The 54343-nt window shown below is 50.1% G+C and overlaps 2 protein-coding genes across 2 annotated transcripts; one reads left to right on the forward strand and one right to left on the reverse strand.

Moving 5' to 3' along the window:
• Nucleotides 1–6232: 6232 nt before the first annotated feature.
• NGDN (neuroguidin) lies at nucleotides 6233–14241 on the reverse strand. The gene is made up of 11 exons (XM_028114737.2): nucleotides 14203–14241; nucleotides 13808–13867; nucleotides 13124–13195; nucleotides 9554–9691; nucleotides 9148–9232; nucleotides 9012–9064; nucleotides 8451–8574; nucleotides 8187–8355; nucleotides 7107–7263; nucleotides 6905–6962; nucleotides 6233–6445 (listed from the first exon to the last, which is right to left on the reverse strand). The coding sequence occupies exons 1-11, from the start codon at nucleotides 14221–14223 to the stop codon at nucleotides 6426–6428; spliced, it is 957 nt and encodes a 318-aa protein (XP_027970538.1). The 5' UTR covers nucleotides 14224–14241; the 3' UTR covers nucleotides 6233–6425.
• A 19238-nt stretch (nucleotides 14242–33479) lies between these two features.
• Nucleotides 33480–53306, forward strand: LOC114217846 (myosin-7). The gene is made up of 38 exons (XM_028114769.2): nucleotides 33480–33680; nucleotides 33975–34118; nucleotides 34379–34535; nucleotides 34717–34744; nucleotides 35351–35459; nucleotides 35547–35639; nucleotides 35743–35806; nucleotides 36176–36274; nucleotides 36509–36612; nucleotides 37268–37406; nucleotides 37499–37617; nucleotides 37729–37878; nucleotides 38161–38331; nucleotides 38936–39245; nucleotides 39522–39589; nucleotides 39960–40047; nucleotides 40713–40830; nucleotides 40969–41092; nucleotides 41360–41496; nucleotides 41741–41996; nucleotides 42610–42852; nucleotides 43002–43178; nucleotides 43956–44101; nucleotides 45195–45285; nucleotides 46006–46395; nucleotides 46627–46753; nucleotides 46952–47070; nucleotides 47813–48009; nucleotides 48574–48757; nucleotides 48962–49127; nucleotides 49264–49388; nucleotides 49963–50271; nucleotides 50524–50727; nucleotides 50849–50974; nucleotides 51182–51457; nucleotides 52340–52435; nucleotides 52566–52700; nucleotides 53289–53306. Exons 1-38 carry the CDS (start codon nucleotides 33480–33482, stop codon nucleotides 53304–53306), a joined length of 5808 nt encoding a protein of 1935 aa, XP_027970570.1.
• The last annotated feature ends 1037 nt before the right edge of the window (nucleotides 53307–54343 follow it).

Below are 54343 nucleotides of genomic sequence, written 5' to 3' on the forward strand. Positions count from 1 at the left end.
ATGGTACGGAAGATCTCCTCCTATGGGGAAATGAAGGAAGGATGTCCATCCGTAATTCCTAGGGCACACACAAGGCAAAGACTCAGCACCGTTGTCCAGAGAGTTGCTAGGATGCTATTCATCCAGAAAGATAATTCAGTAAGAGGAAAATTAGCCATCCTAGAAATGGGATAACCTTACAATCAACGACACTGCTTAGTTAGCTGAGGGTTGTAATTGGTCACACAATGAGCAGTCTCCAGATAAAGTTAAGAAGCCAGGTGGGGTAAGAGCTAGGGTAGTGGTCTGATGCATTTGGGCTATATTCTGGAAAGACTACACAATAAAGGCAGCTATGGCTGAGAGAAAGACAGACATGGCAACCATGTCAACTTGGTTGAGATAAAGGAGATCCGGAATGGCAGGAGAAAGCAGCAGGCTACAAGAGCAAACTGAGGTCCCACAGCCAGAACTGTGCTCAGCAGGCAGCCAGAATACCCACCGAGCACGCATCACAGCTGTCCTGGCAAGAAGGACCTTCTCAAGACTCAAACGATCAGTAACAGGACATCTCCTAAGGGACCAGAGAACAGGTTTTAGAGCACGGTTTTCTTCCTGAGTCTTCAAATACAGGGTAACAAAAGCACGGCTATCCTTAGCAATCTAAACCATAAGTTTTTGTTTTTGCTAAAAATTTCATTTATTTGACAGAGAGAGATACGGTGAGAGAGGGAACATAAGCAGGGGGAGTGGGAGAGGGAGAAGCAGGCTTCCAGCTGAGCAGGGAGCCCGATGCGGGGCTTGATCCCAGGACCCTGGGATCATGACCTGAGTTGAGGGCAGACGCTTAACGACTGAGCCACCCAGGCGCCTCTAAACCAGAAGTTTTTGGATGAAGCCCTTATTATCTGAATTCTTGTAACTCCCTATCTCCCATTGTCCCAGCACATGGAATCAAATTCTGTGAATTCAGATAACACAGTATTCCCTTGCCAGCTGAGCCCTCATCCAAATCCAAACACTGAATAGATCTGGACAGCAAAGGATACCTTTACTTTCCCACTTCCATTCACTTCCCTCAGAGCCTTGTCACTCTCCTGACCTAGCCCTCGACACTGACTCCTCAGTTCCCCTCACCCTGCTCTCTTCTCACCCACTCTCATCCACAGCCGCTTTTCATTAGGAGAGTCATCTGTAAGATGCCAACAGTAGAAGAGATAAAGAAAAAGAAAGGGCGTAAGGAAGCGTGTAGATTTTAGATAGGGGTGGCTGATAGAAACCCTGCAGACAGAGAGGAGAGAGAGAAATAGAGAAAGCAAGAGAGCTGGAGCGGGGGGGAGGGGAAGATGCCATTGCGGAAAAAAGAGCGCCACAAAATTAATTTGAGGACGGGAACAGTAGAGGAGACGTTGGTGGAATAACAATCAGGCAGTAGAGGGCTGGGGAAAGGGGGAGGGCGCGGGGGGGGGGGTGGTGGTGGAGAGGAATGGTGTTGGGGAGGAGGGCCAACATGCTCAGCAACAGCAGCACCACCTATGGGCATGGCGAAAGGTTACAGACAGCAACAAAAGAGGCCCCCACCTGGGCACGGGGAGTCTGAAGTACGGGTGGGGAGGAAGAAGCTATGGCTTCTGCCCTTCTCGGTACCCAACACGCAGGCTAGAAGAATAAATTCTATATGGCTCTCTTGGGAAAAGAGGGACTTAACAAGGTAAGGGAGGGAGGACACAGAACTCCTGGCTTTTTCCATTCCAAGGGGGTTTCCCCCTCAGAATTCAGGCAGTAGAAAAGGGTATGAAAGGGAAGGAATGCCAAGTACTGAAAGGAACGTGTGTGCTGCTGCTTCTTTCATTAGCTTTACAAAGGATTTTATCTTTATTTCCAAGTGATTTCCTTTCCCCACTGGATGTTGGAGCACAGCTCCCTCCCTGGGGTAATGGATGCCCCTCACTCAGCTGCTTCCTCCCAGCAACGCCTTGAAACTCCCAACCATCATTAGAAACCCCCAGGGAGCCACCAAGCTCAGAGAAGGAAAAGGAAGGGTGTTCCCCCCCCACCACCACCACCACTAGTCAAACAGACCTAGGAGAGCCCGGGATGGAAAGAATGAAAGAGAGAACGCAAAAGCTCTGCAGAGGGAGGAGAGAGAGAAATGTGATCAGTGGTATTTGTTGTACTTCCAGGGAGGAGGATCCGTCACATTTTTAATAATAATAAATACATGAAGACAGATTTGCCAGCACTGCTCCAGTTCCTTGAAAGCGTGGGGGAGGGGAGCCAATGCAGCTGCAGCACAGACCACTATCCCCCCCTCCTCCCTTCCCCCATACGATGGGCTCAGTATTGCAGCAGCCTCCCCCTCCCCCTCTAACCGCAGTCCTCCCCATCACAGCCCACCCTTTCCCTGGTCCCTTCACACAGCTCTGCCTCTCCCTCCTCCACCTCTCTCCCTCTCTACTCCCCCCCAACCCCAGACTCTCTCTTTTCAGCACTGGTCCTCATTTAACACGGTCTTACTCCAGCTCTCAGAAACCCTAGTACCCACGGAGTCCACCCCCAATCCTGAGGCCCTGCTCTTTCCTACCAGGGCCCTTCAGGCTGTTGGCAATTTCCCCATATGACACCCCCACAGAACTAATCCAGTACATTTCAGCATTTCCTGGATTCCACCAAAAAGGGCTGGTTTTTCCCCCATTTTTATTTCAATGTGACCTCCTTTCTCACAACCTTAAATATAATGGCCATCAAATGTGCTTGTGTTCAGGGGGTGTCAGGGCCTCGGGACTAGGTGACTACTGCCACCTATTGACCCAAATTTGTTCAGGACAGACCTTTAATATACTTCTTACACAGCAATGCTCTGTTATTTCAAGAGCATCAATAGCTTAAACATGTGAAGGCACGGCTCTTGGGGCTTCTCTGAGACCCTCTCAACAATGAGATCAAAGAAATACAAAAGCAAGACTGGGCAGAGAGCCAGGGCAGTGATGCCTTTCTCCACGCAGAGGCAGAAAGAGAGGCTGAGCATAAGAAATCAGAGAGCAAGTTTAAGTCTCCTCAAGGGTCTGTAAGCAAAGAATAGGGGACAGAGTTCCTCTCAAGGGTTGTTTAAAATCTTGTGCATCACAATACAAATGATGTTACCAACAGAGAAGGCAGGAGTTCACGCACACGCTTCCATCAAGTTGGCCAAATCCTTGGATAAGTCTAAACATGGATCTGAGATTTACACACCTAATAGATTGCAGGGAGGATGGGGATACTCAGGACTGTGGCTCTCACTCAATCTGCTACCAATCAGAACTGGAGATTGGACAGATAAACTGGGCTCTGCAAAGTGGCAGATCTACACCATGCAGCTCTATGGATTGGTTTAGCTATGTACTTCCCACCTACCCAAGGCAAGCAACAACATGGGAAAGCCTGAACTCTCCATGGTACTGAAAATGGACACAATCAGATCATCCCTTCCTTATAAACAAAATATATTTTTCTAATTAAAAAATATATCCATGAAGACTGTTGTGAACTCCTGACAGACATCTCCCCAAGCCTTCATAAAACTGTAACAAAAAAACAGGCAAAACCAGGTCCTGGTCAAACCCGCTTCCTTCCCTCCTCAGATGAAAAAACTAAGCCAGAGAGAGACACTAAATTACTTGACTACAGCAAGGCCAAGACTCTCGTTACCATCACAAAACTGAACAGGGGCTCATGTGCACTAATGACAGACGTTACTTAGTGAACGCTGGAAACGATCTGTTGTTAGCACTCCACTGAAGAAATGTGACAGTCATGTGGTCTGAACAATCAGAACAGAATCTATGCCTGTAGGAATAAAGGATAGAAGAAAAGTGAACAGCCATAAAGAAATGCCGAGATTCTAATTCTCAGTTCCCTTGCTCTACTACTGTAACAGTGGTTTTCAAACTACATTCTAAGGAGTTATAAAGGTTGCTTGGAGCTACTCAGAAATCTTGGGGAAAGCAGGCTATGAGAACAGAGGGCTCCAGGATCCTTCATCCCCACTTTAACTAAAGTAACTTCACTTATGCTTGTTTTACATATTGCGAATCCTAGTAAAACTTTGTCAACAGTGTTTCTCTAAATGGTATTTGATGACCCTGAGGCAAATATTCTCAGAAATTATTTAATATTTTGTTGGAAACCTCTTTCAAATAGTGCCTATCATCTAGAAAACCAGGGATAACAACATATCCTGGGATTAAAGACTGAACTGAATTAATATAAGATCCACAGAGGTAGGGGCTTTTGTTCATTCAGTTCACTGGTATACCACCAAGAGGGCAGAAGAGTATCTGGAACTTGTGGTTTCTTTGAAAGCAAGACCTTGAACAGAAATGTGGTAGTAGGGAAGGGGGAGCTAGAGGCTATAAACTACCTACCACTATTTTTAAAAAGGAAAAAAACAACCTGAAGACTTTCATGAACCCCAAGACACTTGAAGGCCTCCACACTCTGTTCTTCACGCACTGGTTGTCTAACTTATGAGCCATGTAACCTTGGGTAAATTGCCTAAGTGTATCAGTTTCCTCACTGGCAAAATATAGGTGGTATATAATTTGTAAGGATTATGTGTAAAGTGCTTAGCTCAGTATGTAACACAAAGTAAGGTCTTAAAAAAGAAAAAATACTTCCTTTCCCTTTGCAGTTCCCATAACCCCAAAATCTTAATAAATTAGAAACAAATGCAGTAGTTAGTCCTAAGAAGTCAATGTGGGAATGTGGTGGTCCTAAGTAAAGCGTTTTTGAACTGAACCTCCTGTCCAGTTAGTTCAGCAGAAAGGGAAAAGAATCTCTAAATCTGTTCTTCTGGCTCTTTGCCTAGATTCACTGGAACAAACAGGAGTATGAAGGTCCTGGGCAGGTCAGGCTCCCTCAGATCTGCCAAGGACTAAAAGATCAAGGCCCCAGAAATAAGCCCAGAGGCTTTATTTACTTATTAAGCTAGAGGGGTCTTGGAGATTCAGTCTAACACATTCATTTTTAAGCTGAGGAAAATTAAAGGCCAGGGATGTTAAGTGATCTGCCCAAGATCAGAGAATGAATAGGAGATAGTACTAGGTTTTCTACTTTTTTTTTTTTTTAAAGATTTTATTTATTTAAGAGAGAGACAGAGACAGTGAGAGAGCATGAGAGGGTGGAGAGGGAGAAGCAGGCTCCCTCTGAGGGGAGAACCCATATGGGGCTCGATCCCAGCACCCTGGGATCATGACCTGAGTCGATGGCAGACACTTAACAACTGAACCACCCAGGCGCCCGTCTCCTGCTTTCTACCAGGCTACAGTTGACTAAACAGACCCCGCCCAGTTGGGCAGACCAGTATAAATCCAAATTCATAGGAACTCAGAATCAACAAGGATTTAGTGATGTAATAACCTAATTATACGACTTCTTCATGACACTATCCAGGAATGCAGACACAAAACTAGGTCTTCATGAAATCCCAAGCCCTTATAAAAACTCCAAGGCCTGAAGGATCTCCCACCAACAGAGGTCGTTCTAGGGACAGAAAATAAGATCTCAGATACGTAATTCCTACCAGTCCCTTGACTTAGGCTGGTATTTCTGTGGGATTCTCATTCTTTTGGTCTTCAAGCTAGGAATATTCTATTTTTTGGCACTCCTTTGCGAGCTCTTTGTAAAAGGACTGGCCTTTACTGACTGGTAAACTGGGGCCTTAGCTGAGGGAGGGTCAAAAAGGCTACAAAACACAAGACTATACTGATTCTTCACTCTGCTATTCTCTCCAAATAAACTCTAACTCTGTAGCTGACCAAACATCAGCCCTATGTTTATACTATCTTAGAAAGAAAAGAAAAACATTCAGAAGTGGAGACAAGAGTAACTTGTGGACAAGGAAGGCTTCTATATAGCTTTTACTCCAGGCAAGCACCAAAGGAGGTTTCCTGAACCACTGATGCCACCTGGTGGCCAGCAAGACACATGAACAAAACAAAACCCACATACTTAAGATGACTTGAATTCAATTAAAACAAATCATACCCGAAATTTGGGCAATGTGGGTTGGAAGAGTTGATTACACAACTCTAATCTCCCAATATTTTTTGTTAAATAGCCAATTTACAGTTTCTGAGGAAAATATACTATCAAAGGAAACAGTATAAAGCCAAACTTCTCTCACTCCCCCTCCAAAATTTCATCTTTCCTTTTTTCCTTTTATCATCCTCTCACCGAAAATACCCCACACCCAGTGATTCCAGTCATACAATACATGTGCAAAGGGGCTTTAATTCATAAGTAAAATCAATTTTATTAATTAATTAGTTAATTTTATTAATAAAGATCTTTCCAAATATCCAGAGCAAACAATGAATTTCAAAGAAAAAAAAAACCTACATACAGTGATATTAGAAGTATCCCAGGATGACAACAAATATACATATAAATATGTACACCCATAATCACCGTCGCCTCCGAAAACCTGAAAGGAAGGGAAATCAAGAATGAGGCAAAGGACAGCTGGAGAGGCTGAGGGGACAGAAAAAAAAAAAGAACACCTAGAGAGAAGGGCTCAAGGAGGGTGGATCCCCTGGGCAGTACTCTCTGCATCCTCCCAGAACAAAAGACTACAAGTAGGAATGAAACTGAACCAGGATAACGGTTCCTTCAGGTGGCACTTCCACAGTTCTACTTATGGAGGCCTGAACACAAACTGTGGGATCTTAAGAGTTAGAATCCAGAAATCTTTTTTGTGAATGATACTGATTTTCAACCTGACAAAGAAGAATAGCGAAGCCCACCTCTAAAGAGATCGACGCCCAGTAAGGAAGAGATACTAGGGGCATTGGTGAGACCTCGGACGGCAAACCCGGACAGCCGACGTGCCAATTTGTACTGCCCACCCTGCACTTCACCATCCAAGTCCTAGCCATGCACTGACCTTTTTTCTTCCGACCTTTCTTCGGTATCTTCTTCCGCTTCTTAACAGGATTTTGATCCTGGAGAGAGATGGAGAAGTGAAGGAATGGTAGTGTACTTCCAAAGGTTAACATCCCTCCCCGCACTCTGCATGGTAACGAGCCCCACATCCATCTGGCTGAAATCCAGGAGGCTGTCTCCCACCACTGTGTCCACCACCTTACCTCATCAAGATGAGGGGTTCCTCCTGTCAAAGCACTGATGTCACTGAAGTGTGTGAGGGAATGGAGCTGTGAGCTCATGACACTGGCCCGTTTTCGCCGTCCTTTCTCGCGTTTACTGACACTTAACCGCACCATCATGCTCTCCTCATAATTAATCCTGCCACAGAAACACAGACAATTTACATGTTTAGTCCATACACACAGAAAGCTGCAGCCAAGAACCTGGGCCCCGGTATTTACTCACCCCCTGTTCATATAGTTAAAAGAAATTTTACAGCAAGTCAATAGAGTAAGAGCAAACTAAATGTCTAATATTGAGCTTCCTCAACGAAATGTTCTTTATGCTAGAACTTCCCTCCTCCCTAGAAACGAACTCACAGCCCATCCACAAGAATACTTAAACTATTATTCTAGAAAACTCTTCTACTTCACTGTAACAAACAGGATTCCCTACATGGGCCCCTTCACTAAAATCTAACAACAGAGACTGTCGCCAAGGCAATATTGGTAAGTCTGTATTCGTGGTACAATTGCTTTTCTGTTTTTCATTCCCTGTATGACTGGAATCACTGGGTGTGGGGTATTTTCGGTGAGAGGATAAAAGGAAAAAAGGAAAGATGAAATTTTGGAGGGGGAGTGAGAGAAGTTTGGATGATAAAAGGAAAAAAGGAAAGATGAAATTTTGGAGGGGGAGTGAGAGAAGTTTGGCTTTTCTTCCCTGAACTTATCTAGCACGCTCAATGCCATTATAAAAACCTGGCTTCACTGCCTTCTACACAGAAGTGAGAACTGTGATAGCAAAATACAGAATTTTTAAAGCCCCACACAGGGTGGAACTGCACATATTCCTCTTCCTATAGCATTTGTTCAGCCTCAACAGTTAGGAAAAAGAAAACATTCTTCCTCTAGTTCCTATTCTGTACTTAACCACCTTCATTCTTAGAAACCACCAGCCCATCTTCCACTCCACTTTCTCTACAATGTGAGTTCTCTTGGTACCAGACTTAATCACATTCATACAAAACGTAAGGACAGGCTTCAATGGCACAGAAAACAATTTCCAATTGCAAGGACTCAGACCTGTGTTGATCCTCCTGACTTTGGCGAGTAACATGAGGATGCCGAGCATCACGGATTTCCTCTGGAGCATCTGAGTACTGCTCCTTCAGTTCACGAATGACAGAGCTGCTCAATGCCCGTTTTTTGGCCCGTTCTAGGCGCTTCTTCTCCCGCTCAGCTTCTGTCTCATCTATGTGATAAAAATCCGCAAGGGTTATCCCAGAACAGAGAAAAAGGTAAGAGAGACGCAATTTATGCTGAGGAGGCAGCAGTCACAGTTCGTACCATAATGTACTGGAACCAACCGTGGTGGAACATATTTCTTAACTGTTCCTTTTGCAGATTTCTTCCCTGAAGCTTCAGACTGGCCTTCTTCTGCTTCATCTTCCTCCTCATCCTCAGAGCTCAACTACAAAAGGAACATAATGGGGGCGCCTAGGTGGCTCAGTCATTAAGTGTCTGCCTTCGGCTCAGGTCATGATCCCAGGGTCCTGGGATCAAGCCCCACATTGGGCTCCCTGCTCGGCGGGGAGCCTGCTTCTCCCTCTCCCACTCCCCCTGCTTGTGTTCCCTCTCTCGCTGTGTCTCTCTCTGTCAAATAAATAAAATCTTTAAAAAAAAAGGAACATAATGCCCATAAACTTAGGAAGTGTTAGACAATAAGAAAAACCAAAGCTGAAGTACGCTGGGGAGGTGGGAATAGAAACAAAAGCAAGAAAGGAAAATCTCATACTCTACATTCTAAGGCACAAGAGTAATAAGAGAATCCCAGGAGATCCGGGATCACCACGAGGCTCATTCAGACTTAAGAGTCCTCAGGAAAACCAGGATAATGCAACTCCCTACCTTGCTCATCATATTGCAGGGATGAGGCTTAAAACGGAGTGGGTCGTTCTCACCTGAAATAAAAAACCCAAGAGATCTTACAAGATTTGGAAATTTATGACGGTCCCCACATAACCTTATAGTTTCTGCCACTTACTGAGGCTGCCTGTTGCTGCAGTCTTGACTAGTTTGTCAACTTGATACTTCAGTTTTTGGTCCAAGGGACGAAGCTTTTCCAAAACCTATAATGTGGTTAAATAGGATTACATACCCTTCCTTCAGTTTTTGGTCCAAGGGGTGAAGCTTTTCCAAAACCTATAATGTGGTTAAACAGGATTACATACCCTTCCCAAAATTAAACATACATCAGAGTTCTATACTAATTTGCCAGACAAAGCACCTAAAATATATACAAACTAGAGCAGATGAAGAAGAAAACAGTTTTTTCATTTGGTTTCCTCACTTAATCATTAAAACACCCACTTATATGAGAGCTATTGTGTGACAGTCCTAGAGTTCAGGCTTTGGAAATCTAGAACGCTAAGATGCCAAGTGCTTCATACCGTGCGAATCTCCACCAGTCTCAAAACTGCAGCATGTCCCTGAAGAGACCCTCCTGAGGCTTTGTCCAGGATGAGATGGGTCAAATCCATAAGGTACATGAGCAGTAGCTGGTCTTTTACCTCCAAGAGGCTGAGACCCTGAGGTGAATAAGAGAGTAAGAGATGCAAATTCAGCTTTAGCCAGAGAATCAGGAGGAGGGCCTAGGATAAACAGGATAATTTTTTCCAAGTTCAAGTTTTTCCCAACCAGTTCCTATACGGTATCTGGAACAGTCTCAAGGAAATGATTGTACCTAAAATGGTCACAGAGAGAATTATATTAACATGAGAGAGACAAACCTCTGAGAATTACTGGAAGACAGTAAGAACAGGAAAATCTAAATAAAGTATCCCCCAAAATGACCATGGCAGGGTTTCTCAACCTCAGAGCCACTGACATTTGGGAATGGATAATTCTTTGTTGTGAAGGCTGTCTGGGACTTGAGGAGCATCCCTGGCCTCTATCCTTTAAGGCCCCTCCAAATTTTGATAATCAAAATGTCTCCATATAGTGCTGAATCTTAAATTAATTTAATCAAGTTATTGATTTTATCCCATATAATGGGTTTATGCAATACAGTTAAAAACAATGATCTACATATACTGACATGGACTTAATCCCACGTCAAGACACTTTCTGCACTACAATATGGTTCCGATTAAGGCAGGGGAAATATGATGCACACATTTTATTTAATTAATTAATTAATTTAAAAGACTTTATTTGAGAGAGAGAGAACGCACGCACGGGAAAGGGGAGAGGGAGAGGGAGCCTGGAGCCAGACATGGGGCTCAATCCTGGAAACCTGAGATCATGACCCGAACTGAAGTCAGATGTTTAATCGACTGAGCAACCCAAGCACCTCCACACATTTTATAGAGAGAGAGAAATCTCGGGAAGATAACACACTATTAACAACTGCTACCCCTGGGGATCCAGATGAGGAAAAGGAAGAAATGGAGTGTGCACACTGTGAAAGTGTTTTCCCATCAAGCATTTACTACTTTTACAATAAAAGAAATTTCCAAACATGTATCCCAGTAGTTATCGCAGATTATGATTATACTATTTTTAAATTTTCTTCTTTGTGGCTTTATACATCTTCCAAACTTTCTAAAATTAAAAAACCCATTATATTTACAGTCAGGAAATCAAGCAAACGTTATAGAGGTTTATTCTTTTACGTATAAGAAAGTAGACTTGTTATAGTTGTTAAAAAAAAAAAAAACTCTGTGAGACATAAAATGGAACTGTAAAAGTCCACAGCCCTCGGAAGACCTATTTCAGAGAGGCTAAATATTCTGCCTGCGGTTACAGAGTATTAGGAGTACAGCTGGGATTCAAACTCAGTCTGACTCTAACACCTAAGCCCTAGGTATCTTTAAACCACCATGCAAAGCTCTTGAGATCAGCACTACTGTGATAACAGGAGGAGGAGAAAAGATTTTAAAGACAAACTGTGTTTAAGTTTTGAATGAGGCACTTGGTAGTCAAACAATGGGTAAGTCACTTAACCTTATGACCCCAGTCTCCTCATCTGTAACATATACAATATTTCCTTCCTGCCCCAAAAAGTAATTATGAGGCTTAAATAAAGTATGAAAGCACTCTGTAACTTGTAAAGCGCCTAGTAAGGTTTTGGTCCTGAGAGATAAGTTACTAAATATCTGTTCAATGAATAAACAAATATATAGTGATCTAATATAAGTTTTTTGGTGTGGTTTTTTTGTTTTGTTTTGTTTTGGTAATGTGTCTCATGCTCTTCTGACTGCCAGCCAGGTGCCCCTATAGTGATCTAATAAATATGCTGGCAGCCCAGAACAAGTCAAGAATTTGAGAAGTAGGTTCTTTTGACGAGCTTGGATACTGTCAAGTTCAAACTGACTTATAAGCATATAAGAAAAATAACAAAAAGAAAACACAAAGATAAAAAATATCAGAAAAAATAAAAATAGGTAAGAATGAAACTTGTTGATGAGATGCACAATGAGAAAAAAGGCAAAAAGAGACTAAAAATTCTATTAGCTATGGGGTGCCTGGTTGGCTCAGTCAGTGGAGCATGCAACTCTTGATCTCAGGGTTCTGAGGTCAAGCCCCACGGTGGGTGTAGAGATTACTTAAGAATAAAACCTTTAGGGGTGCCTGGGTGGCTCAGTTGGTTAAGTGTCTGCCTTTGGCTCAGCTCATGATCTCAGGGTCCTAGGATAGAGCCCCATGTCAGGCTCCCCACTCAGTGGGGAGTCTACTTCTCCCTCTCCCTCCGCCTCTTCCCTCCACTCGTGTACTCTCTCTCAAATCAGTAAACAATCTTAAAAAAAAAAAAAAAGAATAAAATCTTCAACTGATCTCAGCTCAGGTCTTGATCTCAGGGTCATGAGTCCAAGCCCTGCTTTGGGCTCTACACTCCACTGGGTGTGGAGCCTACTTAAGGGAAAAAAAAATCCTTCAATGTTTCTTACTTAGCTACCATAATGATTTTCATACTTTTGTCGACCTATGGAATATTTTGCTTAAATATCTTAGGACCAAAGCTCAATACATAAAACAGTATGTAATACCACAGTTTTCCAGTTCAAGCAGGTATGAAGGACCCAGAACCCTCCTTCTAGACTGCTTCATATCCAATGATCCCTAAGAAGGTTCTACAAGACCTTAATTTGAAAACTACCATATTTCAATTTTTAAAAAAAGATTTTATTTATTTACTTGAGAGAGAGAGAGTGCGCAGCAGAGGGAGAGGGAGAAGCAGACTCCCTGCTGAGCAGGGAGCCCGATACAGGACTTGATCCCAGGTCCCCAGGATCATGACCTGAGCCAAAGGCAGACACTTAACTGACTGAGGTACCCAGGCGCCCTACCATATTTACTTTTAATATGCACACTGTTTTCGTATTTTAACATCTCTGAAGTCAGAATGTATCTTTTAATCAATGGAATCTTAATGTTATATCATAGATTAATGGGCAGCATTTTTTTTTAGTATACAACATAAGTGGTATGTCCCCAATTATCAGCATCTTAGATCAGATGAAATACGGTAGTAACTCCTCAGTTGGCCAACAAGACTCTTCACAGAGTGACTACTCTTCTAGTCTTATTTCCTACTCCCCATCCCACCCCCCAACACACTGTACACCCAACCACACTAAATGACCTCCTTTCCCAGCATATCACCATGCTTTCAGGTCTCTGTGCCTTTGTACATGCTGTTTCTTTCTGTCCCTGGACTCTTATTTATTCCTCATAATCCTTCTCCTCTGAGAAGACTTCCCTGACTTCCTCTGCTCTCTGGCAGTTATTTAATCTCTCTCCTGGGCTTGCACAGCACTCATGATGACTCTGTGAAGTGACTGTTATTGCTTATACCTATTGCTTTGATCTGTCTTCTCCACTAGACTTCAGCACAGAAACTGAATCTTACTCATCTTTGAAGCTCTAACACTTAGGACATACAAGACACTCAATAAACCTATGATGAAAGAACTGCTGAGAACAAGTCAGGGGGTGCTAACTCTTCAAATATGTCTTACCTTCTCTGTAGGATAGGCTCTAGCTTGAACTTTTTTTGTCAGAGCTTGTATTTGTGCAGTTACAGCCATCACCTGAAATTAGTCCAAATAGAACAGCTGATGAGAATACACCTAGTCATCTCTGTGACCTATGAAGGGCAAAAACTAAACAGTGACACCTAAAAATCATCAGAAACATTGCCTAAAATGCAGCACTACCTTCTTTTCAGTTCTGGGAAAGTACAGGAGAGATGGTTTTTGATACTTCATCAACAAGTACAAAAAACTTTCCACCTCTTCTTAAAGCTACAGAAACCATCTTACCAAACCATGGGGGAAGGGATAGGAACTGGGCCAGTGGTGGTGGGGTGGTGCTGTACTTTTACCTGTACTGGTTGAACTTTCAACCAGTACACCTGGTACCTAAAGGGCAAATCACCACTTTTCCCAGCACTGGTTTCCTTAGCTTTAAGAATAAAGGAAATTCGTTCAGGTGACTTCTTTTTGGAGTTTTCTGTATTGCTTTGGATGCGAAATGAATTACTTTGAATTCTAGCCTGAAAAAGTTTTCATTAAGTCACTTGGCTCTCACAGTATTTGGTACCATTCAATACATGCCTTCAAACGACCAAAGTTCGGAGGTGAAGCACACAAAATCAAAGCCAATCCGTCACTAACCCGTCCCAAAGGAGTGACATGACTCACCTGCTCCTGAAGGTGTTTCAAAAGTGTGACGGCACTTGTCAGGTCCGACTCCAGCATCTCCTATGAGAGGGAGAATAAAGAAAAGCCCTTCTTTCCTCAGGATTATGAGAAGACGTGGGGGGTGGAAAACCCTCCTCTCTCCTTCAGACACCCCAGACTTCCGACTTTCCCACTCCAGTACACATGCAGCCTCGCTTCACGGCCGGCCGGTCCTCCAGGTTTCTAGGAGGAGCGGTAGCTTCAGGCCCATTGCCCTACTGCTGCTCTCACCCCGCTGTGCCAGGAAGGTTGCTTCCTTTCATCACTCCCTTCCCTCACGCCAATAATCTGCCCTAAGCCGCTGAGGGTATAGGAAAAAAAAATCCCACAATAGCTACGCGAGGAACCTAACTCACGGGACTCCTCGGCGCCGCCATCTTCACAAAGCCCGCCTCTTCCGGGGAGGTACTTTCTGAGCTAACGCAGCGCAACAGATTTGATAGACAACAGCCGCTGGCAAATCTAAGCCAATAGCAATAGTGATCTCTCACTTCCGCCCCGAACAGGATGTGTGGAAGGAGGAGCCACGTCCAGCCAATAGAATGGAAGAACTGACTAACTTCGTCAGATTTAGGGGGCGATCTAATGACGTGAAAATGCTCGTGGAAAGGAGCGCTTGATTAGTGGGTTGTATAGAATGTTTGGAGTTAAACCAATAAAAAACGAGCCAAGTGATTGATCGACAGTTAGAAAGGCCCAATGGCAAAAAGAAGTTTGCAGAGCAAACTGAAGAACGTAGTGGCGTCCCGGATACCGCAGTACCCAGCCTTTTTTACTAGCCTGCCCTTGCGTGGCCACAACTGACCGGTAGGTGGCAGTCCTCGGCTTCTCGCTGAGGTGACTGTGTTGCGGATCAGCCATAGCTGGGGACTGCTCCAATGCAGGCCGCGCGAGATTCCTTACAGACCGCAAGGCCCTTGGATCGACTTTGTGACAGTAGTCTTGTGTGATCCTGGATATGTCACTCGGTCTCTGAGCTTTTTTTTATGTGTAAATAAGAGAGTTTGGCCAGAGAAGCCCAGAGCCAGGGTTTAGAAACGAACACCCGCCTCCGCGTCGTGTGCAGAGGGGACCCTGTGCAAAGACCCACCATATGCCACTCCCAACACTCCTCATCCCTACCCGTTTGGGGACGTGAAAGCACGTTTTACAAATGAGGAAGCCAGTTAAGATTTATGTGACATGCCTCCTGCCACACGGGTCCGCAGCAGAACTTGGTCCAAATCCAGCTTGTGTTTCATTATGCCCTGCCTCATCTTTTCTCGATACTTCAAAATATGTCAACTCACTCCTGCTTCTCACAGGCTGATAAAGTGAATTGGGTCGGTACTAATTGCTTCCGTCACCTGCCTTAGGAAGTAAGCACTGCAGAGGTTAATAACGGTCTTGAATTTGTCCCGCAAGGGCAAGCTGACCTCACACTAGAAATCAGATCTCCTGACTTGGAACCGTCTTCTGGAATTAAGGAAGGAATAACCCCCATATCTCAGCCAGGGTGGGAAGATACTGGTTTCTAAATCTTTTGCTGGACTCAGCAAGAATAGGTAGGAATTGTATCCAGTACCCATGCCTCTTAACTTTGGTTTGCTGCTTCAGGCCCACCATGGAATCTCAGAGTGCCTTGACAACCTATTCATTCTATTAATCAATAATTTTTGTACTGTTTGTCAGGATTTATATTATGAAAAGTTACCATTACTTTTCTTTTTTAGATTTTATTTATTTATTTGTCAGAGAGAGAGAGCACAAGCAAGGGGAGTGGCAGGCAGAGGGAGAAGCAGACTCCCCACTGAGCAAGGAGCCCCACTTGGGACTCGATCCCAGAACCCTGGGATCATGCCCTGAGCCCAAGGCAGGACACTTAACAACTGAGCCACCCAGGCATCCTGAAAAGTTGCCATTTCAACATAAATTCTCATACTTGTCTTGTTAGGTAACAAATAAGATTTTCCTTTCCTTGAAACTTGAAATTAATCTGTTCATATGCATTATGATGTCAGTGAGGAAACAAATTATGCTGCTTTGTTTTGCTTTTGATGATTAAGTACTTGCCATTCTTTTTTATAAGAAAATCTTGGAGTTAATAGTGCAGTAAATCCTTGTAAAACTCTTCCAGGACTCAACCAACAAGTATTGGCAAAGAACACGAGATCCTTAAATTTATTGTTTTCTTTTTCTTTCAGCAATTCCATACACTGTCAGTCATTAATAACATTTGATGCACTGTAATTCCTATCCATTCCTCTAGATATAAGTTTTTTGTTTTTTGGTTTTTTTTGCTCTGACTTCTTTCAGGATTTTTCTGTCTTTGGTTTTTGCAGTTTGAATATGATATGCCTAAGTATAGGGGTTTTTTTGTTGTTGTTTGGTTTTTTGTTTTGTTTTGTTTTGTTTGGGTATTTATCCTGCTCAGTGTTTTCTAACCTTTCTAAGTTTCAGGTTTAGTTTGGTTTCTGTCATTAATTTTGGGAAATTCTCAGCCATTATTATGTCAAATATTTATTCTCCTTTATCTCTTTCTTCTACTTCTGGCATTCCCATTATGCATGTGTTACAACTTCTGATATTGTCCCACAGTTCTTGGATATTCTGTTCCATTTCTTTCTTTCTTTTTTTTTTAAAGATTTTATTTATTTATTTGTCAGAGAAAGAGAGCACAAGCAGGCGGAGTGGCAGGCAGAGGGAGAACCAGGTTCCCCACTGAGCAAGGAGCCCAATTTGGGACTTGAGCCCAGGACTCTGGGATCATGACCTGAGCCTAAGGCAGATGCTTAACTGACTGAGAACCCAGGTGTCCCAGTTCCATTTCTTTTCATTCCTTTTTCTCTTTGTATTTTAGTTTAAGAAGCTTCTACTGACATTTCTGCAAGCTCACTGATTCTTTTGTCAGCCTTTGTTTAGTTTGCTGATAAGACCATACAAGGCATTCTCCATTTTTGTTAGTGTTTTTGATTTATAACATTTCTTTTTTTTTTTTTTTAGATTTTATTTATTTATTTGACAGAGAGAGACACAGTGAGAGAGAGAACACAAGCAGGGGGAGTGGGAGAGGGAGAAGCAGACTTCCCGTGGAGCGGGGAACCCAACGCAGGGCTCAATCCCAGGACCCTGGGATCATGACCTAAGCCAAAGGCAGACGCTTAATGACTGAGCCACCCAGGCGCCCCTGCATTTCTTTTTTTTTTTTTTTAAGATTTTATTTATTCATTTGAGAGAGAGAGAGACAGAGAGAGCACAAGCAGGGGGAGAGGCAGAGGGAGAGGAAGAAGCAGACTCCCAGCGGAGCTGGGAGCCCAACGTGGGGCTTGATCCCAGGACCTGGAGATCATGACTTGAGCCGAAGGCAGACGCGATGCTTAACCATCTAAGTCACCCAGGCACCCCTGACTTCTAACATTTCCTTTTGATTTTTTTCTAGAGTTTCCATCTCTACATTATCCATCTGTTCTTGCATGTTATCCACTCTTTTTCATTAGAGTCCTCAGCATATTAATTATAGTTATTTTAAACTCCCAGTCCAATAATACATTAATCATGTTTTTTATTTTCTGTATATTATGATGTTTTGACATCTTAGGGGCCTTGCTAATCCTGGAAAGACTGCCGCTCCCTGAGCTAGATAAATTCTAGAGGTAACAAACAACTCATGGGTGAGCCCACCTTTCTTATGCAAACCACCCAATCCAAAGCCTGTGTGTCCAACCATCTCCTTTATCTAACTCTAACACATCAAGCCAATATTTCTCCTGCTCTAAGTGACTCCAGGGACAGGTACCAAACAATTGGAGACCTCTACTATAGCCAAAAGTTCCCTACAAATCATTCAAACTAGCCAATCCTAAGATGTTTGCCCTGCCCTGTCTTGCCTTTCCTGCAGAAGACACAATAAAGGATTGTGCCCGTGCTTTCTCCTGTTGTTTTGCCTCCTGACTGGCTCTGGTGCTCCCCTGTGTGGCCCTGTGTCTCATAGCATGTCCCCTCCTCTTGGGGATTGTGGGAATTTACTCTGTCATCTTACCATGCATGATTAAAACAAAATCCTGAGGACATTTGAAGATTGGTAATTGCAAAATCCCTGCCATATATGAATCTGGTTCTCATGTTGCCTTGTCTCCTCAGATTTGGGGTGTCATTTGTTTGTTTGCCTTTTAGCATGACTTGTAATTTTTTTAAAAATATTTTATTTATTCATTTGAGAGAGCACAAGCAGGGGGAGAGGCAGGCACAGGGAGAAACAGGCTCCCCACTGAGCAGGGAGCCCGACATAGGGCTCAATCCCAGGACCCTAGGATCATGACCTGAGCCGAAGGCAAACGCTTAACCATCTGAGCTACCCAGGCACCCCATGATTTGTAATTTTTTATTGAAAACAGATATGATATGTTGGATAATAGGAATTTAGGTGGATAGGTCTTTCATGTGAGGTTTTATGCTTATCTGGCCAGGAGTTAGGCTGTGTCTACTGTTTGCTGTTGCTATAAGTGTCAGAGATTTCAATTTCCTCTGTTGTCCTTGGTTTTGTCTCCTCCATTGTCTTTGTTTTCCCTAGAAACTCCTTCTTAAACAGAATACAAACCTTTCACTTCTTTTAGCTATAATCCACACTTATTATACAGGAGCCCTATTGATGTGGTAATAAGGTGAAAGGGGAAGCATTCTATCATCCTATGATTAAGTCTCAAGCCTGTGCCCCTGGGCTGTGGCCTTCAAGAGTGTTTCTTAGGTTTTGGGGATATTTTTCCCTCCCTTATGTGAGACAGGAAGGCTAGAGGGGTCTGGAGTTGTTTCCACTTTTTGGCTATTATGAATAATGCTGCTATAAACATATTCATGCAAGTGTTTGTGTGGATATATGCTTTCTTTTCCATTGGGTAAATAGAAGTAGATGGCCAAGTATTTGATACATGTATGTTTAACTTTTTAAGAAACCTTCAAACAATTTTCCAAAGTAGCAATGCTGTTTCACATTCCCACCAGCAATGTTTGAGGGTTCTGGTTTCTCCACATGCTTACCAACATTTCTTATTGTCTCTGTCTTTTTTAGGATAGCCATTCTGATGGGTGTGAAGTGTGGGTGTGAAGTGGTATTTCATTGAGGTTTTAATTTGAATTTAATTTGACATCTTTTCATGTGCTTATTTTTTAGCCATTTGTATATCTTTGTTGAAATGCCTATTTAAATCTTTTGGCCATCTTAAAATTCAGTTGTCTTCTTATTGAGTTGTAAAGGTTCTTTATATATTCTTAACACAAGTCCTTTATCAGAAATATGATTTGCAAATATTTTCTCCAAGTCTGAGGCTTAAATTTTAATTTTCTTAATGGTGTCTTTTAGGTACAAAAGTTTTTAACTTTTATGAAGTCCAATTTATCAATTTTTCTTTTATGGATTGTGCTTTTGGGATCATATATAAGACTTTATGCCTAACCAAAAACTTTCCCTATGTTTTCTTCTAAAAGTTTTATAGTTTTGGATCTTAAATATAGGTCTATGGATGGGATGCCTGGGTGGCTCAGTCGGTTAAGTGTCTGCCTTTGGCTCAGGTCATGATCCCAGGGTCCTGGGATCGAGTTCCACATCGGGCTCCTTGCTCAGCAGGGAGTGTGCGTCTCCCTCTGCCTGCGGCTCCCCCTGCTTGTGCTCTCTCTCCCTCTGACAAATAAATAAATTTAAAAAAAATTTAGGTCTATGGCCCATTTTAAATTATTTTTGTGTATGGTGTGAGGTAAGGATCTAAATTTATCTTTTTGCATGTAGATATTCAGCATCATTTGTTGAAAAGGCATTCTCCTCCAATTGCTTTGGAATTTTTGTTGAAAATCAATTGATCTAGTTTAGTTTTAAATTTTAATTAAATTAAAATTCAATTTCTCAGTTGTTTTAAACACATTTCCAGTCCTTAATAGCCACATTTGGCTAGTAGCTACTGCACTGGACAGCTCTGGGGACACAAAGATGAAAATATTACAGTCTCTGACCCCAAAAAGCTCACAGTCTGTGACACAAACTTAAGTAAACAAACAGTATAAGAAATGAGCAACATGCTAAAAATAAAAAGCAATAGTAGGGAGGAAAGAGAATATTTGTGAATATTTGTGAATATTTGCCTCTGGCAGAGGGAACACGACCAGGGCTCAGTTACCAGACTGGGGCATAGTCTGGGGCCCAAGTCTTAGGAACAAGACAGAAGCTAAGTTTCTGGAACTACTGCAGAGGGGCAAGGACAACTGGATGCTGAGACTCCAAGTCTGGCCAGAGCTCATTCTATACCTCCTGCGTTGGGGCGGATCAGGGATAGGACTGACCCTGCAGGTGTGACAAGGTATAGCAGAGGAGAAAATGGACACAGGACTGTGAGCCAGGTTACCCTTCATACCTTCCTCCCCAGGATCCTTGGCACTCCCCAGGGAGGCTAGGCCTTCCTAAGGCTCACCCATATCCTTGGGGGCTATAGACCCCATTCCCTGCACTCTCATTTCCCACCCTCCATTGCCTTGCTTTCAAGCCTTCCTCCCACCTCAGTCCTCCGTGTGCACGCTCCCTGTTTGCACGACAGGATGGTTCCATATTTCAGGCCCTTATCCTATCGACCTTGCTCTGTCAGGACCCATAAAAACCGTCTTTTCTTTCTCTTTCTTCTTTTTTTTCCATTCATTTTTCTTCCCTTTGATTGGCCAGGGCATAAGGTAGGTCCCTGGGAAGTCAGAAAGCAGAGGCCCTAGTAATGACTCAGTTTGGCGTCTGCAGTGGGGTGTGGGGGGCCCATGGGAGCAGCACAGAGCAGGGTGAGAGTAGGGAGCAGGGTATTTCAGATGCTTCTGGGCTTATGCTTTTGCATCAGGAAAGTAGCCATCCATGCTATACCAGCTGTCAGCTCAAGGGCTTTATCAGAGTCATCAACTATATTAGGCTCTTGGACAGAACTTTAATTGACTTTTGGCTAAAGGCCAGCTCAGAAGTTCCACAACAAAGGACAGGTACAAATGTGAGCTAAAGGATAAGTTACAGAGCCTGAAAGAGAAAAATGACCAGATAAAATTTTGAGTGTGAAAACTGAGACATTTCAGAATTGGCTGTGCCAAAGAAATGATGAGACATTATCATGCCAATGTCAGTGTTGTGAAAATAAAGTCTTGTACACAGATACAGATAATAGCTTCTACTACATACTAGGATAATTTCCCATGACCTGAGAAGCCACCATGTACCTACTATCACTTCTGGCCCCAAGCAGAGTCTCTCTGTCCAAGTGCCCCCCTCTCCTAAGAGGATGATGTTCAAGGAGCAAAGAAGAGCCAAGGCAGAAAACGGGTGTGTGTTGGCATCTTCTTAGATATCATTTATCAGCCTCCTTGAGTCATTTTAAAATTCATTTTGGTTCATTTTTGAGAGCGAATTACCGGTTAGCCTCTGGAGACTCTGGTAATCATGCAAATGCAAGTTACTTGAGGAGAGACCCCTGAAATCATTCTCGGCTTGAGAAGCCTCCAAAAACTCCAAACTTAATTTTTGTATATCCTAGTTAAAAAAAAAATCTCAATGTATATTTTATCCATACACATAAAAGGGTCCAGATGGATACCCTCTAACTACTAACCATGGGCACCTTTGTGGAATGGGACTGTGAATGGTGGAAGGGGCTTCACTTCTTTTGCCTTATAGAAGATTCATTGTTTGAATGTTCAAAGTCATGAGCATTACTTTTATAACTGGGGACAAAGGAGAGAAGGAAGAAGTGAGGGAGGAAAGAAGGAAAAAGGGACTTGAAAAGAGAGAAGAATATACAGAAAGGCAAAAAAAAAAACCACAGAGAGAGGGAGAGAGAGAGAAAGAAGGGGAAAAAGGGAAAGAGAGAGAGGAAAAGAAAGGAAGAGGCGCTCCCTCCACCCTCACCCTGAATAAGATCCAGGGAATCTCATCTATGTCCCCTATCCTGCAAGAGCAATTGGAGCCCTCAGAGGAACAGGGAACAGCAGCTGTCCACCTTCTTTGGTGTATTATTCATCATGTATTTATTTTATTTCAATTTGTCGGAGTTGAAAGGGCTCGAGATAAAAATATACACAATAATTTTTGGCCATTTAAAATATTAAACAATGAATAACATTTAGGGAGACTAGGGGCAAGAAGCAGGGGAAGGGGAGGGAAGGGAAACCCGTAAAAGGAACATGTTGGGCAAGAAAGAAACAGTGGGTTCAAGTAAATAGCAACACATACCAGTCTGCTTAAAAACCCTAGGAGGCCACTACTCCTTGTTTAAGCGCTTAAAGCTTGTTCCCTAGAGGCTGGGCCAGAAAGGTAAACCTAGAAGACTTGGTCTCCCTTCATCCTTCAGAATGCCCACAGCACTGGCCAGTGGCTGTGGACGTGGTTGCTCAAGATCCAACCCTTTGTTCAAGACCCACCTGGAGCTTACCTTCCAGAGAAGCTTCCCCTCATTGCCCTCTGCCCTGCGTTCAGTGACAGCACGTCTGCATTCCTATATTTATGCCCTCAATTTTTCAGTGATTTTGCATACGTTAACTGTTGTCACTCTGGACCTGTGATCATGTCGGCCGTGCGTGTTCATCGATCTGAAAACTCTTTGAGGACAAGGAGGACTCTGACCTGGCTCTTTGCCCCTTTCAGTGTCTAGGTGCTGCCCGGTCCACAGAGAGTGTGCAGTGACCTTCCCGTCCCCTTCCCACCACCTCTTCGTGCTCTTCTGCGGTGACATTGCCAGAAGCCAGAAGGACCATTGTTAGCAGATGACCACGCAGGCACGGCTGTCTAATTCTAGCCAAGGGCATGGGGAAAAGGACAGAGCCCAGGGACCTGTGGCCTCTTCTCTGAGAGGACACAGGGCTAATAATAGGAGGGGAGATTAGGGAGGGATTTGAACTGCATTGTTATCTCACAGGAATGGCCTCTGAGAGCCTTTTTTTCCAAGCTCTTCCAAGAGCGGCACTACCCCCTCCTCTGCCCTGTGTCTCTGAAGGAGTGCTCACTGTCTTTCATCACTTCTTTCTCTCCTCTTTCCATCTGCTCTTCTCTGTTAGCCCCCACCCATTCCTTCCCCACCCTACGCGTCCAGCCCCCGTCCCCTCCAGCCCATCCTCAGGTCTCATCCCTTTTCTGTCTCTTGCACCTATGTTCCCTACTTCTCTGCCTTGATCTGTTTCCTTCCACCACTCCCACAAAGTCCTTCATACGGATTCTTCTTGCCCACTTCTGTGTCCCTTCTGGGGTCCCCACCCCCTCTCCTCCTCCCAGACTCCCCACTGTCTTCAGCTTCAGGCACCAGACTTGTTTTCTAAGCTGGTGGCCTTTGTCGCCCATTTCCTGACACATGTGAACCAGTTCCTCCTTCTCCTGCCTCTGTGCCCTTGCTATGCCCTCCTCAAAGCTCACCTGGACAGGCACAGGTAACAGAGATTGGGGTGGGCTGACAGCCTCCACTCCCCTAACAACTAGAAATCACCACCACCAGGCACCAAGCATTGGGACACCTCTGAGAACAAGACTCAGGGCATGCAGGCCATAGGAGACACCCCCTTGAGCCCAGCCACAGCTATTCTTAGGAACCCAGTACCACAAAAGGGCCTTTTGCTTTGTTTCACACCACCCCCATGGAGCTGCTCTTGGCAGCCCGCTGTAATCTCAGAGACAGGGGGCCCAGGCATGGAGAGACCAGGCTGGACGCTGTGCCCCCTGCCCTGACTGAGACTCTGCCCTTGGGGCAAGGTCACCTCCCCTGATGACACACAGCCACACGGCTCTGCCACTCTCTCTGCGTTCTTGGCCTATTTCACTCCACAGCTGAACCTCAGCTCTACCAGCCCCTCCTCCCACTCCTCCGCAGGACCTCCTGGCCTGCCCCTCTCACTCAGGCTCCCAAAGTACCCTTTTCTGGCTCTTTCCCACTCCCAACAAACCAACTAGCTCACCGTCTTACTCCCCTCCCCTCCCCCTTTCCTGCTCAGAATGGTTCAGGCTATTTTGATCTAGTAAATCCAAAGCCCTTTGATAAAAGCCCTTCATTCCCTGCTGCCGGTGGGGAAGCTAAGACCCCAACTCTGGTGTTTTCAGGGTGGAAGAACCTGACCAGCTCTCAGTCTTCAGTCTGGTCCGTGGCTCCAAGGTGATCTGGCAGTCAGGCTACCTGCTGCCGCTGAAAAACTCTCTTGGGAGAATACAGCAACCAGCTCCCCGGGCTCCTCCTTCGTTCCATACCAGACCCAGGGAAGTCGCTTACCACCTGCTCCCCAAGGCTGGAAGGACCGGTGTAATGTGTATATCTCTTGGTGTTCTTAATCAGTTTCTAATGGTTGTGTGGACTTTGGGGCATGTGCAGCAAAGGGCTGGAAGTAAACCCAGGCTCACACAGCCCGCAGCAGGAATGCCGCACAGAAGGGTCAGCCTTCCACCCTACATCCCGCTGCAAGAGACCAGCAGGCCTCCCCTGGCTGGGTTATGGGCTGGGTCAGGTGGAGGTACCTGCTCGGTCAAAGCAGCAACATCATCTTTCCGGGTAAAATAAAACTGCTGAGACATTAGCAAGCAGAAGAAGCCCCAGCCCACGGGTGCTACTCTGGATCACTCTCTAGGGTGACTCCCTGCCCTCTGGCCCTACTTTCTCTTCATACCCTGGACCACCGGAGGCCAAGGCCTTTCTCAGGCAAGTTGGTGAGGGCCAGAGGAGGACTGCGTGGCTTCCCCAAGCTCTGCTGTGAGCTACCAGGAAGTGTATCTGGAGATGAGGAGGAGTTGGCTGAGCCTTTCGCTTGCAAGCCTGCCTTATGGTGGTAGGTACCCCAGCTCTCCAGGTATTCCCAAACCACCGCTCAGCCTTCCAGAGAGAGTCAGGAATAGGAAAACAGAACCAGAAAATGCAAAAGGGAATGGGGGACAAAATCAGGGCGTTTCTTATCACCCCCTCTTCATGAGTTCGGGATTGCCCGACCTTAAAAACACAACAAACCGTGTTATTTGACCCTCTTCCCTTCTAGCTGCGGTCTAATCTCTTTTACTTCACTGCCAAGCTCCTCAAATGCACGGTGGCCACCCACTGCCTCCCCTGCCTGGCCGCTCATCCTTTTCCTAATACCTCCCTGCAGCCTGGCTCTGCCCTGTGACTCTACAGAAGGTCCTTGCTCCAACATCACCCAAGTTCTTCCTCTCTGTCTCCCCGCCACTCAGTCTTTCTTTGGCATCTGACACTGTGGCCACCTGCTCCTCTTGAAACACTTCTTCTGGTTTCTAGGAAACTGCCCTTTTCCGCGCTCCTTGGCTCTCGGGTCGCCTTCCCCCTTCTCTGTGAGCTTCTCTTCCTTCTCCCGTCTTTGCACCACAAGTATCTCCTGGGGCTTTTTCTATTGTCTCCAACCTCATAGCTTTTTCCATGCCCTTCCCCGCCCCTACCAAGGCAGTAGGTCTCAGGCACCAGTCCTGCCCCCCAGTCCCACCATTCCAACTTCTTACAGAGATGCAAAATATCCTCCGTCAGCTGTCCCACTGTTACCTCCAACGCCCCACACCAAACACTTTGTCCTTCCTCCTGTCTGCCGAAGAGCTTGTCCCCGTTGCTGCTACCCCCATCCTTGCCGACATGGTGCAGTCATTAGTCTTCCTTCCTCATTTCCTGTGTCCAGTCTCTCAGCAAGGCGTTTCTTTCTTCCTTAGAAACCCCTCCAGCCTTGCCCCTTCCTCTTCACATCTGCTGGCCCTGCCCTCCACCCGACCTGGATTGCTACTCTGCCCTCCTCTGGGTCTCCCTGTCTCCAGCCTCTTCTCCCTCAAAGCACCTAATAATTCCCTCCGCTTGGCCCCTCCAATTCTACTGTCATGATGTGGCAGTGACTGCCCCTGGTTCAGAGCAGGATTGCCTCCAGGATATTGTCCATTTTGCTGGTCTGGGAAACATGGCAGCGTCAGCAGAAAGCACCTCAGAGCAAGAAACTTGGGTTTGAATCCTAGTGCCACACTTGCTGCTTGACCTTCCGCAAACATCTTGACCTCTCTGAACCCTGTTGCTCAACCATAAGATGCAATTTAATTGGCAAGCAAGTGTAGGATAACATGTATAAAATGCCGGGCTTTGTGCCTGGCACAGGGAAGCATTCCACACACAAACAGCCGTCTCCCCTCTTCTACAGTGTGGCCCCACCTGAAGCTCCAGACTCCCCAGAGTCTGACCAGGGATATGTCGCCTGAGTCTTCATGACTTCACCATGCCGTTTGCCTGCCATGCTTTTGGTCATGCTACAATTCTTAACCACATCCCCATTCCCAGTGCTTCTCAAAGGCCTACCCACCTTTCAATCCCCAGTTTCAGGCCCCCACCTAGAAAGCTTTGATGGTTCCAACCCACACTGAACAAGAGCTTCTCTGCCCTTAAGTTGTTCTGGATGTGGGCCACACCATGTAGCCCTGAACCATTCTCCTTTGGTTTCCAATATGTTACCTGTGGTTTCCCGAGGTGATGGCAATGCCTGTGGGTCAGATGCCATGTATCCTTCTATAGTCACCACAGAACTGGGCACGCAGCAAGGCATCTGATTAAGTGACTGACTGGGACCCAGCTGTGGGGAAGGAAGGATGAGTTAGGCTGGAAGCTGGGAGGGAGGCACTCCTGGCAAGTTCACGAACACCAGTGCCGTGTCTTCAGACTGGCTATAGATGGTAGCTCAGACTCTGTGTCTTAGGCATGTGCGGAGATGTACACATACACATGTATGTATGTGTGTACGTGTGTAGGCATGTGTGCTGTATGCACTCACCTGCATTTATAGTTGGGGGTACAGATGGAGAGATAGGTGATGGGCCAGGGAGGCCTGCTTAAGGAAGTGAGGCCTCTGACAGAAAGAATGAAGTAGAGGATCCCTTCTCCCTCGGGAAGCGGGCAGGTGATTACTCAGCCTGTTGGCTCCTCACTGAGCAATTACCATCTGCTCCTTGTAAATCGCATGGGCTGTCCATACCTTGGGCTGATCCAGGCCTGGCAGCTACTGCCCCAGGGATGCCTGTGAGCAGAGCAGAGGACTTTGGGTGGAGGAGCAGGGCTTATGCTGGGTCCCCCGCTGGGGCCCAGCAGAGAGAGAGCAGTGTAAGGCTCCAGCTCTAGACACCAAAGTATCCAGCAGGCAACTCTGGGATGCTGTTTCTCAGTTTGCCCAATTATTTCACATCACAATACCCTGGCCATTCTCCTTCCAGAAGTTTCTAGCCCCCCCGGTATCCTAAGTCTGGCTCCAGGTCAGTGGTGATTAGGACTGCTGAAGGAACCCAGGTCAGCCCCATCTCTGAGGGCCTCAATTTAACCTGCCTCCCCTCCACAACCCAGCTCCTGGATCCTAGAGCCAGCCCAGCTCCACCGGGCAGCTCCACCCAGGATCCCCAAGATCCTCAACCAGGACACACACAAAACAACCTAGCTGACAGTTGACTCGAATGGCCAAGCAACCTCTACCTGGGGGCCTCTGTTCCCATCAGATGTCCTTGGCCGATACCACCACTGAGCCTGGGTGACTCCTGGCAGGCCTCGCATATTGACCTGCTGTGAGGGCAAGTCCATGGGCAACAGTCAGGCACGGCTGCCTCTCCTGGCTTCGAGGCTAGCCTGCAGTCCTGGACTGAGCCTAGGACAGTTTGAACCCTTGGCCTCCCAGTCATGGTGTTCCCAAGGGCAGCCCCAACCTGGGCGGAAGAGGCCACGGGATTGCTGGATCGCTGATCTACCCTGGCCAGGACCATCCTTACACTGAGTGGACTTAATGAGGCTGCAAGAGATGCAAAAAAGCAAAGAGCCCCTGGCAAGGTAACCAGTCCTACCACCCGCAGTCAGGTCTGTGTTCCTCAGGGTAAAAGCTGCCATTTCCTGAGGACCCACTATGTGTCTGGGGCTGTGCTAGGTCTTTTACCTGTGCAAACCCTGATGGACTTAATAGTCCTGGAACGGAAATGTGACCATCCCCATGTGACTGATGATAAAACTGACTCAGAGAGGTTCTGTGACTGACATTGAACACACAGCTGGGAAACGATGAAGATGGGTTTCAAACTGGATCTTTGTGACTGACATGGAAGCTCACCAGGTTGCTCCTTGCAAGCCCTCTGAGGCCTCCAGCCTTGGATCTAGACTGGCTATGCCCCCCAAGCCTCCTTTTTGATGAATTGTACCCCTACAAACACTCCCTGGAGGCCAGACCCAACTTCCCAAAGACCCCCAAGCTAAACTGAGCCAGCCCCAGCCCAGCCCTCTCCCCTCTTTCCTTTCCAGCTGCTCATTGTCTATCAGAAAGCAGAGACTGTAGTGGAGAGTGGGGGCAGGGTGCGGAGGGGTACAAAAGATTTTGGAGCGATCAGGAAAAACAAAAGAATGACAAGAAGCAACAGCTGTTTGTAAAGGGAAACCTGAGACAGGCTCAAAGCCCAGGGCCTAATCCCAGGCTCGTGTGGAGCCAGGGTAGGGGTCCCCCCAAGGTCAGGGATTCTAGGGGTGGGCAGAGAGGAGCGCTCGGCCCCACCGCAGGGTGGGCCCCTTCTCCCATGTGCTCAAACAACTCATGCCTCATTCCTTTCCCTGGGCCAAGCCCCCTGCCTTTTCCTCCCCCTTTTTTGCTCTCCTTTCTGGGGTTTGGGGCTTCTTTCTGTGTTCCCTCTTTCCATACAGAGGTCCACTCTAACTTGTCCTGGTGCACCCCCTCCTTCCCCATTCCTGGTAGTAATTTTAGCAACTTTTTCTCTGAACTCCGGCTGGCATGTCACAGCAAATGGCCCCTGTTTGGGCCTGACACTTGATCAGGGTGGTGACAGAGCCCAGACAAAGCAGGCACCATGCCGGGGAGGGGAGGGCAGGGCAGGGCAGGGGAGACAGATCACCTTCCTTTCTCTCCAGGCCTTATTTGGTCTACCTTGGTGAAGTTGCCCTTCCCCCAGCCCCTCTTTATTTATAGCATTTTGCTCTGCTCTCCTTTGTCTTGTCTGCTCTCACTCTGCAATACACGAGGCACTATCCCCACCCACCCCCACATGGTGGGGCCCCGGCCCCTCACTCTCCCCACCAGGAATGTGCCTGCCAGCAAAGGCCCTGGCCATAAGCTGAGGCCCATATCCCACTTCTACAAACAGTTGCATAGAGCTGTCAGGAGGAAGGGTCTTTATTTTGGTCACTCTTACGTCCTTATTGACTAGAACAATGCCGCATTAATAGAAGCTCAATAACTACTTGTGAAATGAAGGGATCAGCAAAGCTGCTTGGTCTTCAGACAGTCGTTAGTGGAAGGAAGAGAATCCTGACAGAGCCACGAGCAGGTGCCCGAGGGCTGGGGCGTGAGTGGGGGTCTTTAAGGATGTCAGACCCTCCAGTCTGTCTCCAGAGCCTGGGGATGTGAGGCAGAGAACTTGGCAGCAGGGAGGTAAGACCCAGCCTGCAGTGGAGTGTTAGAGCGCAGAATGCTGTAACACCAATAGGTCAGCACCCCCAAAACCCAGAAGAAGGAAACCAAGTTCAACGGATCTCCTAAATGTAGACAAGGTTTTCCAACTCCACGGCCAAGGAGGCTGGCCCTTGGTGAAGACACGGACTGTGAAAGGGCTTGGCATCCTCTGCATCTCAGTCACCTGCATCTGCACCACTTGAGCCCTGGGAAATCAGGCAGGGGTGGTGGCTTTGGGCTTGGGACGGTGCAAGGGGAGGATAAAGAGAGGTTTTTGCCCTTTGTCACCAAACCCTGAGGTCTCTACCAGTGGGCTTAGTTCCTCAGCCCCTGAGAGGGCCTGGTCCGGACCCACAGAGTTTGTCCTGCCAGTCCTGTTAGCAGCAGAGCCTGTGCAGGCCACCTCAGCAGCCCCTGTGGTTGGGGATCGACCCTCCACTTGCCTGCACCCTTCCCCCCACCCCACGGCTCTTCAAGGCCCCAAGACTGTGCTTGGGTTACCAAGCAGCCCCCCTCACTGGGCCCCCACCTGGATTTGCCCTTCCCTGCTGTGCCTACCCCACCTTCAAAATGTATCTGTTCCCCCCCCACCCCACCCCCTCCCGGCCTGACACTCTCCTTCCAAGCTGACAGCTAATCAGATGGATCAATCCGCATGCGCTGAAGAGCTGTGCCCGGGAAGGAGGGGGATTTCAAAGTAAACGCGGTGGTTGCCTGGACACAGAGCCAGTGAAGCTTGCGCACAAGGTAGCTAGAAGAGGGTGGCATTAGCTACATTCTGTGCTCAGGGGGAGCTGAGCTCCAGCCCCCTTTCCTCACCTCCTTTGCGGCTGCTTCTAGGGCCTGCAGGAAAGGGGGACATTTTTCCTGTCCTTCAGCCCCACTTGCCAGAACACTAGTCTCCCCGGGTCTGGAGAGAGACCACTTCACAGAACACAAGAGGATAGGTGGGCCAGGCAGCAGCTTTCTTCATTAGGGGTCTCCTAGGTCCGAGCAGCTGTATTATCTATGCCTCCAAGTGTGTCTGGCTCTGGGCTAGAGAATTCAGTACCTGAAGGCTGAGCTAGGAAAATGAGTCAGGCACGGCGCTCCACTAGGACCATCAGGCGGCAGCTGGGTCTGCCCTCTGAGCACAGCGGGTCCTTGCCTCCTTGGACTTCCAGCCCTCCCTCCACATGCTGACCTCTATCCCCCATCTGCTCAGCTCCCCCTCACCGCCTTGAATCTTGTTGCCCTGCCTAGCTGCATGACCTTACAGAAGGCACTTCCCTTCTCCATAAAATGAAGGACTAACGAATAGCCTGCCTGGCTCTCAGGTTCAGTGACCTCAATACACTGCCTGGCAGGTCCAAGGAAATCAGTGCCCAAGCCAGAGTCCCCATCTCTAAGCTCCCTGGTCATTCTGGCCACTTGGCTGGGAAACCTCCTTCCAGCTGCCCCAGTCTAGCCCCCACCCGGGGGGCCACGTCCCCAGCTCTGCCTTACCCCTCTGCTGCTGACACTCACCCCCTCCCATCTCACGGTTGGATGTAGGACCCAGGCCAGGAAGCAGAGAGGACACTGCGAGCGTGGGGCTGGGCCAGCTCAGGGGGCAGAGCTGTCAGGAGGAAGGGTCTTTATTTTGGTCACTCTTACGTCCTTATTGACTAGAACAATGCCGCATTAATGTCAGAGGGGCAGCTGTGTCAGAGGCCAGGAGAGCCCTAGGGGAGGGCCAGGCCCCTGCCTGCCTGAGGTCATGGTGGTCTGACCAGTCCCCTCTCCTGTCAGCTATGGAATGTGAAGCCTGGCCTGGGAGATATTTTGGCTGCACTTTGAGCCATCCCCGCCCCCTGGAACTCAGACCCTGCACACTCCATGCCATAACAATGACGACCACTTCCAATTGTTTCCTAGCTGTGGGGGGCGGGGCGGGGAGCACTTTGGGGAAAGGGGGGGGAGCCTGGGGGAAATGCTTCTAGTGACAACAGCCCTTTCTAAATCCGGCTAGGGACTGGGTGCAGGTGGGGGTGGGGTCGCCTGCTGCCTGATATATACAGCCCCTGACCAGGTCAAGCTCCACAGCTCTCCCCTGTGCTCTGTCTTTCCTTGCTGCTCTCAGGTAGGAGCGCCGAGCAGGAGGCCTTCCTCTGGGATAAGGGGGCCCCAGCTTTAGGAAGGGGCTCCTCTAGGAACAGCAAGCTGCATGCAGGGCTTCGTGCAGAGTACGAGGTCTGATCATTGAGCACACAAGTGCAGGTCTAAACATGAGTGTAGGTGCCCTGCGAGTAGGGGGGCTCAGGTATTGGGGGTGTGTGTGTGAATGTCTCTATCGGAGCATATGGGACCAGAATGCGTTATGCATTAGAGGTGTGTGTGTGTGTGTTTGTGTGTTTTGTGTACAAGCATGCGCAATCTCAATGCATGGTGAGGGGAGGGTGTGTACCTCACTGCCTAATTAAGATACAGAAATATCAAGCAGGAGACGTGTTTATCATCATGCCTGAGAATAGCTGGTCCATTTGAGGGGAGGGAGAAGAGGATGGCAAAGAACAATGACTTAGCAAGTATATATGCTCAGAAGCTAGTTCTGTGGGGTCTGTCATGGGTAACTACCCATATCCATACATGCGGAGGTGCTTGTATGCACATCCAGGAGTCGAGACTGCTACAGAGTGTGTACACCCTGCAAAAGGAGCTCACAGGCACATGGTGTGGCTGTTCCAGGCCTTTTGTTTTTTTAAGATTTACTTATTTAGTTGAGAGAGAGGCGAGCTTGAGCAGGAGGGGCCGAGGGAGAGGGAGAGGGAATCTCAAGCAGACTCTGCAACGAGCGCGGAGCCCGCCGCGGGGCTCGATCTCACGACCCCGAGATCATGACCTGAGCTGAAACCAAGAGTGGGACACTTAACCGACTGCGCCACTCAGGCGGCCCTGTTCCAGGTCTTTGTATACTTGGGAATATACAGCGATCTGCCCTTATTTATACTGTACACATACTTAACGTGCGTGTCTGTTGCCAAGGCGTGATGTCACACTGGGAGGGATGTGTGTGGCGAGGTATAGGAAGGCAACATGTCTGTATGAGGCATGTGCATGAGCAGTGGACATGCGTGTTCGTCAGAGGACATGTGGAGGGCATTTGGCTGTGTGATGGGTGTGTCTGAGAGGATGCCCACAATGGTCTCCTCTCAGAGAGTGTCCACCAAGACTGACAATCAAATGGGGGCAGGATGGAATAGAACTGGCTTTGGAGTCATGAGACATGGGTTCAAGGCCTAGCTCTGCCACTTGTTCTTATCTGTTCTTGGACAAGAAAGCCCCTTAACCTTGATGTCTTCATCTGTAGAACAGGGTGAGGATTGAGTAAGAGAGTGTGCATAAACGTGCTTTGGAGACTGTAAAGCACTGAACAAATGCGACCATTAACTGTTTCTCAGGTGGCTCCAAGTAGGCAAGTTCCACTAGGTGAGTATAGGCAAGGGTAGGACCATCTCCCAGGTGGGAGGAGGAGGAATAGACATCAGGAAATTTTAGAATTATCACTCAGGAGAAAAGGTCACAGTGTTTGGAAAGCCAGACAGAGGACAGGACCAGAGAAGCTGTCCACCACTCCCCACCTGCTTTCAGGCCTGGGGGAGGGGTGAGTGCTGAAGGGCAGAGCCAGGGAGCAGCGGGGAGGTGACCCTGACACAGCCTGCCCTCTTTCCAGGTCCCCTGCAGGCTTGAGCCCCTTTCATCTAGTACACATACTCGAGAAGCCAAGGTAAGGAAAGCTGAAGATGGAGTGTGGGGGAATCCGGGAAGATTGGCCATGACAGCCCCAAAACCAGGCTATGGGACTCTAGTTTCTGCCTTGCCTTGGGGAATGTGTCTTGGCAACCAAGAGCCCCTTGCCTGTGACTAGGGAAGAGCCAGGGAGGGATAAGGATTAGAGATGGACGTAGTTAGCTTTCTGCTCCCAGAGAAGCCCAGGACACTCTTCCCTCCTCTAGGAGAGCCCCAGGCTGAACAAAAGTTAGCTTACCCTTCTGCCCTGACAGGTTTGCCAGGCTCTTCTTGAGTAGAGGGATCAGCTCAAGGAATAAGGGATGCATGGTGACCCGCCCCTGACTTACGAGGACAGTGCTAGGCTCTGGGGCTCCCACTGAAGGAGAGAGAGCCCGGGAAGGGAGTGGAGGGTGGGGGATGGGAGGGCAGCTAGCATCTTCTACTCCCACCCACTGTAGGCACAGCCATGGTGGATGCGGAGATGGCCGCGTTTGGGGCCGCCGCCCCCTTCCTGCGCAAGTCAGAGAAGGAGCGGCTGGAAGCCCAGACCCGACCTTTTGACCTCAAGAAAGATGTTTTTGTGCCTGATGACAAAGAGGAGTTTGTCAAGGCCAAAATTTTGTCTCGAGAGGGTGGCAAAATCACCGCTGAGACCGAAAGTGGCAAGGTAGGTGGCAGGGTTGGCGTGAGAGGCCCTCCTGGACCCCCTCCCCCCGCAAGCTGGGGTACACAGAGAGGTTACCACCAGGACCCATCCCACACAGACCTGAGGAAGTCCGATTTCCCTTCTTCGGAGAAGGGATCCACACCGTCCAAACAGCCCTTCTCATTCCCAATATCCCATCTGTCTTCTCTATGATCCCAGTCCTTCTCTCTTGAACACTGCTCTCCTAGAACTTGCCTGACTCCTTTCCGGGCAGAGGGAGGGCTGACAGTTGGGCCTGCATGGGGGCTGTTGCAGACAGTGACCGTGAAGGAGGACCAGGTGATGCAACAAAACCCACCCAAGTTCGACAAGATCGAGGACATGGCCATGCTGACCTTCCTGCACGAGCCCGCCGTGCTCTACAACCTCAAGGAGCGCTACGCCTCTTGGATGATCTATGTAAGTGCGCCATCCAGGACACCCTCTGAGTCTAGTAGCTTCCCAGTTTCTGTTCTTTGTGTCCAGGCATTACTGCACGCTGTCCCCGCCCCTGCATCCCTGGTTCAGTTCTAATACCCCCGAGGCTAGGATTACTCAGATTTAGTGCTTTCATAGATTTTTCTTTCTCTTCTTCCCCTCCTGGCATTGTTCTCTAACCCTGAAACCTGCCATTGCTCCCTCTTCATCACTAGCAACTCAACCCTCCTTCTCTATCCTAGACCTACTCGGGCCTCTTCTGTGTCACCGTCAATCCCTATAAGTGGCTGCCGGTGTACAACGCCGAGGTGGTGGCCGCCTACAGGGGCAAGAAGAGGAGCGAGGCGCCGCCCCACATCTTCTCCATCTCTGACAACGCTTATCAGTACATGCTGACAGGTGACAGGCCTCGGCTGCAGGCTTTCCTCGGGAGCCGCATGGGAGGGAATGCGCAGTTGGTCTGGGCAACTGGGAGATGCCTGGAGAGAGGCCGGGAGGTGGGGCAGCAGGGGGTAGGTGGATGCCAGGCAAGAGCACCCTGTGTGGCGCCTGACTTTTCCTCCCCACTTGCTCCCAACAGACAGAGAAAACCAGTCCATCCTGATCACGTGAGTGTAGCTCCTAACCCGTTCCCTTCCAGAACCTCCCTGACCCCAGCCCCCATCATGGACCACAGCCCCCATGCATGGACCCACAGTTCTCACTTCCCTCCACCTTCATGCCAGCTCCTCTTTCTTCTGTGACCTTTACCCATGCCTTTGCTTCCCCGCTTCCTTTCTGCTTCCCGCCCCTCTTGGAGTTTTCCTCTCCCATTGCCTATGCTCACTCTCCTCCAACTCATCACTCACTTATCCATAAGCCCAGTATCACTGTGTCTTCATCCCCTCCTCATTTTCTTTCATCTTTACCTTCAGAAACCTCCCCCATTCTGCCACCCTTACCTATTCTTTTCCAAAATGGCCCAGACCCATCTCCTCACATTGACCTTGCCTAGCTAAGACCAGGTTCCTTCTGCTTGACCCAGCATCTTCTTGTGGCATCCTTCCTAGTGCTCCCCCTGATCCCATGTGTGTTCAGGATGCACATTACCCAGCAGTTTCCTGCTTTGGGGCTCCCACTGTCAAGTAGAACCAGACGTTCTCTCCTGACCTGAGGCTTGTTCGTCTCAAGCAGTGTCTGTTCACTGCCTAATGAGGCCCTGACTGTCCCAACAGTGGGGAGTCCGGGGCCGGGAAGACGGTCAACACCAAGAGGGTCATCCAGTACTTTGCCGTTATTGCCGCCATTGGGGATCGCAGCAAGAAGGATCAGACACCAGGCAAGGTAGGCCTGTTATCCTCCATGGACCTGCACTGCCAAAAGGGGGGGGTGGGTAGGCCTCTCACCCACCATCCTTCCTGACCTCTGCAGGGCACCCTGGAGGACCAGATCATCCAGGCCAACCCAGCCCTGGAGGCCTTCGGCAACGCCAAGACCGTCCGGAATGACAACTCCTCCCGCTTCGTGAGTGGTCCCTGACCTTAGATTCGGGATTTGGATTGGTGGAGGGATGGTATCAAATATGAGCCTTGCCTCAACTCCTCACTGGTCTCCTCCATCTCCCCAGGGGAAATTCATTCGAATCCATTTTGGGGCAACTGGAAAGTTGGCATCTGCAGACATAGAGACCTGTGAGTGCCATGAATCTGCTAGAACTTGGCTTAAGCTCACCCTCATTCTATGTGATCATGATCCCAACCTCTCTCTCTTCTCTCTCTGCCTCTCCATCTATGTCTCTCTTTAGGTCTCTGCCTTTCAGTCTCTCTCCCTCTCTTTCTGTCTCTGTCTGTCTGTGTCTCTGGGTCTGTATATTCATCTCCCCCTGAGACTCCCTCTAGTCTTTCTCCACCTCTGTCTCTTCATGTCTGTATGAGAGTCTTTCTCTTCATCTCTCCCTTTTCCTCTGCCTTTTGCTTGTTACATTTATCATTCATTTTCCTCTATTTCCTTGTACCTAAATCCCCAAATTTCTCTCTTTCTTCTCCCCTTATTGTTCACAGATCTTCTGGAAAAATCCAGAGTTATTTTCCAGTTGAAAGCAGAGAGAGATTATCACATTTTCTACCAAATCCTGTCTAACAAAAAGCCTGAGCTGCTGGGTGAGTCAGAGCTACCAACCGAGACCAACTATCTCCATGGCAACCTGGTCCCCTCTGCTTGCGGCAGCTTGCTGGCGTGCCCTGGGTTTATGGCACTGCTGGATTCAGTTCTGTGGGATGTGGGACCACATTAAGCCTTGTCATGTGTTTTCCTGCAAGCCCTATGCTGTGGTAGGCAGCCCCAGTGAGAGCCAGAGGTTTGTGCCCCATCCTCACCACATCTTCTCCTCCCAGACATGCTGCTGATCACCAACAACCCCTACGATTATGCATTCATCTCCCAAGGAGAGACCACCGTGGCCTCCATTGATGACGCTGAGGAGCTCATGGCCACTGATGTAAGTGTGTAAGAACCTGGTCGAGAGGTGAGGGCACTGGCAGTGAGGAGTAAATGAGGCCAGTTCACTGGCTCAGGAGGAGAGCTGAGACACTGTCTATCTGTTATTCAAAGTGGTATGACACCCCCCCAAGGACCAGAACATGGCCTATTACCAGGGTGTGTTGGGGAATGGGTATGTTGAGATGGGGTGGACAATATTTGGTGTTTGAGCAAACAGAAAGGGCTGAACACCATGGGACAGAGAAGCAGACAAGCCAAGAAGCAAGCCATCACCAAGGGAAGGGGGTGGTGGGTCATGCAGTGGCCATGGGGTTGGGGCAGGCTATTAAGTGAAGACTAGATATAGACAGGTATGGAAGGTTTAAGCAGGAAGCAAGTGTAGGGCCTAGAAGAGGGACAAAAGTAGAAAACATGAGTGAGTAACCAGAGCAGCTCCAGAGGACAGCTATGACCACTGATGCCAGATCTGCGGCAGTATGCACACTCTCCTGCTCTTGCACTTCCCATCTTCATTTTGGAGTTCCTCACTGGGTACGGGAATCTCAGAAGCTGTAGGGATTCAGGAGAGAAGTTCTCTCTCCAACTGAAGAGGGATCTCATTTACCTGCCATACTTCCTTTTCTGGGGTTCACCAATATGGGGTCTGCCTACAGAATGCCTTTGATGTGCTGGGCTTCACTTCAGAGGAAAAGAACTCCATGTACAAGCTGACGGGTGCCATCATGCACTTTGGAAACATGAAGTTCAAACAGAAGCAGCGAGAGGAGCAGGCTGAGCCAGATGGCACTGAAGGTGGGAGTTTGGGATGCTGGGGGACAGCTGTGGGCCACATCTGTAGAGGAATCATCCCTTGACCAACTTGACTGCCTGCCTTCTCCTTCCAGAGGCTGACAAGTCTGCCTACCTCATGGGGCTGAACTCAGCTGACCTGCTTAAGGGGTTGTGCCACCCTCGGGTGAAAGTGGGCAACGAGTACGTCACCAAGGGGCAGAATGTCCAGCAGGTGGGTCATCTTCAGGAGATAAATGGGGTGGGGGTTGCCATGCTGCAGTGGGGGCTTTGGAATTCACTCTTCGCACTAATCTGCTCATCTGGTTTCTCCCTTACCTTCCAGGTGGCGTATGCCACCGGGGCACTGGCCAAGGCAGTGTATGAGAAGATGTTCAACTGGATGGTGACACGGATCAATGCCACCCTGGAGACCAAGCAGCCACGCCAGTACTTCATAGGGGTCCTGGACATCGCCGGCTTCGAGATCTTCGACGTGAGTGGGGGGGAGCCAAGGCGCACATGTGTGGGGGAGGGAGCAGTGACTCACTCATTTGCACCTGTGACCATCATGGCCAGTGGCCAGTCGCGGGAGAGACAGTGGGGCTCAGGGGTGGCAGACACATCGTCCTGTCTTCCAGGGGAGCTCCCCCTTCCCGGCCTGACAGGGGAGGGGACCAGTCACACCCCTGGCTGGGCTTGGGCACGGGCCTGGGCTGACCCCACTGGCCCCTCAGACCCCTGCCTGCCTGACCCGCTCCGCCCCCACCCCCTGCAGTTCAACAGCTTTGAGCAACTGTGCATCAACTTCACCAACGAGAAGCTGCAGCAGTTCTTCAACCACCACATGTTCGTGCTGGAGCAGGAGGAGTACAAGAAGGAAGGCATCGAGTGGGAGTTCATCGACTTTGGCATGGACCTGCAGGCCTGCATCGACCTCATTGAGAAGGTGCTGCCTCCACCCACTGCTTGTGTTTCCTTCCCCTGGCATCCCAGCCAGAGTGCCTGAATTCCCCACTCACGCCCTACTTGAATGCCACAGTCAAAATGGTAGCCCCTCGCCCTGCTGGGGAACATGATCTGAAGCCCGAGGCCTGTTGTGTCCTGACCACCCAGGACAGGGTGGCACAGGGAGAGCTGAGGTCCTAAGGGCTTGGGAATGGACACAGGGAGGATGGGCAGCTCCAGAAATCCTCCCATACTGGTATGTTTAACAACCTTCGTTTAACCTGGTTTGGGTGTGGGGCAGGGAATCATAAGAGTATACCTATTTTCAACCCCAACATCTCAGGGATCTGGGCAATGGAGTTGTGTGTAAAGCATCTAAAACATCCACATTCCCAGATTTCACAAAGGTCCCTCTGAAATCAAACAAAGTCTTCCACTCTGGGAAGGCATGAACAGGTACAAGTCGGCAAATGACTGTACTCAAAGCTGAGCCTAATACCTTAATTCCTATAGGGGCATCATCATTAGCAAATATTGACCTTAGAGCAGGATCCTTTGGCATCTGCATGAAGCATGCTCAGTGATGCTTTCCCCTCTACTCTCAGCCCATGGGCATCATGTCCATCCTGGAGGAGGAGTGCATGTTCCCCAAGGCCACTGACATGACTTTCAAGGCCAAGCTGTATGATAACCACCTGGGCAAGTCCAGCAACTTCCAGAAGCCACGCAACATCAAGGGGAAGCAGGAAGCCCACTTCTCCCTGATCCACTATGCCGGCACCGTGGACTACAACATCCTGGGCTGGCTGCAGAAGAACAAAGACCCACTCAATGAGACTGTGGTGGGCTTGTACCAGAAGTCCTCCCTCAAGTTGCTCAGCACCCTGTTTGCCAACTATGCGGGGGCTGATGCACGTAAGTAGAGACTGGAACCCTGGGGACTAAGGAGCAGGGTTTCTGCCATGGTCCTGAGGCAAGTCCATTGCGACACTCTACCACTTTTGTGTCAGGTTGTGCCCTAAGGTTTACAGGCTCAGTGAGATAGAATGGGGTGGAGAAAGCTGAGCCCCTCGCAGTGAAGACCCTCACCCGGAGATCAAATGCCAGCGAGGATGTAAAAAGAGTCTGTGATGGAGGCCCTGGCTTCCCACACGTCCATTCAGATCCCTTTCATTGACTCTCCTCCCACAGCTGTCGAAAAGGGCAAAGGCAAAGCCAAGAAAGGCTCATCCTTTCAGACCGTGTCAGCTCTGCACAGGGTAAGTGTGTGTCCCCAGCCCCAGACCAGCATGGCTCCCCAGCACCCATCAGCCCTGCTCCTTCCCACAGTTCCCATGCCTGACTCCTCTGTCTCCTCCCTCCCTGTGGCCCTTTTCCCTCCTTGTCTTTCTTCCTCTCCATTCTCTCCCCCTTCATGGGTGGCCTCTTCTCTCCCTGCTTCCCATCTTGCTCTCCTCTTCCCTCTGGCCTTCCAACCTCTCCCTCCTTCATTCTCTCTCCCTCCTTCATTCCTCTCCCACCATTCCTTCATTCCCTCTGTCTCTTTTTTCCTTCCTTCCTCTCCTCTCCCTTCCCTACTTCTCTCTCCTTCACCTGCATTACTTTTCCCTCCTGTGCTTTGGGCCACAGGAAAATCTGAACAAGCTGATGACCAACTTGCGCTCTACACATCCCCACTTTGTGCGTTGCATCATCCCCAATGAGACAAAGTCTCCAGGTGAGGCCCAGAACTCAGCCCAGCCCCCTGCTGGCCACATGCCCCATACCCTGGGGACAAGGCCTCCTAAGCCACCTCTTAATCCCCACCATGGTGGTTTCCAAATGACACTCTCCTCCATCACCATGAGGTAGCAGACTACTCTCCCCCCATTTCCTCGTATTTGCAGTGTGACTCGGCGGGGGGCAGGGGCTTGTAAGGCACTTTCATGGGCATTGCCTCCCAGCATGCAACCCCCAATGAGACATACAGAGATTGTTTAGCCTTTTTTGACTGATTAGGAATTCCAGTTCCTCAGGGGCCTGGGTTAAAGGCCTGGCTCTGCTCTTGTCAGCTTAGTGAACTTGGTGAAGTGTCTTAACCTCTCTGGGCTTTACTCCTCTGGGCTTAGTTTCTTCTCTAGAAAATGGGACATATCCACCCTGGCAACTGCCTATGATAAATAAACACAACATAAAAGAAGGAATGTGAAAACCTTTTGGTTACTCTTAAGAGTACAGCTAGGAAAAAAAAAAAAAGAAAAAAAAAAGGACCATTATTAAGTGACTTGCTAAGGTTGCTGGCTAGTGAATGGCAGAGCCAGAATCAGAGCCCAGAACTTTTGGCAAAGATTAACTTTCACTTAATCTCCCCACACCTTCCTCTCCCACCTTCTCCTGCTGCAGGGGTGATAGACAACCCTCTGGTCATGCACCAGCTGCGCTGCAATGGTGTGCTGGAGGGCATCCGCATCTGCAGGAAGGGCTTTCCCAACCGCATCCTCTACGGGGACTTCAGGCAGAGGTGGGTACCCTAAAGCTCAGGGAACAGGGGGAGCCTGGGCAGACTTGTTGGGGAAGGGAGTCCACAGGTAGCCCCAAATGCTGTGGGCAGAGCAGATCGGTGCAGAATATGGGTGACTCAGGGCACCTCTCTCTCCAGATACCGCATCCTGAATCCAGCAGCCATCCCTGAAGGCCAGTTCATTGATAGCAGGAAAGGAGCAGAGAAGCTGCTGGGATCCCTGGACATTGACCACAACCAGTACAAGTTCGGCCACACCAAGGTGAGGGAAGGGAGGAGGCAAGCTGATTACAGAAAGACCTCTCTTGTCCTTTGGTTCCTCACCTCACAGCTCCTTCCCTTTTACCAATCATCTTAGGACCATTTCTGAATTGCATGATTCCCTTCCCCATGGACCATCCAGCACCACTCCCTGTCCCAGCTCCCGATGCCATTGGCCTCCTCCCTTGAGTTCTTTCCTAGGGTATTACACTGCTTAAAAGAACCCTCTCTTCTTTCCCCTCCTGGCCCACCCACCCCTTGCCCATAGGTGTTCTTCAAGGCGGGGCTGCTGGGGCTGCTGGAAGAGATGCGTGATGAGAGGCTGAGCCGCATCATCACCCGCATCCAGGCCCAGTCTCGGGGTGTGCTCTCCAGAATGGAGTACAAGAAACTGCTGGAACGCAGGTGAGGGCTTCAAAAGGAGGCTCCTGGCCATCTAAGGCCCAGGCTGATTCAGGGGCAGTGTCAGGAAAAAGCTCACTGAGACTTGAAATAAGCAGACCAGCAGGAGGGGGCTCCTATGGACCCAGGGTGGGCCTCACGGCCAGGGCATCATAGAGGAAGGAAGGGCTATTACTTAGGAGTCAGGGCTTCAGGACAGGAAGGAGAGATGGGACTCTCTCATCACCTTCTTGCTGGGCCCCTGCAGAGACTCCCTGCTGATAATCCAGTGGAACATTCGGGCCTTCATGGGGGTCAAGAACTGGCCCTGGATGAAGCTCTACTTCAAGATCAAGCCACTACTCAAGAGTGCAGAGACAGAGAAGGAGATGGCCACCATGAAGGAGGAGTTTGCACGCATCAAAGAGGCGCTGGAGAAGTCAGAGGCTCGCCGCAAGGAGCTGGAGGAGAAGATGGTGTCCCTGCTGCAGGAGAAGAATGATCTCCAGCTCCAAGTGCAGGCGGTGAGGCTCCTGGGCCTCTGTAGACTTGCCCACCCTGCTCAGCTGACATTTCCCCACACATCCTGTACCTTCCCACCCAGGGCTCCCCTTGTCCTCTCACAGACACAGGATTCTGGAATCAAGACTCCAAAGACCTCCAAGGAGGTCCCTCTAGAGAACAAAAGGGAAGGGGGAAAGAACCAACTTTTAAAAACACTGGCTTTCTACTTGGATTCAACCTGCATCCACAGCTCAGTAATTCTTTGAACCTGGGCAAGATGCATTATCTTTGAGTCTCAATGTCCTCATCTCTGGACAGGGATAAAGCTGCCCATCTCACCAGGCGATAAATATGTAAAGTGCTGGCATCAGTAAATGCAGTTCCTTCCCTTCAGTGGAGTAGACCAGAGGAATAGGGCCAAGTAAAGAAACTTCTGGGTTCCCTTCCTCTCTGCTTCCATCATGTTCCCATCACATTGTCCTGAAATTCTTCCCTTCCTCATCCTTCTGAGGTTCTTCTCAGCTGGAGATATCCTGGAGCTCCTCTCCTACACGCTGAGCCTCTCCCTCCCTGCACCTGCCAAGTTGAAGACCCCACCCACTGAAAAGCCTCCCCTATGTGCCTTGTCCTCAGGAACAAGACAACCTGGCTGATGCAGAGGAGCGCTGTGACCAGCTGATCAAGAACAAGATCCAGCTGGAGGCCAAGGTGAAGGAGATGACCGAGAGGCTGGAGGACGAGGAGGAGATGAATGCGGAGCTCACTGCCAAGAAGCGCAAGCTGGAAGATGAGTGCTCTGAGCTCAAAAGGGACATTGATGACCTGGAGCTGACCCTGGCCAAGGTGGAGAAGGAGAAGCACGCAACAGAGAACAAGGTGAGGGCAGCTCCTTCTGGTTCTAGCCCAGGTCTTCTCAGGATTCTTAGACCATGGTGTGGTCCTGGTCCTTAGCATTGGACATCCTCATAGATGTCTCCAGGCCAATGACCTCTGACCCTAAAGGGGATGGGGTTCTTGGTCAACAGGTGAAGAACCTGACAGAGGAGATGGCTGGGCTAGATGAGATCATCGCCAAGCTGACCAAAGAGAAGAAGGCTCTGCAAGAAGCCCACCAGCAGGCCCTAGATGACCTTCAGGCTGAGGAGGACAAGGTCAATACCTTGACCAAGGCCAAGGTCAAGCTGGAGCAGCAGGTGGACGATGTAAGTAGATTGTCACAGGGCCTAGATATACCAGGTCTGTATGTGTGTGTGTGTATGTGTGTGCATGTGTGTGTGTTTGGAAGGATGGGATTGGAGAGTGTTCCCTCCCTTGGTACATTTCTAGAAGGGAGCTGGGGAATAGAAAAAGGGAAACATGATCAGTTATGAGTTATGTATCTCATCCCATTGATATGATCAACAATAGAGATGGACTTCCTTTTTTCAATTAGGTTCAAGCCTTTATATCTCTACCTTTGACCACAGGGTCTAGAGAGTTATCACATAAGAATCCAATACATTTCTTTGGGAATTTTGTGAGGCTCTGAGGATCTTTAGACCTCTAATATTTTAAGCGGGATCTGGCCCTCAGTGATCACTGTTCCACAGATAGTTCTCTGTGCTTATCTCCATTGGATCATTTATCACCCATGTTATCATTATCGAAGTATCTATCTCAGCCATAACACTGTAAGCTGTCTTTAGGTGAGAACTTGGATTGATTCAGTTTTGCATCTGAAATGCCTAGCACAGGACTGCAGGAGGCTGCTGAATGAATGAATGGAGCTTTGGGTTTCATCACACAGTCATTCATGAAATCATTATCAAATAGTTATTGAGCATCCCTCAATGCTAAGCAGTCTCATAGTCCCTTGGCCCACTCTGGGAAAGCTTTTCCAAGTCCTGGACATCTCTTAGGATGCCCCAAACCTGGAGTGACTGAGCTTCCAAATCAGGATGATTTGTCTTATGGGGCACACTGGTCCTTCTCCCCACCAGCTGGAGGGATCCCTGGAGCAGGAGAAGAAAGTGCGCATGGACCTGGAGCGAGCAAAGCGGAAGCTGGAGGGTGACCTGAAGCTGACCCAGGAGAGCATCATGGACCTGGAGAATGACAAGCAGCAACTGGATGAGCGGCTGAAAAAGTAGCGTGTTCCCCTCCCCAGCGCCTTTCCTCCTCCACAGCTCAGCAGCCTGTTCTACCTATGACAGCGCAAGCTGCCCCAACATGTCCATCCTCAGAGGCCACAGCCTCACGCAGTCTCCATCAGTGGGTGCAGAGGCCTCCAGGAAGAGGGCTCTCCTTCCCCAGACACATGCAGCAGGGCCCTGCAGTCCTCCCTGGCAGAAAGTCTAACCTGGATCCCTCAAGGCTTTTCTTCCTGTTGGGCAGCGAAGTGGGATGGAAACTCATAGCTTACCTCCTTCTACACACAAGTCTCTTTGGAGAGCAGTTGCTTAACACGGAGGAAGGCTCCACACAAAAGCCTCTCAGGAAAGGCCTTTCGGGTCCTTCTCAGAGAGCTCTGATGACCACAGAGAAATGGGTCAGCCACCACGCTTAAGCAGTGCAGGGGTCTGATCAACTCATGGATCCAATTCTTATTGCCAGTCCTACCAAGATGTACAGATCCACTTCCCACACTTGAAAAACTGAGCCTGCAGGGTAGATTTGGATAATCAAAGATCTTATGCGGCTTTAGGGTCTGGACTTTGAAAGGCTCTGAGAATCATCATGATTGCATCCTCATGGGGCCTGTGTCTGCCCAGGAGTCCTCACACTTCTCCAGGCACAGCATGTGTTGAATGAATGAAGGAGTATATGATCCCAAGGATCCTCAAACCTCCTTCTAAGGATGGTATTTTGAGGCCCACTTTACCAAAGAGGAAACAAAGGCTCAGAAAGTTTAACCAAAGTGCCCAAAGTAACAGTGATAGAATTAAAGGCCATCAGAGCTAAAAGGGGCCTTTGAAACCATCTAATCCAATGCCGTCATTCTACAGGACCAGAGAGGAAGTCCCACAGAGCCCAGGTCTTGTCACTCCACCTGTGGTGCTCTGCCCATTACATTCTTGCTGGACTTTAGGCCTTCAGCATGGACCCTACATCAGCCCCAGATGCTATTTTTCTGATGAAATCCTGCTCTTCGTTTTTTTGTATCACCATTTCCAACCACTGACGGGCCCTCCTGCTGCCCAGCCGACCTTCTTCATCTTACTCTCCCTCGTTCCCCACAGGAAAGACTTTGAGCTGAATGCCCTCAATGCAAGGATTGAAGATGAGCAGGCCCTGGGTAGCCAGTTGCAGAAGAAGCTCAAAGAGCTTCAGGTAAGTTACGGGATGCCTAGGCTGGAGCCCCTGGGCTGGCCGTCAGCTTCCTCCACCCCCTCCTCCAGGATGTCCTCTCCCCAACATTACAGGAACTTGCCATGTGTCCATGAAGGGTGATGCTGAGCTACCACAGTTCACCCATGGAGCACCCCTAAGAGGGGCTGGGCGATCCAAGGATGACACAGGAAGAGACCTTGAAAAGGTCACAGGTGTAGGGGGCAGAAATCCTGGCTTCCTGTCTCAGCTCTGGTTTAGCTGGCAACTGTGGGGTGCCCACTCCTGATATCTGGGTTTCTGTGTCCTCCCTTGTTACCAATGGCGTTTAAGATCCCTTTAGCCCTGATAGTCTGTGACTTTGATTCTTACCCCTCGAGCAGACACCATGTTAGGTCTTTGGACAAACAGGGCTCTCTCATTCTAAACTTTTAATACTTTTGCCACTAAACTTCTTAAAATATCCCTAGAACACAGGTTTCTTTGTCCCTCTTAAAGAGCAAGCTTCAACCACTTTCTTTCCAATAGAACATGTATAATGTTCTGGCCTAAAGGAAGCCTAGTTCAGCTGTCCAAAACATCTTCTCCAAATCCTTTCATTTCTACTTCTCTGCTGGTAGAACTGAAAAGATTTGCTGTTCCAGACAAGCCAGGAATGTCCTAGAGCTCTGGGGTGGGGGCTCCGCTGGGCGGTGGGGCTGAGACCTCTGTGTCCCGGGCCAGGCTCGCATCGAGGAGCTGGAGGAGGAGCTGGAGGCCGAGCGCACCGCCAGGGCCAAGGTGGAGAAGCTGCGCTCAGACCTGTCCCGGGAGCTGGAGGAGATCAGCGAGCGGCTGGAGGAGGCTGGGGGGGCCACGTCCGTGCAGATCGAGATGAACAAGAAGCGCGAGGCCGAGTTCCAGAAGATGAGGCGGGACCTGGAGGAGGCCACGCTGCAGCACGAGGCCACGGCGGCGGCCCTGCGCAAGAAGCACGCGGACAGCGTGGCCGAGCTGAGCGAGCAGATCGACAACCTGCAGCGCGTGAAGCAGAAGCTGGAGAAGGAGAAGAGCGAGTTCAAGCTGGAGCTGGACGATGTCACCTCCAACATGGAGCAGATCATCAAGGCCAAGGTAGGCTGCCTGCTCACCGTCCTCGCACCCAATTCCCTCCACCCACCTCCACTTTCTGTCCATGTCTCCTCTCTTCCCTGATGGTTCAGTTTCCCACTTCCCTTCTCCAACCCTGTTCTCCCATCCTCTCCCTCTCCCTTCCATGTCTCTCCTCTTCATTTCTGTAACTGCACCCCCTACCACCCTTCAATGCCCCCTACATCTGTCATATGACTCCCCTTCCTCCCTCAGGCTAACCTGGAGAAGATGTGCCGGACCCTGGAAGACCAGATGAATGAGCACCGAAGCAAGGCCGAGGAGACCCAACGTTCGGTCAACGACCTCACCAGCCAGCGGGCCAAGCTACAGACCGAGAATGGTGAGCCGCGCCGCGCCCCCCATCTCCCCTGACATCCTAAGCCACCCAGCCTTGGGTAGACACTCACACACATGTACACACACACACAAACACATACATACACATCTATCTCCAGAGAATGGGGTCTAAGGGGAAGGGGTGGGGAGAGAGAGGGGTGGCTGACCTTCCAGAGTTGAGTGTGCCTTTGTGCCTCTCCAGGTGAGCTGTCCCGGCAGCTGGATGAGAAGGAGGCGCTGATCTCCCAGCTGACCCGAGGCAAGCTTACCTACACCCAGCAGCTGGAGGACCTCAAGAGGCAGCTGGAGGAAGAAGTTAAGGTGAGGCTCAGACTCAGGCCACTTGGCCCAGGCCAGGAGCAAGCAGGTCCCAAGAATGAGGCTTGCTGTGTTTCCATTGTTCTCCCATTTTCCAAGCGGAGTAATAGCCTAGGGCCTAGCACATGCCTCCTAAATCTATTGCCCAGTCTGAGGCCCTCTGCCTTTCTGCTGCCATTTCTGGAGGGAGAGGGGCCTGGGTCAGGGGAAAGTGAGGGAGAGGAGAGAAACACACTAGGGAGGAATAGCAGCCTTGGTGGGACTCAGGTGTGGGGTGCAGGAACTGCTCAAGTGGGTCCTGGGATTAGCAGGACAATCTGAAAGCTGGAGAAAGAAACTAAACTGGAGCCTATTTGGGGCACTTTGCTGGCCTCGTGAACAAAAGGGGGAAAGAATATGACCTTTTAAAAAGGCCAGGGCTCCAATCCTAACCTGCCCCTTAGAGCCTGATAATCTTGGGGAAACCACCTAGCCTCTCTGAGCCCCTGCCTCTTCCCCTGTCACTGGGGATGAGGTTGATAATACCTGCTGCAGTGAGGAGCAGGGTGCTGGGCATGACTCATGTGCAATGCCAAACGGACATTCCTTGTTATTAGTCCTCAGTAGACTGCTCCAGATCCTCTGGGGATTTAGAGATAGGGGAGGTCCTGGGGAGGATGGAGAAATTAGTGTGAGGACATGGGCGAGGACTGGGGTGTACTCTGGAGAAAGCTGAGCCCTCTTCCCGGTGCCGGCCCCTCCGCAGGCGAAGAACGCGCTGGCCCATGCGCTGCAGTCGGCCCGGCATGACTGTGACCTGCTGCGGGAGCAGTACGAGGAGGAGACGGAGGCCAAGGCCGAGCTGCAGCGCGTCTTGTCCAAGGCCAACTCGGAGGTGGCCCAGTGGAGAACCAAATACGAGACAGACGCCATCCAGAGGACCGAGGAGCTCGAGGAGGCCAAGTGAGTCCCAGGCGGCCCACCTCTAGCTGAGGCCCCTCTGCAGGCAGGACACAACCCAGCCCAATGCTGGGAAGATTCCTCACCGGGGATGGATGCTTGGCCAGGTTTTGACAACACAGGAGAACCCTGTCCAGGGCCCCACCTCCTTCTCCTCTCAGGGAAGCTTTTTGCTCGCGTTATGTTTCTCATCCGAATATAAGACGAACAAAAGGTTTGTCTGAGGGCAGAGTGCTCCCACCAGGGGCAGGGTGCTGTGACAGAGGAAGTGGGGTAGGCTGCGGAAGCCCATGCCTCCTCCATGTCTGTAGCCTAGAGGCTGGCCCAGGGTCAGAGGAGACCACCTGGAAGGCCCTCCTGGGTGCTGTGGGTCTTCCTAGCGTGCCACCAAGACCCTCTGCCGGCCTGATTCTCAGCCCCCTGGGGCCTCTCCTCAGCTTCTCCAACACTTCTGAATTTTCAAGGATTGTTTTCTAGAACACTCAACGTTGTTTCCCCTTGTCCAAATCTACACCCTCCATCCTCCCCACCCTGTCCCATCCCCCAAACCCCCACTGCCCCGGGCAGGAAGAAGCTGGCCCAGAGGCTGCAGGATGCTGAGGAGGCCGTGGAGGCCGTCAATGCCAAGTGCTCTTCGCTGGAGAAGACCAAGCACCGGCTGCAGAATGAGATCGAGGACCTGATGGTGGACGTGGAGCGCTCCAACGCAGCCGCTGCGGCCCTCGACAAGAAGCAGAGGAACTTCGACAAGGTGGGCCTGGGCTGGGGGCCTCAACCAGGGGCAGAGCAGGGAGGCCGGCGTCACCAGGAAGCCAGGGACCTCCTCCTGGGGGGCCGGGAAGGAGGCTGAGCCCCGCCGAGGGGCCTGGACAGGCCCTGGAGGGCCGAGGGGACAGGGGGTGGCAGGGTGTTGGGGCGGGGGCTGGGGGCTGTGCAGTGAGCCGGGTCCCCACAGATCCTGGCCGAGTGGAAGCAGAAGTATGAGGAGTCACAGTCAGAGCTGGAGTCCTCGCAGAAGGAGGCGCGCTCCCTCAGCACAGAGCTCTTCAAGCTCAAGAACGCCTATGAGGAGTCCCTGGAGCATCTGGAGACCTTCAAACGGGAGAACAAGAACCTTCAGGGTGCGCTGGGGCAGGAGAGGCCGGGGAGGGGCTGGGGGTAGTCTCCTCATGTGGCGCCACCCAGGGGCTCCAGGAAGGGTGCCCCCCACATTGGACCATGGCAGCCCCCAACTGAGTGGCCCGGCCCCTCCCACAGAGGAGATCTCCGACCTGACTGAGCAGTTAGGTTCCAGTGGAAAAACCATCCATGAGCTGGAGAAGGTCCGCAAGCAGCTGGAGGCTGAGAAGCTGGAGCTGCAGTCGGCCCTGGAGGAGGCTGAGGTGTGTGTGCAGGATGTGGCCGGGGGGCAGAGGGAAGTCGAGCTGTGGTCCCTGTTCTCATCTCCTTTTTGTCCGTTTTGTTCACTGGTCCATCCTTAGAGCCTAGAACAGTACCTGGCACATAGCAGCCACTCAACAAACATTGTGGAATGAATGAATGAATGAATGAATGAACGAATAGGTCACTCTATGTCCTTCACACAGACATTTTACCCTTTACATCTTAGACAAGATTTCCTGGATCCCCTCCCCTCTCCTTTCTGCCTCTGCCTCCCACTTCGGGATTTTTACATTCCGTGCCTGATTGCCTCCGTTTCCTTGGCAACACCTTTCTTTTCATTTTCCTCTTTGTCTTCATAACTCGCTCTCCTCTGTGAAGGTCTGAACCACCTCTCCCAAGCCTTTTTTTTTTCTTTTAAATTCTCTTTTCTTCTTCCTCCTTCTGCTTCTTTGACTGAACCACTTAATACCACTTTTGAACTCACTTTGTATCCATGATTCATGGACAGAGCCCTGCCCCTGGCCCTGTGCCCTGACAGTCTGCCTCCGACCCTCCCTCCCCACCCCCTCCCAGGCCTCCCTGGAGCACGAGGAGGGCAAGATCCTGCGGGCCCAGCTGGAGTTCAACCAGATCAAGGCCGAGATCGAGCGGAAGCTGGCAGAGAAGGACGAGGAGATGGAGCAGGCCAAGCGCAACCACCTGCGGGTGGTGGACTCACTGCAGACTTCCCTGGACGCGGAGACGCGCAGCCGCAACGAAGCCCTGCGGGTGAAGAAGAAGATGGAGGGTGACCTCAACGAGATGGAGATCCAGCTCAGCCACGCCAACCGCATGGCCGCTGAGGCCCAGAAACAAGTCAAGGGTCTCCAGAGCTTGCTGAAGGTACGGGGAGACTCCTGAAGCAGGAAGTCACCTTACCCAGAGACGGACTGGCCTCCACGTGGCCATGCTGGGTGGTGGTGTCCCCTTACAGCAGCAGATTCCTCCTGGCTACTGCAGAGACATCCCACAGGCCCTCCGGACCCAGCACATCGAGCTCCCGCCCCACCTCCCCGGGCACCCAGCCTAGCCGAACGGCCTTCTGATGGGCCCAGAGGCCAACCCCCCTCTCATGCCCACCCTCCTGGTGTGCAGGACACCCAGATCCAGCTGGACGACGCGGTCCGCGCCAACGACGACCTGAAGGAGAACATCGCCATCGTAGAGCGGCGCAACAACCTGCTGCAGGCGGAGCTGGAGGAGCTGCGGGCCGTGGTGGAGCAGACAGAGCGGTCTCGGAAGCTGGCCGAGCAGGAGCTGATCGAGACCAGCGAGCGGGTGCAGCTGCTGCACTCCCAGGTGAGCGGCTCCCCTGCGAAGTCACAGAGGGGAGCACGGCTGGCGGGGCCCAGCGGGTGAGGTTTGGGAGCCACCCCTGGATGCTCAGTGCTTTTCGACCTCCGCCCACCTTGATCCTCAGAACACCAGCCTCATCAACCAGAAGAAGAAGATGGACGCAGACCTGTCCCAGCTCCAATCAGAAGTGGAAGAGGCGGTGCAGGAGTGCAGGAACGCCGAGGAGAAAGCCAAGAAGGCCATCACCGATGTGAGTGACTGCTCCCCTCCCGCCCCCACTAAAGACATGAACAAGGGCCCTGGGTCCCGGCCAAGCCGCTGCGCCGTGACAAGCCGACTCCTATGGTTACGTGGGTTGGCGGGCCTCGGGAAACAGACACCAGGCTGGGAAAACGCCGATCCTTGAGGGACAGGGGGCCCTGGGCCCAGTTCTTTTAGACCTCTCTCCTGACCCCAGGCTGCCATGATGGCAGAGGAGCTGAAGAAGGAGCAGGACACCAGCGCCCACCTGGAGCGCATGAAGAAGAACATGGAGCAGACCATCAAGGACCTGCAGCACCGGCTGGATGAGGCCGAGCAGATCGCCCTCAAGGGGGGCAAGAAGCAGCTGCAGAAGCTGGAGGCCCGGGTACGGGAGCTGGAGAATGAGCTGGAAGCCGAGCAGAAGCGCAATGCGGAGTCAATCAAGGGCATGAGGAAGAGTGAGCGTCGCATCAAGGAGCTGACCTACCAGGTGCGGGCATGGTGGCTGCTCTGGGCTGGATCCCCTGCACCACCGCCTGAAGACAGGGTGATACTACCAACAGGAATGAAGTGTTCTCTCTTAGCCTCCCCCAGGGCGAGGAGTGGGAGTGCGGCCCCCGGCTGCCCCGTTTCCACTCTGCCGAGCCCTGTTCTCCCCTGACTGTCCCCTGGCTAGAGGTCAACCTCTGAGCCTCTTGGCCTGGGAGCTCTGCCTCCAAGCTCACCCTCTACCTGTCCCCTGGGGACAACACCCAAAGCTCCAGACAGAGCTCACGCAGCACAGATTCCCAGAAAGCAAGTATGCCACCAAGCTCTGGCTGGGTGCCATGACCACCAAAATACACCAAAAACTACCCCAAAGTCATTCAACACATCTCAGAACTTTTTGGTTTGTTTTCTAGAATCAGACTCCTAATTAGATTTTGCTTCTGTTCCAATCCAGAAAGTTACCATCTCGAGACACACATGTCCTTAGATCAAGTCTCTGTCATTTTCCTGTATCCCGGGAAAGCTCAGTATGCTGTCCCAGCGTTACTGCCAGTGCGTGCTGGCTTCTAGAACAGGAGTGTTTATCTTCCATGGGGCCCCAGCACCCTTAAGGGCCTCCTCCCTGGAACAGTGCACACGCATGGTTTTGTGCAGAATTTCAGGATTCCATCAGCTCCCTAGACTCTTTCCTGAAACAAAACATTAAAAATATTAATAGTTTTTGATGGTAAAAAAAATTATAAGGCGAGTGCAAGAGTTTGTTAAGGATCAGAAAGAAGTGGGTGAAGATATTACATTCCAGGTAAAGTCAACAAGCGGGGGGAGGGGACAGGCTGCCTCTCATGACCATGCCCTCCTCACTCCTAACCACCCTGCCCCCCAGACGGAGGAGGACAGAAAGAACCTGCTGCGGCTGCAGGACCTGGTGGACAAGTTGCAGCTGAAGGTCAAGGCCTACAAGCGCCAGGCCGAGGAGGCGGTGAGTGGCCCTGCTAGGGCCTGGGCCTGGAGGAGAGACCCTGGGGAGCTGCGCCCTGCCCCCGGCTGGGAGGCTGAGAGAACCTCTGGCCTCCTCTCACCTCAGCCTCCCTGTCTCCGAACCCCCACAGGAGGAGCAGGCCAACACCAACCTGTCCAAGTTCCGCAAGGTGCAGCACGAGCTGGATGAGGCGGAGGAGCGCGCGGACATCGCCGAGTCCCAGGTCAACAAGCTGCGGGCCAAGAGCCGCGACATCGGCACCAAGGTGGGTCCCTTCCCTGGGCCTCACTAGTCGCCCCGTGTCAGCACATCCGCCAACATCAGTGCCCCTCAGACCGAGCCCACTCATGCCAGGGATGCCTCCTCTTCATTCACCACCCCCACAACTGAACCCTGGAGGCCCAAAGGGCCAGGTAATGCAGTCATCCGTGATTTCTAAGATTCTTCCAGCTCTAACTTTCAATGACTTTGTGATTCCCAGCCCTAGTGTGGTCAGCAACCTTAGAAGACCCCAATTTGTATACACCCACTATGTCCCAGTTCCCCCCAACTGCTGGTCTTCTCTCATCTTCCACCTAGTTTTGGCCTATAGCCTAGTAACTCAGCCCTAAAGTGGACAGCCTAGAGGACCCCCTTGCCCTCACTCAGGCAGCTTCCCTCTGGCCGACCTCGGGGCCCTCACCCCTCCACACCGACCCCTAGGACACATCTCTCACCACCAGGGGGGCCTCCCTCAGGCCCAGAGCAGTCCCCCACCCCATTGGGTGCCCCATCTTCCCTTTGTTTTCTGTGCCCGTCCCTGCCCAACACCCACCTTCCCAGAGTTAATTTGGACTTTGTTTCCTTTCAAAAGGGCTTGAATGAAGAGTAGTTTTGCCACATCGTCTTGATCGGCCCCATCCTGAGGGTGCTGATGAAGCCCCAGTTCCAGAGCCTCTATAGCAGCCCCTTTGGAGGAAGCAGAATAAAGTTATTTTCCTTGAAGCCAAGATCCGGCCTCCAGACTCTTCTTCACTGCCCGCCAGCCACAGGGACATGAACATGGGGTGGGGGGGGGGTGGCTCAAGGGAGGAGGGGCCGCTTCACAGACAGCCCAAGGAGGCCTTCCTGGAGAGCCTGGAGGCTCTGGGCATCCTTGGGGCAGCACTGGCCCAGATGGTCCCCTTCGTCTCCTCCTCAGCAGGTGACACCTGTCCTCTCAGCCCTCTCCCTGGTCCAGAGACCCGCCCCTCAGGGTTCAAAATTTAGAAAAACCCTTAAGGCTTGCTTAGAGCATGCGGAGCCCATCTGCTGTGGACTTAACGCTGACCGACACGACCCCCACCACCGACAGCACCACTGAGGGCTGCTGGGAGAGGGCCGCCGGGAGAGGTTTAAGTATAGGGATGCCCTCTGAGGTGTGGGGTAATGGCAGGTGTCTGAGAGGGCACAGGGACTTGTGACTGCAGTCCATTTTACCCTTGTAGACACAGCCACCACTGTCTCCAACCACCCCGAGGCCAGGGCCCCCACCCCACCACAGCCAGAACTGTACCCTCAGCCCACCGTCTTCAGATCCCCCTTAGGTCCCTCTCTGTCCACAGCGCTCCTTTCTTCTCCTTCACCCCTTCCTGCTGTGACTTCCTTTCCCAAGACCCTCCTCATCTGGGCTTGCTGGAAGATGAGGCATCTTTGGCCCATTTATGGCTGGCCATCTGGAGGGGAGGCAGGCAGATGAGGGACTGTGGAGAGGAGAGTCTTGTGTGAACAGGCCTCTGGCGGGAGGTGGGGGGCATGGGCTGGGTACGGTGGCGGTGGCAGAGGGCTGGGAAGTGGAGAAAGGAGCAAGCCTCCTCCCAACGAAACAAGCCCAGCCCCCTGGAGTCACGGCCACACCTGGGTTGCTGAGGGAAGGCCTGGCACTGTGAG

Source organism: Eumetopias jubatus, unplaced genomic scaffold (assembly GCF_037043125.1).
Source record: "Eumetopias jubatus isolate StellerSeaLion01/CBP00866 unplaced genomic scaffold, mEumJub1_p1.0 scaffold_7, whole genome shotgun sequence".
In the NCBI taxonomy this organism is placed as follows: Eukaryota; Metazoa; Chordata; class Mammalia; order Carnivora; family Otariidae; genus Eumetopias; species Eumetopias jubatus.

What these genes read in the sequence shown, in the direction of transcription:
- NGDN (XM_028114737.2), bottom strand. Translation starts at nt 14,223, where the DNA reads ATGGCGGCGCCGAGGAGTCCC. An exon ending in GACTGGTGGAGATTCGCACG is followed by an intron (nt 9,233 to 9,553) that starts GTATGAAGCACT and finishes ACCACATTATAG; the next exon opens with GTTTTGGAAAAGCTTCGTCC. An exon ending in GTTGGTTCCAGTACATTATG is followed by an intron (nt 8,356 to 8,450) that starts GTACGAACTGTG and finishes TTTATCACATAG; the next exon opens with ATGAGACAGAAGCTGAGCGG.
- LOC114217846 (XM_028114769.2), top strand. Translation starts at nt 33,480, where the DNA reads ATGGTGGATGCGGAGATGGCCGCGTTTGGGGCCGCCGCCCCCTTCCTG. An exon ending in CCGTGTCAGCTCTGCACAGG is followed by an intron (nt 39,590 to 39,959) that starts GTAAGTGTGTGT and finishes TTTGGGCCACAG; the next exon opens with GAAAATCTGAACAAGCTGAT. An exon ending in AGCAGATCATCAAGGCCAAG is followed by an intron (nt 46,396 to 46,626) that starts GTAGGCTGCCTG and finishes TTCCTCCCTCAG; the next exon opens with GCTAACCTGGAGAAGATGTG.